The sequence below is a fragment of the Bufo bufo genome (assembly GCF_905171765.1).
Source record: "Bufo bufo chromosome 7 unlocalized genomic scaffold, aBufBuf1.1 SUPER_7_unloc_2, whole genome shotgun sequence".
Taxonomy (NCBI): Eukaryota; Metazoa; Chordata; class Amphibia; order Anura; family Bufonidae; genus Bufo; species Bufo bufo.
In genome coordinates this window covers 26,628-98,716 of record NW_024400004.1, presented here as the reverse complement: position 1 = coordinate 98,716, position 72,089 = coordinate 26,628, and positions in this window count along the sequence as shown.

The following is a 72,089-nucleotide window of genomic DNA, read 5'->3' as shown; positions in this document are numbered from 1 at the left end:
GTGAGGTCCTATTCACCCTGGTAGAGCTCTATCAGACTCTACTGAATCCCTGGCTGCCATGGTAACCTCCCTGCTGCTGTGTGCACTATGCACAGGACAGCAGGGAGAGTGTGAGGTCCTATTCACCCTGATAGAGCTCTATCAGACTCTACTGAAGCCCTGGCTGCCATGGTAACCTCCCTGCTGCTGTGTGCACTATGCACAGGAAAGCAGGGAGAGTGTGAGGTCCTATTCACCCTGGTAGAGCTCTATCAGACTCTACTGAAGCCCTGGCTTCCATGGTCAGCTCCCTGCTGCTGTGTGCACTATGCACAGGACAGCAGGGAGAGTGTAAGATCCTAATCACCCTGATAGAGATCTATCAGACTCTACTGAAGCCCTGGCTGCCATGGTAACATCCCTGCTGCTGTGTGTACTATGCACAGGATAGCAGGGAGAGTGTGAGGTCCTATTCACCCTGATAGATCTCTATCAGACTCTACTGAAGCTCTGGCTGCCATGGTAACCTCCCTGCTGCTGTGTGCACTATGCACAGGGCAGCAGGGAGAGTGTGAGGTTCTATTCACCCTGATAGAGCTCTATCAGACTCTACTGAAGCCCTGGCTGCCATGGTAACATCCCTGCTGCTGTGTGCACTATGCACAGGGCAGCAGGGAGTGTGAGGTCCTATTCACCCTGGTAGAGCTCTATCAAACTCTACTGAAGCCCTGGCTGCCATGGTAACCTCCCTGCTGCTATGTGTACTATGAGCAGGGCAGCAGGGAGAGTGTGAGGTCCTATTCACCCTGATAGAGCTCTATCAGAGTCTACTGAAGCCCTGGCTGCCATTGTAACCTCCCCGCTGCTGTGTGTACTATGCACAGGGCAGCAGGGAGAGTGTGAGGTCCTATTCACCCTGATAGAGCTCTATCAGACTCTACTGAAGCCCTGGCTGCCATGGTAATCTCCCTGCTGCTGTGTGCACTATGCACAGGGCAACAGGGAGAGTGTGAGGTCCTATTCACCCTGGTAGAGCTCTATCAGACTCTACTGAAGCCGTAGCTGCCATGGTAACCTCCCTGCTGCTGTGTGCACTATGCACAGGGCAGCAGGGAAAGTGTGAGGTCCTATTCACCCTGGTAGAGCTTTATCAGACTCTACTGAAGCCCTGGCTGCCATGGTAACATTCCTGCTGCTGTGTGCACTATGCACAGGACAGCAGGGAGAGTGTGAGGTCCTATTCACCCTGGTAGAGCTCTATCAGACACTACTAAAGCCCTGGCTGCCATGGTAACCTCCCTGCTGCTGTGTGCACTATGCACAGGACAGCAAGGAGAGTGTGAAATCCTATTCACCCTGATAGAGCTCTATCAGACTCTACTGAAGCCCTGGCTGCCATGGTAACATCTCTGCTGCTGTGTGCACTATGCACAGGACAGCAGGGAGAGTGTGAGGTCCTATTCACCCTGGTAGAGCTCTATCAGACTCTACTGAAGCCCTAGCTGCCATGGTAACCTCCCTGCTGCTGTGTGCACTATGCACAGGACAGCAGGGAGAGTGTGAGGTCCTATTCACCCTGATAGATCTCTATCAGACTCTACTGAAGCCCTGGCTGCCATGGTAACCTCCCTGCTGCTGTGTGTACTATGCACAGGACAGCAGGGAGAGTGTGAGGTCCTATTCACCCTGATAGAGCTCTATCAGACTCTACTGAAGCCCTGGCTGCCATGGTAACCTCCCTGCTGCTGTGTGTACTATGCACAGGACAGCAGGGAGAGTGTGAGGTCCTATTCACCCTGATAGAGATCTATCAGATTCTACTGAAGCCCTGGCTGCCATGGTAACATCCCTGCTGCTGTGTGTACTATGTCCAGGGCAGCAGGGAGAGTGTGAGGTCCTATTCACCCTGATAGATCTCTATCAGACTCTACTGAAGCCCTGGCTGCCATGGTAACATCCATCATGCTGTGTGCACTATGCACAGGACAGCAGGGAGAGTGTGAGGTCCTATTCACCCTGGTAGAGCTCTATCAGACTCTACTGAATCCCTGGCTGCCATGGTAACCTCCCTGCTGCTGTGTGCACTATGCACAGGACAGCAGGGAGAGTGTGAGGTCCTATTCACCCTGATAGAGCTCTATCAGACTCTACTGAAGCCCTGGCTGCCATTGTAACCTCCCCGCTGCTGTGTGTACTATGCACAGGGCAGCAGGGAGAGTGTGAGGTCCTATTCACCCTGATAGAGCTCTATCAGACTCTACTGAAGCCCTGGCTGCCATGGTAATCTCCCTGCTGCTGTGTGCACTATGCACAGGGCAGCAGGGAGAGTGTGAGGTCCTATTCACCCTGATAGAGCTCTATCAGACTCTACTGAATCCATGGCTGCATGGTAACATCCCTGCTGCTTTGTGCACTATGCACAGGGCAGCAGGAAGAGTGTGAGGTCCTATTCACCCTGATAGAGCTCTATCAGAGTCTACTGAAACCCTGGCTGCCATGGTAACCTCCCTGCTGCTGTCTGTACTATGCACAGGACAGCAGGGAGAGTGTGAGGTCCTATTCACCCTTATAGAGCTCTATCCGACTCTACTGAAGCCCTGGATGCCATGGTAACCTCCCTGCTGCTGTGTGCACTATTCACAGGACAGCAGGGAGAGCATGAGGTCCTATTTACCCTGGTAGAGCTCTGTCAGACTCTACTGAAGCCCTTGCTGCCATGGTAACCTCCCTGCTGCTGTGTGTACTATGCACAGGACAGCAGGGAGAGTGTGAGATCCTAATCACCCTGATAGAGCTCTATCCGTCTCTACTGAAGCCCTGGCTGCCATGGTAACCTCCCTGCTGCTGTGTGTACTATGCACAGGGCAGCAGGGAGAGTGTGAGGTCCTATTCACCCTGATAGAGCTCTATCAGGGTCTACTGAAGCCCTGGCTGCCATGGTAACCTCCCCGCTGCTATCTGTACTATGAACAGGGCAGCAGGGAGAGTGTGAGGTCCTATTCACCCAGATAGAGCTCTATCAGACTCTACTGAAGCCCTGGCTGCCATGGTAACCTCCCAGCTGCTGTGTGCACTATGCACAGGACAACAGGGAGAGTGTGAGGTCCTATTCACCCTGATAGATCTCTATCAGACTCTACTGAAGCCCTGGCTGCCATGGTAATCTCCCTGCTGCTGTGTGCACTATGCACAGGGCAGCAGGGAGAGTGTGAGGTCCTATTCACCCTGGTAGAGCTCTATCAGACTCTACTGAAGCCCTGGCTGCCATGGTAACCTCCCTGCTGCTGTGTGCACTATGCACAGGACAGCAGGGAGAGTGTGAGGTCCTATTCACCCTGATAGAGCTCTATCAGAGTCTACTGAAGCCCTTGCTGCCATGGTAACCTCCCCGCTGCTGTGTGTACTATGCAAAGGGCAGCAGGGAGAGTGTGAGGTCCTATTCACCCTGATAGAGCTCTATCAGACTCTACTGAAGCCCTGGCTGCCATGGTAACCTCCCTGCTGCTGTGTGCACTATGCACAGGACAGCAGGGAGAGCGTGAGGTCCTATTTTCCCTGGTAGAGCTCTGTCAGACTCTACTGAAGCCCTTGCTGCCATGGTAACCTCCCTGCTGCTGTGTGTACTATGCACAAAACAGCAGGGAGAGTGTGAGATCCTAATCACCCTGATAGAGCTCTATCCATCTCTACTGAAGCCCTGGCTGCCATGGTAACCTCCCTGCTGCTGTGTGTACTATGCACAGGGCAGCAGGGAGAGTGTGAGGTCCTATTCACCCTGATAGAGCTCTATCAGACTCTACTGAAGCCCTGGCTGCCATGGTAACCTCCCTGCTGCTGTGTGCACTATGCACAGGACAGCAGGGAGAGTGTGAGGTCCTATTCACCCTGATAGAGCTCTATCAGAGTCTACTGAAGCCCTTGCTGCCATGGTAACCTCCCCGCTGCTGTGTGTACTATGCAAAGGGCAGCAGGGAGAGTGTGAGGTCCTATTCACCCTGATAGATCTCTATCAGACTCTACTGAAGCCCTGGCTGCCATGGTAACATCCCTGCTGCTGTGTGCACTATGCACAGGGCAGCAGGGAGAGTGTGAGGTCCTATTCACCCTGATAGAGCTCTATCAGACTCTACTGAAGCCCTGGCTGCCATGGTAACATCCCTGCTGCTGTGTGCACTATGCACAGGGCAGCAGGGAGTGTGAGGTCCTATTCACCCTGGTAGAGCTCTATCAAACTCTACTGAAGCCCTGGCTGCCATGGTAACCTCCCTGCTGCTGTGTGCACTATGCACAGGACAGCAGGGAGAGTGTGAGGTCCTATTCACCCTGATAGATCTCTATCAGACTCTACTGAAGCCCTGGCTGCCATGGTAACCTCCCTGCTGCTGTGTGTACTATGTCCAGGGCAGCAGGGAGAGTGTGAGGTCCTATTCACCCTGATAGATCTCTATCAGACTCTACTGAAGCCCTGGCTGCCATGGTAACATCCATCATGCTGTGTGCACTATGCACAGGACAGCAGGGAGAGTGTGAGGTCCTATTCACCCTGGTAGAGCTCTATCAGACTCTACTGAATCCCTGGCTGCCATGGTAACCTCCCTGCTGCTGTGTGCACTATGCACAGGACAGCAGGGAGAGTGTGAGGTCCTATTCACCCTGATAGAGCTCTATCAGACTCTACTGAAGCCCTGGCTGCCATGGTAACCTCCCTGCTGCTGTGTGCACTATGCACAGGAAAGCAGGGAGAGTGTGAGGTCCTATTCACCCTGGTAGAGCTCTATCAGACTCTACTGAAGCCCTGGCTTCCATGGTCAGCTCCCTGCTGCTGTGTGCACTATGCACAGGACAGCAGGGAGAGTGTAAGATCCTAATCACCCTGATAGAGATCTATCAGACTCTACTGAAGCCCTGGCTGCCATGGTAACATCCCTGCTGCTGTGTGTACTATGCACAGGATAGCAGGGAGAGTGTGAGGTCCTATTCACCCTGATAGATCTCTATCAGACTCTACTGAAGCTCTGGCTGCCATGGTAACCTCCCTGCTGCTGTGTGTACTATGCACAGGACAGCAGGGAGAGTGTGAGGTCCTATTCACCCTGGTAGAGCTCTATCAGACTCTACTGAAGCCCTGGCTGCCATGGTAACCTCCCTGCTGCTGTGTACTATGCACAGGACAGCAGGGAGAGTGTGAGGTCCTATTCACCCTGATAGAGCTCTATCAGACTCTACTGAAGCTCTGGCTGCCATGGTAACCTCCCTGCTGCTGTGTGTACTATGCACAGGACAGCAGGGAGAGTGTGAGGTCCTATTCACCCTGATAGAGCTCTATCAGACTCTACTGAAGCTCTGGCTGCCATGGTAACCTCCCTGCTGCTGTGTGCACTATGCACAGGGCAGCAGGGAGAGTGTGAGATCCTATTCACCCTAATAGAGCTCTATCAGACTCTACTGAAGCCCTGGCTGCCATGGTAACCTCCCTGCTGCTGTGTGTACTATGCACAGGACAGCAGGGAGAGTGTGAGGTCTTATTCACCCTGATAGATCTCTATCAGACTCTACTGAAACCCTGGCTGCCATGGTAACCTCCCTGCTGCTGTGTGCACTATGCACAGGACAGCAGGGAGAGTGTGAGGTCCTATTCACCCTGATAGATCTCTATCAGACTCTACTGAAGCCCTGGCTGCCATGGTAACCTCCCTGCTGCTGTGTGTACTATGCACAGGACAGCAGGGAGAGTGTGAGGTCCTATTCACCCTGATAGATCTCTATCAGACTCTACTGAAGCCCTGGCTGCCATGGTAACCTCCCTGCTGCTGTGTGCACTATGCACAGGACAGCAGGGAGAGTGTGAGGTCCTATTCACCCTGATAGATCTCTATCAGACTCTACTGAAGCCCTGGCTGCCATGGTAACCTCCCTGCTGCTGTGTGTACTATGCACAGGACAGCAGGGAGAGTGTGAGGTCCTATTCACCCTGATAGAGCTCTATCAGACTCTACTGAAGCCCTGGCTGCCATGGTAACCTCCCTGCTGCTGTGTGTACTATGCACAGGACAGCAGGGAGAGTGTGAGGTCCTATTCACCCTGATAGAGATCTATCAGATTCTACTGAAGCCCTGGCTGCCATGGTAACATCCCTGCTGCTGTGTGTACTATGTCCAGGGCAGCAGGGAGAGTGTGAGGTCCTATTCACCCTGATAGATCTCTATCAGACTCTACTGAAGCCCTGGCTGCCATGGTAACATCCATCATGCTGTGTGCACTATGCACAGGACAGCAGGGAGAGTGTGAGGTCCTATTCACCCTGGTAGAGCTCTATCAGACTCTACTGAATCCCTGGCTGCCATGGTAACCTCCCTGCTGCTGTGTGCACTATGCACAGGACAGCAGGGAGAGTGTGAGGTCCTATTCACCCTGATAGAGCTCTATCAGACTCTACTGAAGCCCTGGCTGCCATGGTAACATCCCTGCTGCTGTGTGCACTATGCACAGGGCAGCAGGGAGTGTGAGGTCCTATTCACCCTGGTAGAGCTCTATCAAACTCTACTGAAGCCCTGGCTGCCATGGTAACCTCCCTGCTGCTATGTGTACTATGAGCAGGGCAGCAGGGAGAGTGTGAGGTCCTATTCACCCTGATAGAGCTCTATCAGAGTCTACTGAAGCCCTGGCTGCCATTGTAACCTCCCCGCTGCTGTGTGTACTATGCACAGGGCAGCAGGGAGAGTGTGAGGTCCTATTCACCCTGATAGAGCTCTATCAGACTCTACTGAATCCATGGCTGCATGGTAACATCCCTGCTGCTTTGTGCACTATGCACAGGGCAGCAGGAAGAGTGTGAGGTCCTATTCACCCTGATAGAGCTCTATCAGAGTCTACTGAAACCCTGGCTGCCATGGTAACCTCCCTGCTGCTGTCTGTACTATGCACAGGACAGCAGGGAGAGTGTGAGGTCCTATTCACCCTGATAGAGCTCTATCCGACTCTACTGAAGCCCTGGATGCCATGGTAACCTCCCTGCTGCTGTGTGCACTATTCACAGGACAGCAGGGAGAGCATGAGGTCCTATTTACCCTGGTAGAGCTCTGTCAGACTCTACTGAAGCCCTTGCTGCCATGGTAACCTCCCTGCTGCTGTGTGTACTATGCACAGGACAGCAGGGAGAGTGTGAGATCCTAATCACCCTGATAGAGCTCTATCCGTCTCTACTGAAGCCCTGGCTGCCATGGTAACCTCCCCGCTGCTGTGTGTACTATGCACAGGGCAGCAGGGAGAGTGTGAGGTCCTATTCACCCTGATAGAGCTCTATCAGGGTCTACTGAAGCCCTGGCTGCCATGGTAACCTCCCCGCTGCTATCTGTACTATGAACAGGGCAGCAGGGAGAGTGTGAGGTCCTATTCACCCAGATAGAGCTCTATCAGACTCTACTGAAGCCCTGGCTGCCATGGTAACCTCCCAGCTGCTGTGTGCACTATGCACAGGACAACAGGGAGAGTGTGAGGTCCTATTCACCCTGATAGATCTCTATCAGACTCTACTGAAGCCCTGGCTGCCATGGTAATCTCCCTGCTGCTGTGTGCACTATGCACAGGGCAGCAGGGAGAGTGTGAGGTCCTATTCACCCTGGTAGAGCTCTATCAGACTCTACTGAAGCCCTGGCTGCCATGGTAACCTCCCTGCTGCTGTGTGCACTATGCACAGGACAGCAGGGAGAGTGTGAGGTCCTATTCACCCTGATAGAGCTCTATCAGAGTCTACTGAAGCCCTTGCTGCCATGGTAACCTCCCCGCTGCTGTGTGTACTATGCAAAGGGCAGCAGGGAGAGTGTGAGGTCCTATTCACCCTGATAGAGCTCTATCAGACTCTACTGAAGCCCTGGCTGCCATGGTAACCTCCCTGCTGCTGTGTGCACTATGCACAGGACAGCAGGGAGAGCGTGAGGTCCTATTTTCCCTGGTAGAGCTCTGTCAGACTCTACTGAAGCCCTTGCTGCCATGGTAACCTCCCTGCTGCTGTGTGTACTATGCACAAAACAGCAGGGAGAGTGTGAGATCCTAATCACCCTGATAGAGCTCTATCCATCTCTACTGAAGCCCTGGCTGCCATGGTAACCTCCCTGCTGCTGTGTGTACTATGCACAGGGCAGCAGGGAGAGTGTGAGGTCCTATTCACCCTGATAGAGCTCTATCAGACTCTACTGAAGCCCTGGCTGCCATGGTAACCTCCCTGCTGCTGTGTGCACTATGCACAGGACAGCAGGGAGAGTGTGAGGTCCTATTCACCCTGATAGAGCTCTATCAGAGTCTACTGAAGCCCTTGCTGCCATGGTAACCTCCCCGCTGCTGTGTGTACTATGCAAAGGGCAGCAGGGAGAGTGTGAGGTCCTATTCACACTGATAGATCTCTATCAGACTCTACTGAAGCCCTGGCTGCCATGGTAACATCCCTGCTGCTGTGTGCACTATGCACAGGGCAGCAGGGAGAGTGTGAGGTCCTATTCACCCTGATAGAGCTCTATCAGACTCTACTGAAGCCCTGGCTGCCATGGTAACATCCCTGCTGCTGTGTGCACTATGCACAGGGCAGCAGGGAGTGTGAGGTCCTATTCACCCTGGTAGAGCTCTATCAAACTCTACTGAAGCCCTGGCTGCCATGGTAACCTCCCTGCTGCTGTGTGCACTATGCACAGGACAGCAGGGAGAGTGTGAGGTCCTATTCACCCTGATAGATCTCTATCAGACTCTACTGAAGCCCTGGCTGCCATGGTAACCTCCCTGCTGCTGTGTGTACTATGCACAAAACAGCAGGGAGAGTGTGAGATCCTAATCACCCTGATAGAGCTCTATCCATCTCTACTGAAGCCCTGGCTGCCATGGTAACCTCCCTGCTGCTGTGTGTACTATGCACAGGGCAGCAGGGAGAGTGTGAGGTCCTATTCACCCTGATAGAGCTCTATCAGACTCTACTGAAGCCCTGGCTGCCATGGTAACATCCCTGCTGCTGTGTGCACTATGCACAGGGCAGCAGGGAGAGTGTGAGGTTCTATTCACCCTGATAGAGCTCTATCAGACTCTACTGAAGCCCTGGCTGCCATGGTAACATCCCTGCTGCTGTGTGCACTATGCACAGGGCAGCAGGGAGTGTGAGGTCCTATTCACCCTGGTAGAGCTCTATCAAACTCTACTGAAGCCCTGGCTGCCATGGTAACCTCCCTGCTGCTATGTGTACTATGAGCAGGGCAGCAGGGAGAGTGTGAGGTCCTATTCACCCTGATAGAGCTCTATCAGAGTCTACTGAAGCCCTGGCTGCCATTGTAACCTCCCCGCTGCTGTGTGTACTATGCACAGGGCAGCAGGGAGAGTGTGAGGTCCTATTCACCCTGATAGAGCTCTATCAGACTCTACTGAAGCCCTGGCTGCCATGGTAATCTCCCTGCTGCTGTGTGCACTATGCACAGGGCAACAGGGAGAGTGTGAGGTCCTATTCACCCTGGTAGAGCTCTATCAGACTCTACTGAAGCCGTAGCTGCCATGGTAACCTCCCTGCTGCTGTGTGCACTATGCACAGGGCAGCAGGGAGAGTGTGAGGTCCTATTCACCCTGGTAGAGCTTTATCAGACTCTACTGAAGCCCTGGCTGCCATGGTAACATTCCTGTGCTGTGTGCACTATGCACAGGACAGCAGGGAGAGTGTGAGGTCCTATTCACCCTGGTAGAGCTCTATCAGACACTACTAAAGCCCTGGCTGCCATGGTAACCTCCCTGCTGCTGTGTGCACTATGCACAGGACAGCAGGGAGAGTGTGAGGTCCTATTCACCCTGGTAGAGCTCTATCAGACTCTACTGAAGCCCTAGCTGCCATGGTAACCTCCCTGCTGCTGTGTGCACTATGCACAGGACAGCAGGGAGAGTGTGAGGTCCTATTCACCCTAATAGATCTCTATCAGACTCTACTGAAGCCCTGGCTGCCATGGTAACCTCCCTGCTGCTGTGTGCACTATGCACAGGAAAGCAGGGAGAGTGTGAGGTCCTATTCACCCTGGTAGAGCTCTATCAGACTCTACTGAAGCCCTGGCTTCCATGGTCAGCTCCCTGCTGCTGTGTGCACTATGCACAGGACAGCAGGGAGAGTGTAAGATCCTAATCACCCTGATAGAGATCTATCAGACTCTACTGAAGCCCTGGCTGCCATGGTAACATCCCTGCTGCTGTGTGTACTATGCACAGGATCGCAGGGAGAGTGTGAGGTCCTATTCACCCTGATAGATCTCTATCAGTCTCTACTGAAGCTCTGGCTGCCATGGTAACCTCCCTGCTGCTGTGTGTACTATGCACAGGACAGCAGGGAGAGTGTGAGGTCCTATTCACCCTGGTAGAGCTCTATCAGACTCTACTGAAGCCCTGGCTGCCATGGTAACCTCCCTGCTGCTGTGTACTATGCACAGGACAGCAGGGAGAGTGTGAGGTCCTATTCACCCTGATAGAGCTCTATCAGACTCTACTGAAGCTCTGGCTGCCATGGTAACCTCCCTGCTGCTGTGTACACTATGCACAGGGCAGCAGGGAGAGTGTGAAGTCCTAGTCACCCTGATAGAGCTCTCTCAGACTCTACTGAAGCCCTGGCTGCCATGGTAACCTCCCTGCTGCTGTGTACTATGCACAGGACAGCAGGGAGAGTGTGAGGTCCTATTCACCCTGATAGAGCTCTATCAGACTCTACTGAAGCTCTGGCTGCCATGGTAACCTCCCTGCTGCTGTGTGTACTATGCACAGGACAGCAGGGAGAGTGTGAGGTCCTATTCACCCTGATAGAGCTCTATCAGACTCTACTGAAGCTCTGGCTGCCATGGTAACCTCCCTGCTGCTGTGTGCACTATGCACAGGGCAGCAGGGAGAGTGTGAGATCCTATTCACCCTAATAGAGCTCTATCAGACTCTACTGAAGCCCTGGCTGCCATGGTAAACTCCCTGCTGCTGTGTGTACTATGCACAGGACAGCAGGGAGAGTGTGAGGTCTTATTCACCCTGATAGATCTCTATCAGACTCTACTGAAGCCCTGGCTGCCATGGTAACCTCCCTGCTGCTGTGTGTACTATGCACAGGACAGCAGGGAGAGTGTGAGGTCCTATTCACCCCGATAGATCTCTATCAGACTCTACTGAAGCCCTGGCTGCCATGGTAACCTCCCTGCTGCTGTGTGTATTATGCACAGGACTGCAGGGAGAGTGTAAAGTCCTATTCACCCTGATAGATCTCTATCAGACTCTACTGAAGCCCCGGTTGCCATGGTAACATCCCTGCTGCTGTGTGTACTATGCACAGGACAGCAGGGAGAGTGTAAGATCATATTCACCCTGATAGAGCTCTATCAGACTCTACTGAAGCCCTGGCTGCCATGGTCACCTCCCTGCTGCTGTGTGTACTATGCACAGGGCAGCAGGGAGAGTGTGAGGTCCTATTCACCCTGATAGAGATCTATCAGACTCTACTGAAGCTCTGGCTGCCATGGTAACCTCCCTGCTGCTGTGTGTACTATGCAGAGGACAGCAGGGAGAGTGTGAGGTCCTATTCACCCTGGTAGAGCTCTATCAGACTCTACTGAAGCCCTGGCTGCCATGGTAACCTCCCTGCTGCTGTGTACTATGCACAGGACAGCAGGGAGAGTGTGAGGTCCTATTCACCCTGATAGAGCTCTATCAGACTCTACTGAAGCTCTGGCTGCCATGGTAACCTCCCTGCTGCTGTGTGTACTATGCACAGGACAGCAGGGAGAGTGTGAGGTCCTATTCACCCTGATAGAGCTCTATCAGACTCTACTGAAGCTCTGGCTGCCATGGTAACCTCCCTGCTGCTGTGTGCACTATGCACAGGGCAGCAGGGAGAGTGTGAGATCCTATTCACCCTAATAGAGCTCTATCAGACTCTACTGAAGCCCTGGCTGCCATGGTAAACTCCCTGCTGCTGTGTGTACTATGCACAGGACAGCAGGGAGAGTGTGAGGTCCTATTCACCCCGATAGATCTCTATCAGACTCTACTGAAGCCCTGGCTGCCATGGTAACCTCCCTGCTGCTGTGTGCACTATGCACAGGACAGCAGGGAGAGTGTGAGGTCCTATTCACCCTGATAGATCTCTATCAGACTCTACTGAAGCCCTGGCTGCCATGGTAACCTCCCTGCTGCTGTGTGTACTATGCACAGGACAGCAGGGAGAGTGTGAGGTCCTATTCACCCTGATAGAGCTCTATCAGACTCTACTGAAGCCCTGGCTGCCATGGTAACCTCCCTGCTGCTGTGTGTACTATGCACAGGACAGCAGGGAGAGTGTGAGGTCCTATTCACCCTGATAGAGATCTATCAGATTCTACTGAAGCCCTGGCTGCCATGGTAACATCCCTGCTGCTGTGTGTACTATGTCCAGGGCAGCAGGGAGAGTGTGAGGTCCTATTCACCCTGATAGATCTCTATCAGACTCTACTGAAGCCCTGGCTGCCATGGTAACATCCATCATGCTGTGTGCACTATGCACAGGACAGCAGGGAGAGTGTGAGGTCCTATTCACCCTGGTAGAGCTCTATCAGACTCTACTGAATCCCTGGCTGCCATGGTAACCTCCCTGCTGCTGTGTGCACTATGCACAGGACAGCAGGGAGAGTGTGAGGTCCTATTCACCCTGATAGAGCTCTATCAGACTCTACTGAAGCCCTGGCTGCCATGGTAACCTCCCTGCTGCTGTGTGCACTATGCACAGGGCAGCAGGGAGAGTGTGAGGTCCTATTCACCCTGATAGAGCTCTATCAGACTCTACTGAAGCCCTGGCTGCCATGGTAACCTCCCTGCTGCTGTGTGTACTATGCACAGGACAGCAGGGAGAGTGTAAGATCATATTCACCCTGATAGAGCTCTATCAGACTCTACTGAAGCCCTGGCTGCCATGGTAACCTCCCTGCTGCTGTGTGTACTATGCACAGGACAGCAGGGAGAATGTAAAGTCCTATTCACCCTGATAGATCTCTATCAGACTCTACTGAAGCCCCGGTTGCCATGGTAACATCCCTGCTGCTGTGTGTACTATGCACAGGACAGCAGGGAGAGTGTAAGATCATATTCACCCTGATAGAGCTCTATCAGACTCTACTGAAGCCCTGGCTGCCATGGTAACCTCCCTGCTGCTGTGTACACTATGCACAGGGCAGCAGGGAGAGTGTGAGGTCCTATTCACCCTGATAGAGCTCTATCAGACTCTACTGAATCCATGGCTGCATGGTAACATCCCTGCTGCTTTGTGCACTATGCACAGGGCAGCAGGAAGAGTGTAAGATCCTATTCACCCTGATAGAACTCTATCAGACTCTACTGAAGCCCTGGCTGCGATGGTAACCTCCCTACTGCTGTGTACACTATGCACAGGGCAGCAGGGAGAGTGTGAAGTCCTAGTCACCCTGATAGAGCTCTCTCAGACTCTACTGAAGCCCTGGCTGCCATGGTAACATACCTGCTGCTGTGTGTACTATGCATAGGGCAGAAGGGTGATTGTAAGATCCTAATCACCCTGAGAGAGCTCTATCCGACTCTACTGAAGCCCTGGCTGCCATGGTAACATCCCTGCTGCTGTGTGCACTATGCACAGGACAGCAGGGATAGTGTAAAGTCCTATTCACCCTGATAGAGCTCTATCTGAATCTACTGAAGCCCTGGCTGCCATGGTAACCTCCCTGCTGCTGTGTGTATTATGCACAGGACAGCAGGGAGAGTGTAAAGTCCTATTCACCCTGATAGATCTCTATCAGACTCTACTGAAGCCCCGGTTGCCATGGTAACATCCCTGCTGCTGTGTGTACTATGCACAGGACAGCAGGGAGAGTGTAAGATCATATTCACCCTGATAGAGCTCTATCAGACTCTACTGAAGCCCTGGCTGCCATGGTAACCTCCCTGCTGCTGTGTGTACTATGCACAGGACAGCAGGGAGAGTGTAAAGTCCTATTCACCCTGATAGATCTCTATCAGACTCTACTGAAGCCCCGGTTGCCATGGTAACATCCCTGCTGCTGTGTGTACTATGCACAGGACAGCAGGGAGAGTGTAAGATCATATTCACCCTGATAGAGCTCTATCAGACTCTACTGAAGCCCTGGCTGCCATGGTAACCTCCCTGCTGCTGTGTACACTATGCACAGGGCAGCAGGGAGAGTGTGAGGTCCTAGTCACCCTGATAGAGCTCTATCAGAATCTACTGAATCCATGGCTGCATGGTAACATCCCTGCTGCTTTGTGCACTATGCACAGGGCAGCAGGAAGAGTGTAAGATCCTATTCACCCTGATAGAACTCTATCAGACTCTACTGAAGCCCTGGCTGCGATGGTAACCTCCCTGCTGCTGTGTACACTATGCACAGGGCAGCAGGGAGAGTGTGAAGTCCTAGTCACCCTGATAGAGCTCTATCCGACTCTACTGAAGCCCTTGCTGCCATGGTAACCTCCCTGCTGCTGTGTGTACTATGCACAGGGCAGCAGGAAGAGTGTGAGGTCCTATTCACCCTGATAGAGCTCTATCAGAGTCTACTGAAGCCCTGGCTGCCATGGTAACCTCCCTGCTGCTGTCTGTACTATGCACAGGACAGCAGGGAGAGTGTGAGATCCTAATCACCCTGATAGAGCTCTATCCGTCTCTACTGAAGCCCTGGCTGCCATGGTAACCTCCCTGCTGCTGTGTGTACTATGCACAGGGCAGCAGGGAGAGTGTGAGGTCCTATTCACCCTGATAGAGCTCTATCAGGGTCTACTGAAGCCCTGGCTGCCATGGTAACCTCCCCGCTGCTATCTGTACTATGAACAGGGCAGCAGGGAGAGTGTGAGGTCCTATTCACCCTGATAGAGATCTATCAGAGTCTACTGAAGCCCTGGCTGCCATGGTAACCTCCCTGCTGCTGTGTGTACTATGCACAGGACAGCAGGGAGAGTGTGAGGTCCTATTCACCCTGATAGAGCTCTATCAGAGTCTACTGAAGCCCTTGCTGCCATGGTAACCTCCCCTCTGCTGTTTGTACTATGCACAGGGCAGCAGGGAGAGTGTGAGGTCCTATTCACCCAGATAGAGCTCTATCAGACTCTACTGAAGCCCTAGCTGCCATGGTAATCTCCCTGCTGCTGTGTGCACTATGCTCAGGGCAGCAGGGAGAGTGTGAGGTCCTATTCACCCTGGTAGAGCTCTATCAGACTCTACTGAAGCCCTGGCTGCCATGGTAACCTCCCTGCTGCTGTGTGCACTATGCACAGGACAACAGGGAGAGTGTGAGGTCCTATTCACCCTGATAGATCTCTATCAGACTCTACTGAAGCCCTGGCTGCCATGGTAACATCCCTGCTGCTGTGTGCACTATGCACAGGGCAGCAGGGAGAGTGTGAGGTCCTATTCACCCTGATAGAGCTCTATCCGACTCTACTGAAGCCCTGGCTGCCATGGTAACCTCCCTGCTGCTGTGTGTACTATGCACAGGACAACAGGGAGAGTGTGAGGTCCTATTCACCCTGATAGATCTCTATCAGACTCTACTGAAGCCCTGGCTGCCATGGTAACATCCCTGCTGCTGTGTGCACTATGCACAGGGCAGCAGGGAGAGTGTGAGGTCCTATTCACCCTGATAGAGCTCTATCAGACTCTACTGAAGCCCTGGCTGCCATGGTAATCTCCCTGCTGCTGTGTGCACTATGCACAGGACAGCAGGGAGTGTGAGGTCCTAGTCACCCTGATAGATCTCTATCAGACTCTACTGAAGCCCTGGCTGCCATGGTAACATCCCTGCTGCTGTGTGCACTATGCACAGGGCAGCAGGGAGAGTGTGAGGTCCTATTCACCCTGATAGAGCTCTATCAGACTCTACTGAAGCCCTGGCTGCCATGGTAATCTCCCTGCTGCTGTGTGCACTATGCACAGGACAGCAGGGAGTGTGAGGTCCTAGTCACCCTGATAGAGCTCTATGGAAGCTGTGGGAGGGAGTGATGTTATTTACATAGGACTGTATATTGGAGGGGGCAGGAGTGATGGTGTGATATTATTTACATGGGACTGTATGGTGGAGGGAGGAATATAACTACAGGTGGCAGTATAAATACTGGGGGCACTGTAGGGGTATTATAAATCCAGGGCACATCAGGCGTTCTTATTACTACTAGGGCTCTATAGGAGGGACTTATAGATCTGCCTTATTTCTACTAAGAGCACTATAAGGGGCCTTATTACTACTGGGGGCTCTGTAGAAGCATTATTTATACTGGAGGCCCTTCTGCTAATGGGGGCAGTATTACTATTATTTCTTCAGGATAGTATTTGGGGTATTGGGGGCACAGCGAGCAGCAGGATAACACTTTGGGGTCTCCAGGTTGGGGGATGATGATAGAAATGTGAGGAACTTAAGATGTCTGTGTGTCACACTCTGCAGAGACGAGGCGGCTGAGAGAAGTTGTCCGGACCGAAAGGAGAAGATGATGAGAAGATCTACATCGGAGGAGACGTCACCTGGAGGACCTGGATGTGAGCGGTATGTGGGGCTGTATAGCGAGTACAGGAAAGTGCGGGGAGGGGGTCGACTTAGAGTGTGTGGATCCTTCTATATAGGAAAAACCAAGAGATCCTCAATGGAGCGGGTACGAGAACATCGTAACTCAATCAAAACAGGCAAGGGACGCACTCGCCTAATTGAGCATGTACAGCGCCAACATGGGGGAGACGCAATGTCTTGCGATTTGCGGGCCTAGAGCATGTCCCCCCACCAGTTCAGGGAGGTGATAGACACCGCACCCTGCTCCAGAAGGAAGCTCGGTATATTATTAAAACCGATGCCACAGGTTGTTTAGGCTCAAACGAACGCAATGATTTGGCAGCATTCATTGAATAGGACGCTGTATAAATAGGATTCTCCTATGTATACACCTTAGATTATCTTTAGTCACTGTACGTATATTTATACGTTTTTGTATTTATTTATCATTGCATTAACTTTTGCATCCCTTTCGTTTATATTTATGTACCCTTCCATGTGTGTAGATACTATTCGCAGACTATGTGTCACTTTTTGTAACTATTGTTTCATTTGTGTCAGTATTGTTTTTAAACTTAAACTTGCACTAATGTATCGATGCACCTGTGCTTCAGGTGTGGGCAGGGGGTGTAGCCTCAAGGGTGTTTGAGTGATGGGTCAGCTGACCCTCCCCCATATGAGGCTATAACTAGCACACACTTGATTCCCAGAGTGGATCAAACAGCCGGAGGAAGCGGTCATACCGCGAAACGGCCGTCGCTGTGGATTGATACTCCATGTGAGTCTGCCCCCGCAACATGCCCTGCAATAAAGAAGCGTGAACACGAATGGCGAGTGCGGCTTATCTTTGCATCTTGTTCTCTATTTACTTCTGTTCAAGCCCTGCACCCCGATTTCTTGGACGGTCGGATTAGGCCAGGATTGCGTTCCTTCAATTCCCAGGTGGGAGGACGATGCCCTCAGTACCTCTTGTTATGTGTTAACAGTCAGGAACCTCATGCCAAATCAAACGCGTCCACCACGTGTCCTGAAACGCTAAAGTGTGGGGGGGGGATCATAGAATCCAGATCCACAGCAGTCATCAAAAGGTACATCAGGATAATAGGGGAGGGAGGGAAAGGGATGGGGGCTCCACACGCAGCTCCTTCAGAGCCCTGCAATATAAAAGAAACATGGTGGGTGCCGGGCGTCCTCCCTCCGGGGCCCAGGGGGAACACCCTACAGGAAGACAACAGCCATGTAATTGTTAAATAGTCAAAAATCCAGGAGGACCCCATCATCCACCAATCAACCACCTCTACAAATCAGCAGCAATGGACAACTTACCCCTAGGGGCATGAAGCAATGAAGAGACATGTAGGAGATACGCAGCGCGTCTGTTATATTCCGTGACCTATCGCGACCCCACTGCCACTGGACGAGGGGGTCAGTCCACTGACAGGAACCATAGAAGTCTAAAAGATGAAGGCACCTGGGAAGGCTAAAGATACTCGGTATTCCCCACTGCTCAACCAGCAACAATAGGCCTGGCGTAAATAACCAGGGCCGCCGTGGGGAAACCCTCAGAGAAGAGGCACTAAGTAGAGAAGACCCCAACAGTCTCTGAACCTACTCTAGACAGACATATGCTTCTACAAGGTAGAGGTCTCCTCCATAACGGCAGGAGGGCAAGCTATTGCTTAGGAAGGTTCTGCCAGTTCCAGCGGGCATCCAGAAGGTTCCAGAAAGACAAGAAGATACCGTCTACAAGGTCGCCCCAATCTTGTTGGTCGCTGGGTTATCGAAGCAGGATCGATCGGCTGGTGAGATACCTTCTTACTGGAGCCTCAGTAAGGGCACAAGGGCTTTCTTCCACTCTAGAACACTTTGAAGGAATCGGAGGTCGCCCAGGAGGGTCTGGTGAAGCAGGAGAACGTTGTCTACAGATTTCCATGATCTCATCAGCCGTGGCAGCAAAGGAGCAGGATCGGCCAGCTTATCAAATGGGATGCCCTCCCGTTGCAGAATATCACAGCCTTCCTTGGGATCTTTAATCACGTAGTCCTCGTCTGGACTAGCGCATTTCAGCTCTCTGAAGGAACATAGTTACTGGGGCTAAATCCGCAACCCCGAGCCGCTGCCCGGTGCTGTCCTCATCTCAGGGGAGTGCGGCTGTAATGTAATGTCTCGAGGAACATTAGGGTTCCTAGGATGTCCCTGAGCCCTATGGACACGATCCATCCTGAACATGTTAGAGTCCACTAGGGGCAGTATTGTGGGCTGTAGTGCAGTAATAGCCTCCGGCTCCCATGGTTATGGCCCTCCAAGTCTTCCATGTACAGTTGTGTTCAAAATAATAGCAGTCAGACATCACTAACTGATCAATCTCTGTGTTTGGTAGAAAGGATATTTCTACATGGCAAATAATTTACTAGCAGGTGTAGTAGAGTAATAGAAACCCAACAGTCAGGACCTGCATGCTGCTGATTCTCTGTAATTCAATCACTTATTGAAAGGCGCATGTTCAAAATAATAGCAGTGTGGAGTTCAATGAGTGAGGTCAGTCTTTCTTTGAAAAACAGGTGGCCATTATTGCCCTTATTTAAGGCAGGAAGGAAGGCAGCAGATGTCGTACCTGCCGGTTACAGCGCATTTCTATCTGAAATTCTGAGGAAAATGGGTCGTTCCAGACATTGTTCAGAAGAACAAGACAGAAACACAGAAATGAAGTGGCAATTCTGGAGGAGCTGCTCAGCCCCTGACACTGTGGCGTGTCTTTTATTGGGGGAGCAGCCCGACCGCATGTGGACCGCAGTAATCGACTAACCCCAGCAAAATATGCATACAATGGAGGATGTCGACGCGGTCCACATTCACCACGAGAAGCAAACCACACAGAATGTAGCAAATAAACATATGAAACACAGAGAGGAAATGCACCAAACAGAAATGCTACTGACTATACTGGGAAGTCGTAAATGCTGTGTAGTTTGCTTCTTGTGGTGAATGTGGACCGCGTCGACATCCTCCATTGTATGCATATTTTGCTGGGGTTAGTCGATTACTGCGGTCCACATGCGGTCGGGCTGCTCCCCCAATAAAAGACACGCCACAGTGTCAGGGGCTGAGCAGCTCCTCCAGAATTGCCACTTCATTTCTGTGTTTCTGTCTTGTTAGATTTGGGTGTGTTTGGACACTCTTCTGCACCTGGTAACCTCCATCACATGGTCTGGTATAGGTGTGGCTCACAGTCTGGCCTCATTCACATTGTACTACCACAGTATTCATGCTGGGCCTTTGTGTGGAGGCTTGGCTGTGAGCTGAATTATATCACACCCAGACCATGTTCACACCATAGTTAGAGCAGCGGCTAGGACCCTCTGCCATGCTGAGTGACCGTGACGTGGTGCATGATGGGCTCCGATATTTTCCTGACTGGAACATATTGGCGAAAGTCTCAGCTTTTAATACCTGCATTTACGACTTCCCAGTATAGTCAGTAGCATTTCTGTTTGGTGCATTTCCTCTCTGTGTTTCACATTGTTCAGAAGAACAGCGTGCCTTGATTAAAAAGTTGATTAGAGAGGGGAAAACATATAAAGAAATGCAGAACATGATCGGCTGCTCAGCTAAAATGATGGCAAATGCTTTAAAACGGCGACCAAAACCTGACAGACGTGGAAGAAAGCGAAAAACTACCATTCGAATGGATAGAAGAAAAGCCAAAATGGCGAGGACTCGGCCAACAATCAGCTCCAGGAAGATGAAGAAGGTGTAAAGTCACCTGTGAGTCCTGTTACATGGAGAAGATGCCGATGTGAAGCCGAGCGATCTGCAAGAAGCCCCCGCAAAGTCCCACTGCTGGAAACAAGACGTGTGCTGAAGAGCTTACAATCTGCCAAAGAGCCCAGTGACCGGCCTGAAGAGACCTTCTGTGGACTGATGGAAGATGGTTCTGTTTGGGTCTACTGGCCGGAGACAGTTTGTCAGACGACCCCCAAACACTGAATTCAGCCCCAGTAGACTGTGAAGACAGTAAAGCATGGTGGACAAGCACCATGATATGGGGATGTGTCTCATACTACGGTGTTGGGCCTATTTATCGCAGACCAGGGATCACGGATCAGTCTGAATCCATCAGAATACTGGAAGAGGTCCTGCTGCCTTATGCTGAAGAGGAGATGCCCTTGGAATGGGTGGTCCAACAAGACGACGACCCCAAACACACCAGTAAACGGGCAACGTCTCGGCTCCGGACCAAGAAGACTGACGTTATGGAGCGGCCGGCCCGATCCCCGGATCCTAATCCAATAGAAAACTTGTGGGGTGACATCAAACATGCAGTTTCTGGGGCAAAACCAAGAAATAGAGAAGAACTGTGGACTGTGGTCCGATCTTCCGGGGCCGGAGAACCTGGTCACAGGGGCAGAAGGTGGTGACTCCGAGCAGCACAGACGTCCAGCAGGTCTCAGAGACAGCGGGTATACAACCGAGTATTAGTGACGGGATTCAGAGGGAAGAAAAGCTTCAGACATTTCTCAGTTTATAAAGAAGAAGACAAACACTGCTATTTTTTTGAACAGTCTAATATTCACTTTTCTTCCACAAATGTGATATATTTTTCTTCATGTTTTGATTTGGAATAGAATGTACAGTGTTCCCAATGCATCTGTGTGGATGGAAATAGAAACGATTAGAAGGATTTGGAGCTTTAGTCACTTTTTTAAGCACACACTGCTATTATTTTGAACACAACTGTATATTCCAATGCCTCCAATCTGTGTACATCAGCATCCAGGCGGGAGATGTCTGCCTCCATGGCATCCACCACCGCATCTACCTTCTCTTCTAGATCCGATACTCAGGCACCCCGTTCCTGAATCTGCTTAGTGAAGTCCGCCATTGCCTGGACAATTCCATCGTAAAAAGGGTCTTGATATTTGCATAGAGTCCAGAAGGATCGAAGGCTGGAGCTGGGGGCCAACGCAGGCTCGGGCTCAGACGCAGCAGCGAGCCACTACTATTGTGGAGGTACATATTGAGGCAAAAAGTCATGCCGTGGACGGGGCAGGAGGTGGGCGCCACAAAAAGAAGGCACCAGAGAGGTCACACAATAGAGTAACAATCTCTCCACAATGCACAGTTTGACCACTAGGTGGAGCTCTAAGTCCAAAAAAAGCCCCTCATCTGAAATGAAGCTGGAGATGTGGGCACCGGGTCGGCTTCGGCTCCCCTAAATGTACAGCAGCGTCCACAGGGGGGTCTGTGCCATGTGCTGAGGGGGGCGCAGCGGCCCAGCCCACTGACACCCAGGGAGCAGGTTATATGGACACTGTCGCTGCAGTGCTCTTCTCCCCCCTCAGGAGGGTATACAGCACGGGGGTCCCACAAGTAGCGGGCAGATACAGCACGGGGGTCCCACAAGTAGCGGGCAGATACAGCACGGGGGTCCCACAAGTAGCGGGCAGATACAGCATGGGGGTCCCACAAGTAGCGGGCAGATACAATGCATGGGTCCCACAAGTAGCGGGCAGATACAGCACGGGGGTCCCACAAGTAGTGGGCAGATACAATGCGGGGGTCCCACAAGTAGAGGGCAGATACAGTGCGGGGGTCCCACAAGTAGAGGGCAGATACAGTGCGGGGGTCCCACAAGTAGTGGGAAGATACAGCGCGGGGGTCCCACAAGTAGCGGGCAGATACAGTGCGGGGGTCCCACAAGTAGAGGGCAGATACAGTGCGGGGGTCCCACAAGTAGTGGGAAGATACAGCGCGGGGGTCCCACAAGTAGCGGGCAGATACAATGCGTGGGTCCCACAAGTAGTGGGCAGATACAGCACGGGGGTCCCACAAGTAGTGGGCAGATACAATGCGGGGGTCCCACAAGTAGCGGGCAGATACAGTGCGGGGGTCCCACAAGTAGAGGGCAGATACAGCGCGGGGGTCCCACAAGTAGTGGGAAGATACAGCGCGGGGATCCCACAAGTAGTGGGCAGATACAATGCGGGGGTCCCACAAGTAGTGGGCAGATACAGCACGGGGGTCCCACAAGTAGTGGGAAGATACAGTGCGGGGGTCCCACAAGTAGCGGGCAGATACAGCACGGGGGTCCCACAAGTAGTGGGAAGATACAGTGCGGGGGTCCCACAAGTAGTGGGAAGATACAGCTCGGGGGTCCCACAAGTAGTGGGCAGATACAGCGCGGGGGTCCCACAAGTAGTGGGAAGATACAGTGCGGGGGTCCCACAAGTAGTGGGCAGATACAACACGGGGGTCCCACAAGTAGTGGGAAGATACAGTGCGGGGGTCCCACAAGTAGCGGGCAGATACAGTGCGGGGGTCCCACAAGTAGCGGGCAGATATGCAGTAAGCCGGATTGGGACAGATGCACACTGGCATCACAAAATTAATGGTTTTTAGTTTGTGACGCCAGTTGCAGCTTGCGCAGGTACTGTAGCAGGGCCCTTTAAGATGTTATGAGCTCATGTACCAGGTGAGGAATGCCAGAGGGGGATAATATCTCTGTATGGTAGATATTGTAGTGTCAACAGTGTCTCCTACCTGAGGTACGGCTGGACTCCTGTATCCCGGCTCACATGCAATAAAATGAGTGTTGCAAATAGGAGTAACTGAGGAATGATGGAATTCCACACAGTAAAGAGGGTCCAACTTGTCTTTACTTGATGTTATAAGTGGCAGCTTTAGATCCATACAATGTTACAGCAATAGTCTTGGGGTCCCAGCAGGTGTTGGCAATATGTGGCAGGAATTATATCTATATATTGTGCATCTGAACATACGCCTATAGATCTGGCAGGTATCTGTCTTCTGCTCTGTCTTGTGTTCTGCTTGGTTTGGGCCTGACTAGCTATGGAGGTACTTATCTTCTCCTTGTATTTGGAATCTGTACTTACAGGACTGCTCGCAGGGAATGGTGGCTTTGTCCTGGAGATCTAGAAGTTCTGCAATTGCTGCTTTCCTTTGTTCATCCAGCTGAGGTAAGGAACTCAGGCTGGGAAGGTTGCTTTAGGCCTCAGGTTAGGCCCGAATCCTTTGTTGGGATCCCTGTTTCTGGGAGCTCCTATTCACACACAGCCTACCCCAACAGGGGCGCTGGTGCACACTGCTCACACTCTGCGCTAGAACCTTCTGTCCTCCCTCTGAAGTAAGAGTGGGCACATTCCACTCCTCCTCAGGTGGGGGGAGCTAGCCTGGAATGGTCTATTCCAGTCTAGGTATACTAACTTTCCTACAGATTATCTGCTACATACTGCTGCCACCTGCTGGTGTACATGGAAATTACAGCAAATATATAAAATACAGATAAATACATGGCAATGCACAGTGAGATTACCTAGGATATTAACACATTCACATCTTAACATAATGAAGCTGGGTGACAGAGTTTCGTGACATACTCTGGGATGTTACAGATACAGCACGGGGGTCCCACAAGTAGCAGGCAGATACAGCGCGGGGGTCCCACAAGTAACAGGCAGATACAGCGCGGGGGTCCCACAAGTAACGGGCAGATACAGCGCGGGGGTCCCACAAGCAGCGGGCATATACAGCATGGGGATCCCACAAGTAGCGGGCAGATACAACGCAGGGGTCCCACAAGTAACGGGCAGATACAGCGCGGGGGTCCCACAAGTAACGGGCAGATACAGCGCGGGGGTCCCACAAGTAACGGGCAGATACAACACAGGGGTCCCACAAGTAACGGGCAGATACAGCGCAGGGGTCCCACAAGTAGCGGGCAGATACAACGCGGGGGTCCCACAAGTAGCGGGCATATACAGCACGGGGGTCCCACAAGTAGCGGGCAGATACAACACAGGGGTCCCACAAGTAACGGGCAGATACAGCGCGGGGGTCCCACAAGTAGCGGGCAGATACAACGCGGGGGTCCCACAAGTAACGGGCAGATACAGCGCGGGGGTCCCACAAGTAGCGGGCATATACAGCACGGGGGTCCCACAAGTAGCGGGCAGATACAGCGCGGGGGTCCCACAAGTAGCGGGCGCGGGCATATACAGCGTGGGGGTCCCACAAGTAGCGGGCATATACAGCGCGGGGGTCCCACAAGTAGCGGGCAGATACAGCGCGGGGGTCCCACAAGTAGCGGGCGCGGGCAGATACAGCGTGGGGGTCCCACAAGTAGCGGGCATATACAGCGCGGGGGTCCCACAAGTAGCGGGCAGATACAGCGCGGGGGTCCCACAAGTAGCGGGCGCGGGCAGATACAGCGCGGGGGTCCCACAAGTAGCGGGCATATACAGCGCGGGGGTCCCACAAGTAGCGGGCAGATACAGCGCGGGGGTCCCACAAGTAGCGGACGCGGGCAGATATAGCGCGGGGGTCCCACAAGCAGTGTTCCCTCTAAGCTGCGCGGGTGCGCGACCGCGCAGCAATTATTGTGCCCCCGCTCATGTCCGCTCACCCTGCCGCCGGCAAAATGCCTACACTAATGCCCACACTAATGCCCACACTACCTACACTAATGCCCACACTAATGCCCACACTAATGCCCACACTAATGCCCACACTAATGCCCACACTGCCTACACTAATGCCCACACTAATGCCCACACTGCCCACACTAATGCCCACACTGCCTACACTAATGCCCACACTACTGCCCACACTAATGCCCACACTAATGCCCACACTACTGCCCACACTAATGCCCACACTAATGCCCACACTACTGCCCACACTAATGCCCACACTACTGCCCACACTACTGCCCACACTAATGCCCACACTAATGCCCACACTCAAGATGATGCGACCTGTGCGGCTCAGCGTGGCGCCGCCTACACATATCACCCCTCTACTGCTGCGGCTCCTCCTTTTTCTGACCGGACTGAGCACGCAGCAGCCAGGCGAGGTAACGTCAGCGGCGCCATCTTAGAGCCTGAGGCTAGAGTGGTTTTACTGTCAGGGTAACCCATTGGTAAAAGCTCAGCAAAGATATTTGAACTCATGGGTTTTCAAAAGGGCATAATAGACTGCGCAGGAATGTATCCATCTGAGGCTCGGGGTCCAGGGGCCCCCTGGGAGTCTGGGACCCCACATACTGCAGCAATATAATACCCTGGGATACCCCAGATCACACAGGGTTGTCAGACATTAACCCCTCACACTTCTTAGCTTTTCTTCTCACAGACTCTTGTTATTTAGTTTAGCTGATACACTCGAACATGTCCACAGCTGTGGCTGCGTTACATTTACAGCAGGTTACACTTGTTTCATCCTTTTGGTTCCTGGTGCTGCCCTCCGCTATGATGCCATCACCTAAAGGACCCTCATCTACAGTGCCATCGCCTATAGCACCCCCATCTACAGTGCCATCACCTATAGCACCCCATATACAGTGCCATCGCCTATAGCACCCTCATCTACAGTGCCATCACCTATAGCACCCTCATCTACAGTGCCATCACCTATAGCACCCCCATCTACAGTGCCATCACCTATAGCACCCTCATCTACAGTGCCATCACCTATAGCACCCTCATCTACAGTGCCATCGCCTATAGCACCCCCATCTACAGTGCCATCACCTATAGCACCCCCATCTACAGTGCCATCGCCTATAGCACCCTCATCTACAGTGCCATCGCCTATAGCACCCCCATCTACAGTGCCATCGCCTATAGCACCCCCATCTACAGTGCCATCGCCTATAGCACCCTCATCTACAGTGCCATCGCCTATAGCACCCCCATCTACAGTGCCATCGCCTATAGCACCCTCATCTGCAGTGCCATCGCCTATAGCACCCTCGTCTACAGTGCCATCGCCTATAGCACCCCCATCTACAGTGCCATCACCTATAGCACCCCCATCTACAGTGCCATCGCCTATAGCACCCCCATCTACAGTGCCATCGCCTATAGCACCCTCATCTACAGTGCCATCGCCTATAGCACCCCCATCTACAGTGCCATCGCCTATAGCACCCTCATCTGCAGTGCCATCGCCTATAGCACCCTCGTCTACAGTGCCATCACCTATAGCACCCTCATCTACAGTGCCATCGCCTATAGCACCCCCATCTACAGTGCCATCGCCTATAGCACCCTCATCTGCAGTGCCATCGCCTATAGCACCCTCGTCTACAGTGCCATCGCCTATAGCACCCCCATCTACAGTGCCATCACCTATAGCACCCCCATCTACAGTGCCATCGCCTATAGCACCCCCATCTACAGTGCCATCACCTATAGGACCCCCATCTACAGTGCCATCGCCTATAGCACCCTCATCTACAGTGCCATCGCCTATAGCACCCCCATCTACAGTGCCATCGCCTATAGCACCCTCATCTGCAGTGCCATCGCCTATAGCACCCTCGTCTACAGTGCCATCACCTATAGCACCATCATCTACAGTGCCATCACCTATAGGACCCCCTTCTACAGTGCCATCGCCTATAGCACCCCCATCTACAGTGCCATCACCTATAGCACCCCATATACAGTGCCATCGCCTATAGCACCCCCATCTACAGTGCCATCACCTATAGGACCCCCATCTACAGTGCCATCACCTATAGCACCCCCATCTACAGTGCCATCACCTATAGGACCCCCATCTACAGTGCCATCACCTATAGCACCTTCATATACAGCGCCATCGCCTATAGCACCCTCATCTACAGTGCCATCACCTATAGCACCCTCATCTACAGTGCCATCACCTATAGCACCCCATATACAGTGCCATCACCTATAGCACCTTCATATACAGCGCCATCACCTATAGCACCCCCATCTACAGTGCCATCACCTATAGCACCCCCATCTACAGTGCCATCACCTATAGCACCCCCATCTACAGTGCCATCACCTATAGCACCCCATATACAGTGCCATCGCCTATAGCACCCCATATACAGTGCCATCACCGATAGCACCCTCATCTACAGTGCCATCACCTATAGCACCCCATATACAGTGCCATCACCTATAGCACCCCCATCTACAGTGCCATCACCTATAGCACCCCATATACAGTGCCATCGCCTATAGCACCCCATATACAGTGCCATCACCGATAGCATTACCATCTACCATGTCATTTAATCTTGCCAAGAACAACAGCGTGATGGCGCTATAGATTACCGTGCTAAAACTAATAGCACTATAGATGACTACAGTATACATTATATGCCCTGTACCATGCCGTACAATATGCATTATAATCCATACACCATGCTGTATAATATACAGTATAACACCTACACTGTGGGGTTATTGTGTATATTGTACAGCATGGTGCACACCAAGGGGAGAAACAGAACTGGATCGCACATCCACAATGCTATGCTTAGAGCTAATTAAACTCGATTCTCAGTGCAATAATAAAGTGCACAGCCCCCCATACTACATGCTGTACAAAAGGCATTGGGGTACATTTTGATCAAAAGGCATAAGCCCACTGGTGTATGAACTATACTGTATATCGTACGGCATGGGGCAGGGATTATACTGTATACTGTACACCATGGTGTATGGATTATAATATATATTACACAGCATGGTGCAGGGGTTATACTGTATATTGTACAGGATGGTGCAGGGGTTATACTGTATATTGTACGGGATGGTGCAGGGGTTATACTGTATATTGTACGGGATGGTGCAGGGGTTATACTGTATATTGTACAGGATGGTGCAGGGGTTATACTGTATATTGTACGGATGGTGCAGGGGTTATACTGTATATTGTACGGGATGGTGCAGGGGTTATACTGTATATTGTACGGGATGGTGCAGGGGTTATACTGTATATTGTACGGGATGGTGCAGGGGTTATACTGTATATTGTACGGGATGGTGCAGGGGTTATACTGTATATTGTACAGGATGGTGCAGGGGTTATACTGTATATTGTACGGGATGGTGCAGGGGTTATACTGTATATTGTACGGGATGGTGCAGGGGTTATACTGTATATTGTACGGGATGGTGCAGGGGTTATACTGTATATTGTACGGGATGGTGCAGGGGTTATACTGTATATTGTACGGGATGGTGCAGGGGTTATACTGTATATTGTACGGGATGGTGCAGGGGTTATACTGTATATTGTACGGGATGGTGCAGGGGTTATACTGTATATTGTACAGGATGGTGCAGGGGTTATACTGTATATTGTACGGGATGGTGCAGGGGTTATACTGTATATTGTACGGGATGGTGCAGGGGTTATACTGTATATTGTACGGGATGGTGCAGGGGTTATACTGTATATTGTACAGGATGGGGCAGGGGTTATACTGTATATTGTACGGGATGGTGCAGGGGTTATACTGTATATTGTACGGGATGGCGCAGGGGTTATACTGTATATTGTACGGGATGGTGCAGGGGTTATACTGTATATTGTATGGGATGGTGCAGGGGTTATACTGTATATTGTATGGGATGGCGCAGGGGTTATACTGTATATTGTACGGGATGGTGCAGGGGTTATACTGTATATTGTACGGGATGGTGCAGGGGTTATACTGTATATTGTACGGGATGGTGCAGGGGTTATACTGTATATTGTACGGGATGGTGCAGGGGTTATACTGTATATTGTACGGGATGGTGCAGGGGTTATACTGTATATTGTACGGGATGGCGCAGGGGTTATACTGTATATTGTACGGGATGGTGCAGAGGTTATACTGTATATTGTACGGGATGGTGCAGAGGTTATACTGTATATTGTACGGGATGGTGCAGAGGTTATACTGTATATTGTACGGGATGGTGCAGAGGTTATACTGTATATTGTACGGGATGGTGCAGGGGTTATACTGTATATTGTACGGGATGGTGCAGGGGTTATACTGTATATTGTACGGGATGGTGCAGGTGTTATACTGTATATTGTACGGGATGGGGCAGGGGTTATACTGTATATTGTACGGGATGGCGCAGGGGTTATACTGTATATTGTACGGGATGGTGCAGGGGTTATACTGTATATTGTACGGGATGGTGCAGGGGTTATACTGTATATTGTACGGGATGGTGCAGGGGTTATACTGTATATTGTACGGGATGGTGCAGGGGTTATACTGTATATTGTACGGGATGGTGCAGGGGTTATACTGTATATTGTACGGGATGGTGCAGGGGTCATACTGTATATTGTACGGGATGGTGCAGAGGTTATACTGTATATTGTACGGGATGGTGCAGGGATTATACTGTATATTGTACGGGATGGTGCAGGGGTTATACTGTATATTGTACAGGATGGTGCAGGGGTTATACTGTATATTGTACGGGATGGTGCAGGGGTTATACTGTATATTGTACGGGATGGTGCAGGGGTTATACTGTATATTGTACGGGATGGTGCAGGGGTTATACTGTATATTGTACGGGATGGTGCAGGGGTTATACTGTATATTGTACGGGATGGTGCAGGGGTTATACTGTATATTGTACGGGATGGGGCAGGGGTTATACTGTATATTGTACGGGATGGTGCAGGGGTTATACTGTATATTGTACGGGATGGTGCAGGGGTTATACTGTATATTGTACGGGATGGTGCAGGGGTTATACTGTATATTGTACGGGATGGTGCAGGGGTTATACTGTATATTGTACGGGATGGTGCAGGGGTTATACTGTATATTGTACGGGATGGTGCAGGGGTTATACTGTATATTGTACGGGATGGGGCAGGGGTTATACTGTATATTGTACGGGATGGGGCAGGGGTTATACTGTATATTGTACGGGATGGTGCAGGGGTTATACTGTATATTGTACAGGATGGGGCAGGGGTTATACTGTATATTGTACGGGATGGTGCAGGGGTTATACTGTATATTGTACGGGATGGTGCAGGGGTTATACTGTATATTGTACGGGATGGTGCAGGGGTTATACTGTATATTGTACGGGATGGGGCAGGGGTTATACTGTATATTGTATGGGATGGTGCAGGGGTTATACTGTATATTGTACGGGATGGTGCAGGGGTTATACTGTATATTGTACGGGATGGTGCAGGGGTTATACTGTATATTGTACGGGATGGCGCAGGGGTTATACTGTATATTGTACGGGATGGTGCAGGTGTTATACTGTATATTGTACGGGATGGTGCAGGGGTTATACTGTATATTGTACGGGATGGCGCAGGGGTTATACTGTATATTGTACGGGATGGTGCAGGGGTTATACTGTATATTGTACGGGATGGTGCAGGGATTATACTGTATATTGTACGGGATGGTGCAGGGGTTATACTGTATATTGTACGGGATGGTGCAGGGGTCATACTGTATATTGTACGGGATGGTGCAGGGGTTATACTGTATATTGTACGGGATGGCGCAGGGGTTATACTGTATATTGTACAGGATGGTGCAGGGGTTATACTGTATATTGTACGGGATGGCGCAGGGGTTATACTGTATATTACACAGCATGGTGCAGGGGTTATACTGTATATTGTACGGGATGGTGCAGGGGTTATACTGTATATTGTACGGGATGGTGCAGGGGTTATACTGTATATTGTACAGGATGGTGCAGGGGTTATACTGTATATTGTACGGGGTGGTGCAGGGGTTATACTGTATATTGTACGGGATGGTGCAGGGGTTATACTGTATATTGTACGGGATGGTGCAGGGGTTATACTGTATATTGTACGGGATGGTGCAGGGGTTATACTGTATATTGTACGGGATGGTGCAGGGGTTATACTGTATATTGTACAGGATGGTGCAGGGGTTATACTGTATATTGTACGGGGTGGTGCAGGGGTTATACTGTATATTGTACGGGATGGTGCAGGGGTTATACTGTATATTGTACGGGATGGTGCAGGGGTTATACTGTATATTGTACGGGATGGTGCAGGGGTTATACTGTATTGTACGGGATGGTGCAGGGGTTATACTGTATATTGTACGGGATGGTGCAGAGGTTATACTGTATATTGTACGGGATGGTGCAGGGGTTATACTGTATATTGTACGGGATGGTGCAGGGGTTATACTGTATATTGTACGGGATGGTGCAGAGGTTATACTGTATATTGTACGGGATGGTGCAGAGGTTATACTGTATATTGTACGGGATGGTGCAGGGGTTATACTGTATATTGTACGGGATGGTGCAGGGGTTATACTGTATATTGTACAGGATGGTGCAGGGGTTATACTGTATATTGTACGGGATGGTGCAGGGGTTATACTGTATATTGTACGGGATGGTGCAGGGGTTATACTGTATATTGTACGGGATGGCGCAGGGGTTATACTGTATATTGTACAGGATGGTGCAGGGGTTATACTGTATATTGTACGGGATGGTGCAGGGGTTATACTGTATATTGTACGGGATGGCGCAGGGGTTATACTGTATATTGTACAGGATGGTGCAGGGGTTATACTGTATATTGTACGGGATGGTGCAGGGGTTATACTGTATATTACACAGCATGGTGCAGGGGTTATACTGTATATTGTACGGGATGGTGCAGGGGTTATACTGTATATTGTACGGGATGGTGCAGGGGTTATACTGTATATTGTACGGGATGGTGCAGGGGTTATACTGTATATTGTACGGGATGGTGCAGGGGTTATACTGTATATTGTACGGGATGGTGCAGGGGTTATACTGTATATTGTACGGGATGGTGCAGGGATTATACTGTATATTGTACGGGATGGTGCAGGGGTTATACTGTATATTGTACGGGATGGTGCAGGGGTCATACTGTATATTGTACGGGATGGTGCAGGGGTTATACTGTATATTGTACGGGATGGCGCAGGGGTTATACTGTATATTGTACGGGATGGCGCAGGGGTTATACTGTATATTGTACGGGATGGTGCAGGGGTTATACTGTATATTGTACGGGATGGTGCAGGGGTTATACTGTATATTGTACGGGATGGTGCAGGGGTTATACTGTATATTGTACGGGATGGTGCAGGGGTTATACTGTATATTGTACGGGATGGTGCAGGGGTTTGTATGCTCTTTGAAGTGACAATTATCTTAGGTTTTCCTATCGCCCACATTTGATGGCGCTGTGCACAGCTCTGAGCCGACCCCGCTCAGCAGCCGCCAAGGCTTAGAGGGAACACTGCCCACAAGTAGCGGGCATATACAGCGCGGGGGTCCCACAAGTAGCGGGCATATACAGCGCGGGGGTCCCACAAGTAGCGGGCATATACAGCGCGGGGGTCCCACAAGTAACGGGCAGATACAGCACGGGGGTCCCACAAGTAACGGGCAGATACAGCGCGGGGGTCCCACAAGTAACGGGCAGATACAGCGCGGGGGTCCCACAAGTAACGGGCAGATACAGCACGGGGGTCCCACAAGTAACGGGCAGATACAGCGCGGGGGTCCCACAAGTAACGGGCAGATACAGCGCGGGGGTTGCACAAGTAGCGAGCAGATACAGCGCGGGGGTCCCACAAGTAGCGGGCAGATACAGCGCGGGGGTCCCACAAGTAACGGGCAGATACAGCGCGGGGGTCCCACAAGTAACGGGCAGATACAGCGCGGGGGTCCCACAAGTAACGGGCAGATACAGCGCGGGGGTCCCACAAGTAACAGGCAGATACAGCACGGGGGTCCCACAAGTAACGGGCAGATACAGCGCGGGGGTCCCACAAGTAACGGGCAGATACAGCGCGGGGGTCCCACAAGTAGCGGGCAGATACAGCGCGGGGGTCCCACAAGTAGCGGGCAGATACAGCGCGGGGGTCCCACAAGTAGCGGGCAGATACAGCGCGGGGGTCGCACAAGTAGCGGGCAGATACAGCGTGGGGGTCCCACAAGTAGCGGGCAGATACAGCGCGGGGGTCCCACAAGTAGCGGGCAGATACAGCGCGGGGGTCCCACAAGTAGCGGGCAGATACAGCGCGGGGGTCCCACAAGTAACGGGCAGATACAGCGCGGGGGTCCCACAAGTAACGGGCAGATACAGCGCGGGGGTCCCACAAGTAACGGGCAGATACAGCGCGGGGGTCCCACAAGTAACAGGCAGATACAGCACGGGGGTCCCACAAGTAACGGGCAGATACAGCGCGGGGGTCCCACAAGTAACGGGCAGATACAGCGCGGGGGTCCCACAAGTAGCGGGCAGATACAGCGCGGGGGTCCCACAAGTAGCGGGCAGATACAGCGCGGGGGTCCCACAAGTAGCGGGCAGATACAGCGCGGGGGTCCCACAAGTAGCGGGCAGATACAGCGCGGGGGTCGCACAAGTAGCGGGCAGATACAGCGTGGGGGTCCCACAAGTAGCGGGCAGATACAGCGCGGGGGTCCCACAAGTAGCGGGCAGATACAGCGCGGGGGTCCCACAAGTAGCGGGCAGATACAGCGCGGGGGTCCCACAAGTAACGGGCAGATACAGCGCGGGGGTCCCACAAGTAACGGGCAGATACAGCGCGGGGGTCCCACAAGTAACGGGCAGATACAGCGCGGGGGTCCCACAAGTAACAGGCAGATACAGCGCGGGGGTCCCACAAGTAACGGGCAGATACAGCGCGGGGGTCCCACAAGTAACGGGCAGATACAGCGCGGGGGTCCCACAAGTAGCGGGCAGATACAGCGCGGGGGTCCCACAAGTAGCGGGCAGATACAGCGCGGGGGTCCCACAAGTAGCGGGCAGATACAGCGCGGGGGTCGCACAAGTAGCGGGCAGATACAGCGCGGGGGTCCCACAAGTAGCGGGCAGATACAGCGCGGGGGTCCCACAAGTAGCGGGCAGATACAGCACGGGGGTCCCACAAGTAACGGGCAGATACAGCGCGGGCCGGCGCTGCCATAGAGGCAAGGGGGGCAATTGCCCCCGGGCCCCCGAGTCTTTAGGGGCCCCCAGCGCTGGCCCGGCCGCAACTACTACTATATCTATAATTCTATTGTGTGGTGCCGTGCCGCAGTAATGTAATTAAAACTGGTCTGGAGTCTGGAGTGGAGGAGGGGCCCCCCCGGCCCCCCCGGCCCCCCCGGCCCCCCCGGCCCCCCGCCGGCGGCTGCTGTGGCTGCGCTGCTTGTCTCTTTAAGAGACCCGAGACTGGAGCAGCGGCACAGGCAGGCACGTCTGGCTGACGTATGTTATGTTGCCACAGGCTCCGCCCCCCCCCCCCCCCCCCCCCCCGCCCAGAGCAGAGAACTTGGATTGAAGGAGAAGCAAAGCAGTGGCGTACCTAGCATAGACAGACCAGCAGCTGCTATGGGGCCCGTGAGGAAGGGGGGCCCCCAGTGGAGGAGAGTCGTCCCCCCCCATCTATCTTCCTAACTTTCTCCCGTCTGCTAGCCCCGCCTCCTAGCTCCGCCCCCGCCTCCTAGCTCCGCCTCCCGCCTGATTCCTCTGGATTACCACTACCAGTAATGAAGTGAGGACTTGTAGGTGAGGACAGTGCAGAGGTGTCTGTGGGGGTCACTCAGCTTTCCCAGGCTCTGCACATAGGCCATTCAGAACAGGAGGGAAGCTGGGTGCTATTATGTAATGTGACTCCGCTTTCCTGATGTCCTGTATGGCACAAGAGGCAGGAGAAGATATGAGGGGAGGTGGGAGTTGTCAGGCTACTTTCACACCTGCGTTCGGGGCTCCGCTTGTCAGCTCCGTTTTAAGGCTCTCACAAGCGGCCCCGAACGGATCCGTCCGGCCCTAATGCATTCTGAGTGGACGCGGATCCGCTCCGAATGCATCAGTCTGGCGGCGTTCAGCCTCCGCTCAGCGAGCAGCTTGCAGCGTTCGGGTGTCCGCCTGGCCGTGCGGAGGCGAGCGGATCCGTCCAGACGTACAATGTAAGTCAATGGGGACGGATCCGTCTGACTAACTTTCACACTTAGATTTTTTTCTGAAATACAATGCAGACGTTCTGAACGGATCCCATCGTCTGCATTATAGGAGCGGATCCGTCTGTGCAGACACCAGACGGACCCGCTCTGAACGCAGGTGTGAAAGTAGCCTTATACTCAGCTTTCTCAGACTATTCTCATGTCTCTCCACATGTGCCATGCAGGACAGCAGGAAAGCTGGGTGCTGTTACATCAGGCAATGTCACTCAGATTTCCTGCAAGGCATAAATGCAGATAATAAGAACATGGAAAGGCAGGGGGAGGGGGTCACCCAGCTTTCCCAGAGACTCCTGTCTCTGCACACGTGTCATGCAGGATAGCAGTAATGTCACGGTCTACCAGCCGTCCTGCATGACACAGAGGATGGGGGAGGGGGACACTCACTTCATCAAACTTTTCTCATGTCTCTGCGCATGTGCCATGCTGGACAGCAGGAAAGTTGGGTGGTATTACATCATGTAATGCCCCAGATTCTTGTCAATATATGCTGAACACCGCCGGGAGAAACATAGAAACCTAGAATGTGTCGGCAGATAAGAACCATTTGGCCCATCTAGTCTGCCCAATATACTGAGTACTATGGATAGCCCCCGGCCCTATCTTATATGAAGGATGGCCTTATGCCTATCCCATGCATGCTTAACCTCCTTCACTGTATTTGCAGCTACCACTTCTGCCGGAAGGCTATTCTATGCATCCACTACTCTCTCAGTAAAGTAATACTTCCTGATATTACTGTTAACCCTTTGCCCCTCTAATTTAACACTATGTCCTCTTGTGGTAGTTTTTCTTCTTTTAAATCTTCTCTCCTCCTTTACCGAGTTGATTCCCTTTATGTATTTAGCAGTTTCTATCATATCCCCTCTGTCTCGTCTTTCTTCCAAGCTATACATGTTAAGGTCCTTTAACCTTTCCTGGTAAGTTTTATCCTGCAATCCATGGACCAGTTTAGTAGCTCTTCTCTGAACTCTCTCTAGAGTATCTATATCCTTCTGGAGATATGGCCTCCAGTACTGCGCACAATACTCCAAGTGAGGTCTTACCAGTGTTCTGTACAGCGGCATAAATACTTCACTCTTTCTACTGCTTATACCTCTCCCTATACATCCAAGCATTCTGCTGGCATTTCGTGCTGCTCTATGACATGGTCTGCCTACCTTTAAGTCTTCTGAAATAATTACTCCTAAATCCCTTTCCTCAGATACTGAGGTCAGGACTGTATCACTGATTGTATATTCTGCCCTTGGGTTTTTACGCCCCAGGTGCATTATCTTGCACTTATCCACGTTAAATTTCAGTTGCCAGAGTTCTGACCATTCTTCTAGTTTTCCTAAATCCTTTTCCATTTGGCGTTTCCCTCCAGGAACATCAACCCTGTTACATATCTTTGTGTCATCAGCAAAAAGACAAACCTTACCATCGAGGCCTTTTGCAATATCACTTATGAAGATATTAAACAAAATCGGTCCCAGTACAGATCCCTGTGGAACCCCACTGGTAACATTACCTTGTTTTGAATGTTCTCCATTGACTACAACCCTCTGTTGTCTGTCACTCAGCCACTGCCTAATCCACTCAACAATATGGGAGTCCATGCTCAATGACTGCAGTTTATTCATAAGTCTTCTATGTGGGACAGTGTCAAAAGCCTTACTAAAATCTAGATATGCGATGTCTACTGCACCTCCACCGTCTATTGTTTTATTCACCCAGTCAAAAAAATCTATAAGATTTGTTTGACATGATCTCCCTGAAGTAAACCCATGTTGTTTTTCATCTTGCAATCCATGGGATTTTAGATGTTCCACAATCCTATCCTTTAATAGGGTTTCCATTAATTTGCCTACTATTGATGTCAGACTCACTGGTCTATAGTTGCTCGATTCCTCCCTACTACCTTTCTTGTGAATGGGCACGACATTTGCCAATTTCCAATCTTCCGGGACGACTCCTGTTACTAATGATTGGTTAAATAAATCTGTTAACGGTTTTGCCAGCTCACCACTAAGCTCTTTTAATAATTTTGGGTGTATCTCATCAGGCCCCTGTGACTTATCTGTCTTCACCTTAGACAGCAAACTTAGAACATCTTCCTCTGTAAAGACACATGCATCAAACGATTTAATAGTCATGCTTTCTAGTGGAGGTCCTTCTCCTTTTTCTTTTGTAAAAACTGAACAGAAGTATTCATTAAGGCAGTCGGCTAGCCCTTTATTCTCTTCTACATACCTTCCGTCCTTTGTTTTTAATTTAGTTATTCCTTGTTTTAATTTCCTTTTCTCATTTATATATCTGAAGAATGTCTTATCCCCTTTTTTCATAGACTGAGCTAGTTTTTCTTCTGCCTGCGCTTTAGAAGTTCTTATAACTTGCTTGGCCTCTCTCTGCCTAATCTTGTAGATTTCCTTATCTTCATTGCTCTGGGTTTTTTTATAATTACAAAATGCTAGCTTTTTATTTTTAATGATTTGGGCCACTTCTGCTGAGTACCACATTGGTCTCCTCCTTTTTTTGCTTTTACTGACGAGTCTAATGCAATTTTCTGTTGCCTTCAATAATGCACCTTTTAAGTAGTCCCATTTCTCCTGGACTCCATGTAATCCGTTCCAGTCTGATAAGGACTCATTTATGACTAATTTCATTTTTGAAAAGTCTGTTTTTCTAAAATCTAAAACTTTTGTTTTTGTGTGGTGGGACTCTTTCACAGTTCTTATATTAAACCACACTGACTGGTGATCACTAGATCCCAAGGTTTCGCCTACAATGACATCATATACCGAATCCCCGTTTGTGAATACCAAATCCAAAATGGCCTCCCTCCGGGTTGGCTCCTCAACCACTTGTTGTAGAGATAACCCCAGTAGGGAATTTAGAATATCTGTACTCCTGGTAGAACTTGCTATTTTGGTTTTCCAGTTTATATCTGGAAGATTGAAATCTCCCATAATGATAACTTCTCCTTTCATTGTCATTTTAGCTATTTCTTCAACTAGTAGATCATCTAGTTCTTTAACTTGACCAGGTGGTCTATATATCACACCTACACGAGTTACTGCATGGTTAGCAAACTGCAACGTAACCCAAACTGACTCTATGTTGGCCTCACCAACTTGTATTAGGTTAGATTTAATGCTATCTTTCACATACAGGGCCACTCCTCCTCCTTTCTTGCCTTCTCTGTCTCTTCTGTATAAAGAGAACCCTGGTATGGTTATGTCCCAGTCATTTCTTTCATTAAACCATGTCTCCGTAACAGCCACTAAATCTACCAGGGAGCCAGGGTGGGCCGGTCATACTGGCACTGGGACGGGTGAGATGGTGCCTGGGATGGATGGATCCGACCCAGTTTAATCAACCAACCTACCAGTAACTGGTTTATTAAACTGGTTCGGATCCATCCCAGGCACCATCTCACCCGTGCCACTGTACTAGCCCACCCTGGTTCTGTTTGGAGTCAGTTGGACTGGAGAAATGTGCATTTGGGGGGATTTTTACTTGTACATCTTGCTTTGCCACTTGCATTTGTTTACAATAAGGGACGTTAAAGTCAGCAAGTGTCATGTGGGGGGGGGGCCCCTTATTGTTTTCCGCCCCAGGGCCCCATTTCACCTAGAAGCGGCCCTGGATACAGCGCGGGAGTCCCACAAGTAACGGGCAGATACAGTGCGGGGGTCCCACAAGTAGCAGGCAGATACAGCGCGGGGGTCCCACAAGTAGCGGGCAGATACAGCACGGGGGTCCCACAAGTAGCGGGCAGATACAGCACGGGGGTCCCACAAGTAGCGGGCAGATACAGCATGGGGGTTCCACAAGTAGCGGGCAGATACAGCGAGGGGGTCCCACAAGTAGCGGGCAGATACAGCGCGGGGGTCGCACAAGTAGTGGGCAGATACAGCACGGGGGTCCCACAAGTAGCGGGCAGATACAGCATGGGGGTCCCACAAGTAGCGGGCAGATACAATGCGTGGGTCCCACAAGTAGCGGGCAGATACAATGCGTGGGTCCCACAAGTAGCGGGCAGATACAATGCGTGGGTCCCACAAGTAGCGGGCAGATACAATGCGTGGGTCCCACAAGTAGTGGGCAGATACAGCATGGGGGTCCCACAAGTAGCGGGCAGATACAGCGCGCGGGTCCCACAAGTAGCGGGCAGATACAGTGCGTGGGTCCCACAAGTAGCGGGCAGATACAGTGCGTGGGTCCCACAAGTAGCGGGCAGATACAATGCGTGGGTCCCACAAGTAGCAGGCAGATACAGCGCGGGGGTCCCACAAGTAGTGGGTAGATACAGTGCGGGGGTCCCACAAGTAGCAGGCAGATACAGCTCGGGGGTCCCACAAGTAGCGGGCAGATACAGCTCGTGGGTCCCACAAGTAGTGGGAAGATACAGTGCGGGGGTCCCACAAGTAGTGGGCAGATACAGTGCGGGGGTCCCACAAGTAGTGGGCAGATACAGCGCGGGGGTCCCACAAGTAGTGGGCAGATACAGTGCGGGGGTCCCACAAGTAGTGGGCAGATACAGTGCAGGGGTCCTACAAATACCGGGCAGATACAGTGCGGGGGTCCCACTAGTAGCGGGCAGATACAGCGCGGGGGTCCCACAAGTAGCGGGCAGATACAGTGCAGGGGTCCCACAAGTAGCGGGCAGATACAGTGCGGGGGTCCCACAAGTAGTGGGCAGATACAGCGCGGGGGTCCCACAAGTAGCGGGCAGATACAGTGCGTGGGTCCCACAAGTAGCGGGCAGATACAATGCGTGGGTCCCACAAGTAGCAGGCAGATACAGCGCGGGGGTCCCACAAGTAGTGGGTAGATACAGTGCGGGGGTCCCACAAGTAGCAGGCAGATACAGCTCGGGGGTCCCACAAGTAGCGGGCAGATACAGCTCGTGGGTCCCACAAGTAGTGGGAAGATACAGTGCGGGGGTCCCACAAGTAGTGGGCAGATACAGTGCGGGGGTCCCACAAGTAGTGGGCAGATACAGCGCGGGGGTCCCACAAGTAGTGGGCAGATACAGTGCGGGGGTCCCACAAGTAGTGGGCAGATACAGTGCAGGGGTCCTACAAATACCGGGCAGATACAGTGCGGGGGTCCCACTAGTAGCGGGCAGATACAGCGCGGGGGTCCCACAAGTAGCGGGCAGATACAGTGCAGGGGTCCCACAAGTAGCGGGCAGATACAGTGCGGGGGTCCCACAAGTAGTGGGCAGATACAGCGCGGGGGTCCCACAAGTAGTGGGCAGATACAGTGCGGCAGTCCCACAAGTAGTGGGCAGATACAGTGCAGGGGTCCCACAAGTAGTGGGTAGATACAGCGCGGGGGTCGCACAAGTAGTGGGCAGATACAGCACGGGGGTCCCACAAGTAGCGGGCAGATACAGCATGGGGGTCCCACAAGTAGCGGGCAGATACAATGCGTGGGTCCCACAAGTAGCGGGCAGATACAATGCGTGGGTCCCACAAGTAGCGGGCAGATACAATGCGTGGGTCCCACAAGTAGCGGGCAGATACAATGCGTGGGTCCCACAAGTAGTGGGCAGATACAGCATGGGGGTCCCACAAGTAGCGGGCAGATACAGCGCGCGGGTCCCACAAGTAGCGGGCAGATACAGTGCGTGGGTCCCACAAGTAGCGGGCAGATACAGTGCGTGGGTCCCACAAGTAGCGGGCAGATACAATGCATGGGTCCCACAAGTAGCGGGCAGATACAGCGCGTGGGTCCCACAAGTAGCGGGCAGATACAATGCGTGGGTCCCACAAGTAGCGGGCAGATACAGTGCGGGGGTCCCACAAGTAGCGGGCAGATACAGTGCGTGGGTCCCACAAGTAGCGGGCAGATACAATGCGTGGGTCCCACAAGTAGCAGGCAGATACAGCGCGGGGGTCCCACAAGTAGTGGGTAGATACAGTGCGGGGGTCCCACAAGTAGCAGGCAGATACAGCTCGGGGGTCCCACAAGTAGCGGGCAGATACAGCTCGTGGGTCCCACAAGTAGTGGGCAGATACAGTGCGGGGGTCCCACAAGTAGTGGGCAGATACAGTGCAGGGGTCCTACAAATACCGGGCAGATACAGTGCGGGGGTCCCACTAGTAGCGGGCAGATACAGCGCGGGGGTCCCACAAGTAGCGGGCAGATACAGTGCAGGGGTCCCACAAGTAGCGGGCAGATACAGTGCGGGGGTCCCACAAGTAGTGGGCAGATACAGCGCGGGGGTCCCACAAGTAGTGGGCAGATACAGTGCGGCGGTCCCACAAGTAGTGGGCAGATACAGTGCAGGGGTCCCACAAGTAGTGGGTAGATACAGTGCGGGGGTCCCACAAGTAGTGGGCAGATACAGTGCAGGGGTTCTACAAATACCGGGCAGATACAGCGCGGGGGTCCCACAAGTAGCGGGCAGATACAGTGCAGGGGTCCCACAAGTAGCGGGCAGATGGTGGAACCTCCAGATCTACCATATGGATGCAACCAGCCGGGAGCCTAAAGGGGTACACTGCCCCCGTACACGTCCCTGGGAGCTCTGCAGATGGTGGAACCTCCAGATCTACCATAGAGATGCAACCAGCTGGGAACCTAATTGCCAATCACCCCACATCTATTGCACTGTGTCTGGCAATGCCCACATATACAATCTTGGACCCGGCGTGTAAACCCTGTGGTCTGGGATTTATCGATGTAACGTCCCAAAGGCAGACGAGTATAGATTACTTCGGTGACGTCACGTATAGAGTTATTCCAGGTTGGAAACAAGCCTCCCCCTCCTCTCATCTACAAGAAATGAAATCGGACTTTGCAGTATGTGGAAGTCCATATGTAACATCCTGAAGTATCTCACTAAACTTCTTCCACCCTGCTTCATAATGTTAAGTGTAAATGTGCATTACCATCTTGTGTGATTTAACTGTGTATTTGCCAAAATGTATATTTTTATGCCTGTTTTGTATTTATGCTGTAATTCCCAATGTACACCAGCAGGTGGCAGCAGTATGCAGCAGGTCATAGCTAGTTAAGTATATCTAGACTGTAATAGACCATTCCAGGCTAGCTCCCCCCTTTCTGAGGAGGAGTGGAATGTTCCCACATCCTACCTCATGGGGAGGAAGGAAAGTTCTAGGCAGTGTGACCAGCCCCCTGCTTCGGGAAGGCTGTGTGAATAGGAGCTCCCAGAAACAGGAATCCCAACCAAGGATCCAAGCCTCGGCTGAGGCCCAAGATCAACCTTCCCAGCCTGAGTCCCTTACCTCAGCTGTGGACAAAGAAAGCAGCCATCTACAGAACTATCAGATCTCCAGGAAGACAACACCATTCCCTGCAAGCAGTCCTGTAAGTACAGATCCTAAGACAAAGAGAAGATAAGTACCTCTATAGCTAGTCAGACCCAAACTAAGCAGACTAGAGACAGAGCAGAAGACAGATACCTGCCAGATTCTACTAGGCGTATGTATAAGAAGCAGAATAGATAGAAATTCCTGCCACATATTGCCGCTACCTGCTGGGATCCTAGACTATTGCTGTACATTGTATGGATCAAAGCTGCATAACACCAAGTAAAGACAAGTTGGATCCTATTATCTGTGTGGATTTCTATCATTCCTCAATTACTCCTATTTACAACACTCAATTTATTGCATGTGAGCCGGGATACAGGAGTCCAGCCGTACTACAGGTAGGAGACACCGTTGACACAATACCTACTATACAGAGACATTATCCCCCTCTGGCATTCCTCCCCTGGTACATGAGCTTATAACATCTTAAAGGGCCCTGCTACAGTACCTGCGCAAGCTGCAACTGGCGTCACGAACTTACACACATATAAACTGACCCACTGCATAGCATCCCCACTGACCCAGTGTCCTGCTCATTGCACATAGCCGGGCGACCTGGATAAAGTCGCAAAGTACCGGACATGTCGCCTACTGAATGAGCTTCACACCATGATTGACGGTTAGGGCGGTCTGATCTGGGGGTTCTTTTTTCTCTCTGAATTGCCACGTTTGTTTGGATGGGGCCCCTGCGTCATTTCTGATTGCCTCCTGTGTTGGGGTGGCCGCAGGAGAAAGTATGGGGACACATAGATGGGATTGGCCCCAGCTAACATAGTCAGGATCCCCTGGGGCCCTACCTCAATAACCCTTGGGGCCCGGACAGAATACTCTGGAGAGGCTGACACAGCAGGCAGTGTGGATCCTGCAGCTCTGGGGGTTCAGATGATGGAAAACCTTCCTGGATCCAGTAAATATAACGCACAAACAAAATAAAAACAGCTTGGAACGAAGGCCCAGGAACCAGTGGGGGTCCTGCAGAGCTGGAGGACAACTTCTCGGGGGCCATCACCATCAGAATGTAGCCCTGGAAGGGCAGAGAGGTCTGACCATAGCTGGCAGAGGAGCGTACGTACATGTCTCTGATGAGATACAGACCACCACACAGTGTTCATGAGACCAAAGGGAACGCCGAGATGTTCATGGTGACTGTCTCAGGTGCGCTCTTCCATGTGTGTCCATAAAGGCCTTTGACTTGCACCATTGTGCCGTCCGCTGCTTGTGGGTTTGGGCCATTGTGTTCAATGGTGGTTCATCCTGTTCCTGTTTTTTTGTGGTGCTTGTACTCCTCGGTTCAGAATTGCAAAGGTTAATCTTTCCCTTGCTGTGTGTCTGCATCTGCTCAACTAATTGGTTCATTAAGTCTGCTAAATAGTCCTGACTTTTGGGTGAGTCTGGTGGATGTCTCCAGTGCTGTGCCCTGTCCAGGTTGTGAAATCATGTCTTTCTACCGTATGTACTCTGGTTGCTGGACCTCGTGACGGACTGTATGTGCTCTGCTCTAGAGGTTGCTGGACCTCGTCACGGACTGTATGTGCTCTGCTCTAGAGGTTGCTGGACCTCGTGATGGACTGTATGTGCGCTGCTCTAGAGGTTGCTGGACCTCGTCACGGACTGTATGTGCTCTGCTCTAGAGGTTGCTGCACCTCGTGACGGACTGTATCTGCGCTGCTCTAGAGGTTGCTGGACCTCGTCACGGACTGTATGTGCTCTGCTCTAGAGGTTGCTGGACCTCGTGATGGACTGTATGTGCGCTGCTCTAGAGGTTGCTGGACCTCGTCACAGACTGTATCTGCGCTGCTCTAGAGGTTGCTGGACCTCGTCACGGACTGTATGTGCTCTGCTCTAGAGGTTGCTGGACCTCGTGATGGACTGTATGTGCGCTGCTCTAGAGGTTGCTGGACCTCGTCACGGACTGTATGTGCTCTGCTCTAGAGGTTGCTGCACCTCGTGACAGACTGTATCTGCGCTGCTCTAGAGGTTGCTGGACCTCGTCACGGACTGTATGTGCTCTGCTCTAGAGGTTGCTGGACCTCGTGATGGACTGTATGTGCGCTGCTCTAGAGGTTGCTGGACCTCGTCACAGACTGTATGTGCTCTGCTCTAGAGGTTGCTGCACCTCGTGACGGACTGTATCTGCTCTGCTCTAGAGGTTGCTGGACCTCGTGATGGACTGTATGTGCGCTGCTCTAGAGGTTGCTGGACCTCGTCACGGACTGTATCTGCTCTGCTCTAGAGGTTGCTGGACCTCGTCACGGACTGTATCTGCTCTGCTCTAGAGGTTGCTGGACCTCGTCACAGACTGTATGTGCTCTGCTCTAGAGGTTGCTGCACCTCGTGACGGACTGTATCTGCTCTGCTCTAGAGGTTGCTGGACCTCGTGACGGACTGTATCTGCTCTGCTCTAGAGGTTGCTGGACCTCGTGAAGGACTGTATCTGCTCTGCTCTAGAGGTTGCTGGACCTCGTCACGGACTGTATCTGCTCTGCTCTAGAGGTTGCTGGACCTCGTGACGGACTGTATCTGCTCTGCTCTAGAGGTTGCTGGACCTAGTCACAGACTGTATGTGCTCTGCTCTAGAGGTTGCTGCACCTCGTGACGGACTGTATCTGCTCTGCTCTAGAGGTTGCTGGACCTCGTCACGGACTGTACGTGCTCTGCTCTAGGGGTTGCTGGACCTCGTCACGGACTGTACATGCTCTGCTCTAGGGGTTGCTGGACCTCATCATGGACTGTATCTGCTCTGCTCTAGAGGTTGCTGGACCTCGTGACGGACTGTATCTGCTCTGCTCTAGAGGTTGCTGGACCTCGTGACGGACTGTATCTGCTCTGCTCTAGAGGTTGCTGGACCTCGTGACGGACTGTATGTGCTCTGCTCTAGAGGTTGCTGGACCTCGTGACGGACTGTATGTGCTCTGCTCTAGAGGTTGCTGGACCTCGTCACGGACTGTATCTGCTCTGCTCTAGAGGTTGCTGGACCTCATCACGGACTGTATGTGCTCTGCTCTATAGGTTGCTGGACCTCGTGACGGACTGTACGTGCTCTGCTCTAGAGGTTGCTGGACCTCGTGACGGACTTTATCTGCTCTGCTCTAGAGGTTGCTGGACCTCGTGTCGGACTGTACGTGCTCTGCTCTAGTGGTTGCTGAACCTCATCATGGACTGTATCTGCTCTGCTCTAGCATTTGCTGGACCTCATCATGGACTGTATCTGCTCTGCTCTAGGGGTTGCTGGACCTCGTCACGGACTGTACGTGCTCTGCTCTAGGGGTTGCTGGACCTCATCATGGACTGGATCTGCTCTGCTCTAGAGGTTGCTGGACCTCATCACGGACTGTAAGTGCTCTGCTCTAGAGGTTGCTGGACCTCGTGACGGACTTTATCTGCTCTGCTCTAGAGGTTGCTGGACCTCATCATGGACTGTATCTGCTCTGCTCTAGCATTTGCTGGACCTCATCATGGACTGTATCTGCTCTGCTCTAGAGGTTGCTGTACCTCGTCACCGACTGTACATGCTCTGCTCTAGAGGTTGCTGGACCTCGTGACGGACTGTACGTGCTCTGCTCTAGCAGTTGCTGGACCTGATCACAGACTGTATCTGCTCTGCTCTAGTGGTTGCTGGACCTCGTCACGGACTGTATCTGCTGTAGGGGTTGCTGGACCTCTTCACGGACTGTACATGCTCTGCTCTAGGGGTTGCTGGACCTCGCCACGGACTGTATCTGCTCTGCTCTAGGGGTTACTGGACCTCATCACGGACTGTATGTGCTCTGCTTTAGTGGTTACTGGACCTCATCACGGACTGTATGTGCTCTGCTCTAGTGGTTACTGGACCTCATCACGGACTGTACGTGCTCTGCTCTAGTGGTTACTGGACCTCGTCACGGACTGTACGTGCTCTGCTCTAGGGGTTACTGGACCTCGTCTCGGACTGTACGTGCTCTGCTCTAGTGGTTACTGGACCTCGTCACGGACTGTACGTGCTCTGCTCTAGTGGTTACTGGACCTCGTCACGACTGTATCTGCTCTGCTCTAGTGGTTACTGGGCCACATCACGGACTGTATGTGCTCTGCTCTAGTGGTTACTGGACCTCGTCTCGGACTGTATCTGCTCTGCTCTAGTGGTTACTGGGCCACGTCTCGGACTGTATGTGCTCTGCTCTAGAGGTTGCTGGACCTCATCACGGACTGTATGTGCTCTGCTCTATGGGTTACTGGACCTCGTCACGGACTGTACGTGCTCTGCTCTAGAGGTTGCTGGACCTCATCACGGACTGTATGTGCTCTGCTCTATGGGTTACTGGACCTAGTCACAGACTGTACGTGCTCTGCTCTAGGGGTTACTGGACCTCGTCTCGGACTGTATCTGCTCTGCTCTAGTGGTTACTGGACCTCATCACGGACTGTATCTGCTCTGCTCTAGTGGTTACTGGACCTCGTCTCGGACTGTATGTGCTCTGCTCTAGTGGTTACTGGACCTCGTCTTGGACTGTATCTGCTCTGCTCTAGGGGTTACTGGACCTCGTCTCGGACTGTATCTGCTCTGCTCTAGTGGTTACTGGACCTCGTCTCGGACTGTATGTGCTCTGCTCTAGTGGTTACTGGACCTCGTCACGGACTGTATGTGCTCTGCTCTAGTGGTTACTGGACCTCGTCACGACTGTATCTGCTCTGCTCTAGTGGTTACTGGACCTCGTCACGACTGTATCTGCTCTGCTCTAGTGGTTACTGGACCTCGTCTCGGACTGTATCTGCTCTGCTCTAGTGGTTACTGGACCTCGTCTCGGACTGTATGTGCTCTGCTCTAGTGGTTACTGGACCTCGTCACGGACTGTACGTGCTCTGCTCTAGTGGTTACTGGACCTCGTCACGACTGTATCTGCTCTGCTCTAGGGGTTACTGGACCTCGTCTCGGACTGTATGTGCTCTGCTCTAGTGGTTACTGGGCCACGTCACGGACTGTATGTGCTCTGCTCTAGGGGTTACTGGACCTCGTCACGGACTGTATGTGCTCTGCTCTAGTGGTTACTGGACCTCGTCACGGACTGTATGTGCTCTGCTCTAGAGGTTGCTGGACCTCGTGACGGACTGTATCTGCTCTGCTCTAGTGGTTGCTGGACCTCGTGACGGACTGTATCTGCTCTGCTCTAGTGGTTGCTGGACCTCGTGACGGACTGTATGTGCTCTGCTCTAGTGGTTACTGAACCTCGTCACGGACTGTATCTGCTCTGCTCTAGTGGTTACTGGACCTCATCACGGACTGTATCTGCTCTGCTCTAGGGGTTACTGGACCTCGTCTCGGACTGTATGTGCTCTGCTCTAGTGGTTACTGGACCTCGTCTCGGACTGTATCTGCTCTGCTCTAGGGGTTACTGGACCTCGTCTCGGACTGTATCTGCTCTGCTCTAGTGGTTACTGGACCTCGTCTCGGACTGTATCTGCTCTGCTCTAGTGGTTACTGGACCTCATCACGGACTGTATCTGCTCTGCTCTAGTGGTTACTGGACCTCGTCTCGGACTGTATCTGCTCTGCTCTAGTGGTTACTGGACCTCGTCTCGGACTGTATGTGCTCTGCTCTAGTGGTTACTGGACCTCGTCACGACTGTATCTGCTCTGCTCTAGGGGTTACTGGACCTCGTCACGACTGTATCTGCTCTGCTCTAGTGGTTACTGGACCTCGTCTCGGACTGTATCTGCTCTGCTCTAGTGGTTACTGGACCTCGTCACGGACTGTATGTGCTCTGCTCTAGAGGTTGCTGGACCTCGTGACGGACTGTATCTGCTCTGCTCTAGTGGTTGCTGGACCTCGTGACGGACTGTATCTGCTCTGCTCTAGTGGTTGCTGGACCTCGTGACGGACTGTATGTGCTCTGCTCTAGTGGTTACTGGACCTCGCCACGGACTGTATCTGCTCTGCTCTAGTGGTTACTGGACCTCGCCACGGACTGTATCTGCTCTGCTCTAGTGGTTACTGGACCTCATCACGGACTGTATCTGCTCTGCTCTAGTGGTTACTGGACCTCATCACGGACTGTATGTGCTCTGCTCTATGGGTTACTGGACCTCGTCACGGACTGTATGTGCTCTGCTCTAGTGGTTACTGGACCTCGTCACGACTGTATCTGCTCTGCTCTAGAGGTTGCTGGACCTTGTGACGGACTGTATGTGCTCTGCTCTAGAGGTTGCTGGACCTCATCACGGACTGTATGTGCTCTGCTCTAGAGGTTGCTGGACCTCATCACGGACTGTATGTGCTCTGCTCTAGAGGTTACTGGACCTCGTCACGGACTGTATCTGCCTCTATGCATCTGTGTGCCGGCCTCAGTCTGTATTCCTGTACCACTGTCTGCACGGAGTGACAGAGTGTCTTGTGCTACCTTTCACTGAGATCTGTCTTGACCACTGCCGTCCAGTATCCACTATGTATGTTTGGGTTACCGAAGCCCATATACATGGCTCCCGTGGTCCATTTCCATGGGTTCCTGATCTGTCTGCCAGTGCTCCATGCTTTGTGGCATGCCTGTGTCACCAGTGTCTCTGCAGTGGGACGATCCCTGAATGTAAAGGTCTGGTCGATAACCCATAGCAAAGTCCACATCCCTGTACAGGGATTAAAGGGTGACTACAAGGGAAGCTCCAGAATAACAACCTGAAGGTTTGGCCCAACGTTAGTCCAGTTACTTGGCACAGTTGTTCCACAACCATTGTCCATACACCTGTCCATAACACCACTCATCACCCTTATGAATCCAGCCAAGATTGTAAACGCCTCGGAGATCCAACTTTCTGAAGATCCTGGCTCCAGGGAGCAGTGACTTGTTTTTCCAGTCATTTTATTCAGCCCACGGTAATCAATACACAGCCGGAGGGAGCCACCAGCTACCAGGAAAGAGGATGTCCAAATGAAGCCCCTTTCAAGAGGACATGGCTTGTGTTTCAGACAACAAGCAGACACATCCATATGGAAGGGTAATTCATAGGACAATGGTAGAGATAGTGTCAAGGACATCAGAGTAGCTGGCGTAGGCCAGAGGTAAGTAGTGAAGATTCTGCAGGGCAGGTGGAGCTCCCGCAGGCTTAATTGATACTAGATCAGGGGTCGCCAACCCACAGCACTGCCATATTTGACTGGCACACAGTCACACTGCACCTTTAATTTAAAAAAATTCAGACTCGCCACACAGGGTCTGCTAGGCCCACCCTGCATGCCTCCCGCAGTGCCAACCAGCTACAAGACCCCACTGCCTCACGTTGGCTGAGTACTGATGCGCTACACAGAGCCCATCACCAAGGCCCGCTCCTCAGGCGTCCCGCCGGGCCAGCCATCTTCAGATTCCACTACCTCATGGGCTGAATGGCTGCTGTCCTACTAGTGTTCCTCGACTGCTGTTCTGCTGGCGCAGCTGACAGCAAAGAGATTGCAACAATGACACAGATGACAGGAATGGGAGTAGTAGTGACACAAGTGACAGTTCAGGAGATGGGAGTAGTAGTGGCACAAGTGACAGCAGAGGGTTAGGAGTAGTAGTGGCACAGTGACAGCAGAGGGTTAAGAGTAGTAGTGGCACGGGTGACAGCAGAGGGTTAGGAGTAGTAGTGGCACAGGTGACAGCAGAGGGTTAGGAGTAGTAGTGGCACAGGTGACAGCAGAGGGTTAGGAGTAGTAGTGGCACAGGTGACAGCAGAGGGTTAGGAGTAGTAGTGGCACAGGTGACAGCAGAGGGTTAGGAGTAGTAGTGGCACAAGTGACAGCAGAGGGTTAAGAGTAGTAGTGGCACAGGTGACAGCAGAGGGTTAGGAGTAGTAGTGGCACAAGTGACAGCAGAGGGTTAGGAGTAGTAGTGGCACAAGTGACAGCAGAGGGTTAAGAGTAGTAGTGGCACAAGTGACAGCAGAGGGTTAAGAGTAGTAGTGGCACAAGTGACAGCAGAGGGTTAGGAGTAGTAGTGGCACAGTGACAGCAGAGGGTTAGGAGTAGCAGTGGCACAGGTGACAGCAGAGGGTTAGGAGTAGTAGTGGCACAGGTGACAGCAGAGGGTTAGGAGTAGTAGTGGCACAGTGACAGCCGAGGGTTAGGAGTAGTAGTGGCACAGGTGACAGCAGAGGGTTAGGAGTAGTAGTGGCACAGTGACAGCAGAGGGTTAGGAGTAGTAGTGGCACAGGTGACAGCAGAGGGTTAGGAGTAGTAGTGGCACAGTGACAGCAGAGGGTTAGGCAGCATATCAGAGGAACAGGAAAGGGACACACCTCCCTGCCCGGCTCCTTCTGTTTGTATCGCTGTCCTGAGGACGGCGATACAAACAGATCACTATGGAGATGAGCGCTTCGCTTCCACAATGGAAGCGCTCATCTCAGTGCCTGCCCCGCCGCCGCCGCGCACATTGCCCCGCTGCCGCTGGGGGGGATTTGACCATACCTGTCCCCCCCGCATTATTTCCTGGGGGGGATCCGTCCCCCCCGCTTCCTACGCCCATGCTTCTGACAACTTTAGGGGGTGTGGAGGATAGTGAGCCTATATGTAACTGCCAGAGGGACCTAAAAGTCTCCTCATATGAACTGAAGCCGGATCGTCTTTGCAAAGAAAGTCAGGAAGACGGGTGGCATTGAGCGGTAAGTTAAACCGATTATGTTCTTTTGTCACAGTCTGCGTTATGTGACTTTCCTGTATCGCCCGGCACACTGAGTGCTTCAACTTTTATTGTTTTTTCTTAAATTGGCACTCCTTCCAAAAAAGATTGCTGACCCCTGCACTAGATGATGGAAGAAGAACCCCAATGCAAAATGTGCCCCGAGTTCCAGTCTAGAACAGGATTGTGCAAACGAAGCCAGGGCCTGCCAGTACGTGAGGAGCTTCCCGTCTGGAGGACACGATGCAATAATGTCCCGTGGCTCCATCATACATGCACAAGTCCCTACTGCATTTATGCAGACGCTTCTCAGATAGCTGGACCTTATCCAGTTGAGCAGGGGTTTCTGGAACTCTTCTATCACATACAGATTCACAGACATGCTCTCTGAAATGGAGATCAATTCGGGTAACCAAGGTTACAGGTCATTTAGGGTAGATGAGACATCACGGCCTGACAGTCGTTCCCAAAAAGCTGCCACCATTGTTCCATGATGGCTCTGAAGCCAGGAACTGTGCAGCATATTGCCTGATGGTGAGGTCGTCTGGAGAAAGGTGAGGTCGTGCGGAGAGGAAGTTGAGGTCGTGCGGAGAGGAAGATGAGGTCGTGCGGAGAGGAAGATGAGGTCGTGCGGAGAGGAAGGTGAGGTCGTGCGGAGAGGAAGTTGAGGTCGTGCGGAGAGGAAGGTGAGGTCGTGCGGAGAGGAAGGTGAGGTCGTGCGGAGAGGAAGGTGAGGTCGTGCGGAGAGGAAGGTGAGGTCGTGCGGAGAGGAAGGTGAGGTCGTCTGGAGGAAGGTGAGGTTGTGCGGAGAGGAAGGTGAGGTCGTGCGGAGAGGAAGGTGAGGTCGTCGAGAGGAAGGTGAGGTCGTGCGGAGAGGAAGGTGAGGTCGTGCGGAGAGGAAGGTGAGGTCGTGCGGAGAGGAAGGTGAGGTCGTGCGGAGAGGAAGGTGAGGTCGTCTGGAGGAAGGTGAGGTCGTGCGGAGAGAAAGGTGAGGTCGTACGGAGAGGAAGGTGAGGTCGTGCGGAGAGGAAGGTGAGGTCGTGCGGAGAGGAAGGTGAGGTCGTGCGGAGAGGAAGGTGAGGTCGTCTGGAGGAAGGTGAGGTCGTGCGGAGAGGAAGGTGAGGTCGTGCGGAGAGGAAGGTGAGGTCGTGCGGAGAGGAAGGTGAGGTCGTCCGGAGGGGAAGGTGAGGTCGTCCGGAGGGGAAGGTGAGGTCGTCCGGAGGGGAAGGTGAGGTCGTCCGGAGGGGAAGGTGAGGTCGTCCGGAGAGGAAGGTGAGGTCGTCCGGAGGGGAAGGTGAGGTCGTCCGGAGGGGAAGGTGAGGTCGTCCGGAGGGGAAGGTGAGGTCGTCCGAAGGGGAAGGTGAGGTCTGTGACAAACTGCCATTTGCCACTGGGCATTGTAGAGGACTTATGGCTAGCCTCCTACCCTACGACTATGGCCCCGGGACATATTACCCTTCAGGAACAGAACTATGCCGCATGTCTGGACTGTTCTTAGGACCGAACGCGGTCAGCGGTGTATACTAAAGAATCTATGGAACTGTTTTGGGCAGGAAGTTGTGCTTGCGGTCGGTCATAAAGGACTTCCACTAAACTTTTGATCCGCTGGAGGGATTTGTGTGATTTTTGGAAGTGTTTATGTTTGATGTAAGCTGAGTTTAAATATGTAATTTTTATGGAGATGGAATGTATGGTTTTAAAGTTACAGTGTATGTTTAAAAACTGTATTTTTACTGTCTGTGATAGTTATGTTAATACATAATTATATCACAGACAGAAGGGAGGATTTTGTGTATTCGGGTGGGGATTCCTCTCCTATTGTTCCCACATGTGTATTGGTGGTCTCCCTTTGTCCTAGGAGATAATTGAATTGCACTTCGGGTGTCTCCAGGCAGAGAGGAGGAGACCATGATGCATTGTGGGGACCTGCAAAAATACGGGCGGGTAGCCCTCAATAAAGAGTTCATGTTCAGTTCAGTTCATGTTTTTCTAACCCTTCAAAACGCAGCCTCGTCTCGTTATTGGAGGGAATTGCTGCATCACGCTGGGGATTGCTATGCTCTGCATATTCCCTGGAGGAGAGATCTTTCCCACACGGTCCTGAATGCTGGAGGTTCGTTCAGGGTGGAAGGAAGACGGCGCGGCCCCAGTTAAGCTACGGCGGTTGTGGAGTCTGCGGTGCTTGTGGTGTCCAGTGCGGTGCTTGTGGTCCTCGGCGCAAGCTAGGAAGCGTCCATTAACGGAAGGTGGATCCGTTACATTGGTGGCAAGCGGTGGGATGGCTTCCCTAGTGCGAGGAGCAGCATCCTGGGAACACCAAGCAAAACTGGAGTATTGGTATAGCCACGTACGGTTTGACGCTATGCTGAAGAGGCGGTTGGCTATCTACGGGCCCCACCTAACAGAGGAAATTGTACCGGAAGTGAGGAGAGAACTGGCGGAGTATCTGCAGCAGGAAGCAGAATATCGGGCAGAGATAGCAAAGTATTCCATCCCTGCGCCCCAGCAAAAACGTGAGTTACAGGGGGCTGAAGGTGTCGCCCTTCCCCCCCAGCGGCAGTGTGTACCCCAGGGGGCCGAGAGTGTCGTCCTTCCTCCCCAGCGGCAGTGTGTACCCCAGGGGGCCGAAGGTGTCGTCCTTCCCCCCCCCCAGCGGCAGTGTGTACCCCAGGGGGCCGAAGGTGTCCTCCTTCCCCCCCAGCGGCAGTGTGAACCCCAGGGAGCTGAAGGTGTCCTCCTTCCCCCCCAGCGGCAGTGTGTACCCCAGGGAGCTGAAGGTGTCGTCCTTCTTCCCCAGCGGCAGAGTGTACCCCAGGGGGCCGAAGGTGTTGTCCTTCCCCCCCAGCGGCAGTGTGTACCCCAGGGGGCCGAATGTGTCGTCCTTCCCCCCCAGCGGCAGTGTGTACCCCAGGGGGCCGAAGGTGTCGTCCTTCTCCCCCAGTGGCAGTGTGTACCCCAGGGGGCCGAAGGTGTCGTCCTTCCCCCCCAGCGGCAGTGTGAACCCCAGGGAGCTGAAGGTCACGTACTTCCCCACCAGCGGCAGTGTGTACCCCAGGGGGCCGAAGGTGTCGTCCTTCCCCCCCAGCGGCAGTGTGAACCCCAGGGAGCTGAAGGTGGCGTCCTTCCTCCCCAGTGGCAGTGTGAACCCCAGGGGGCCGAAGGTGTCGTCCTTCCCCCCCAGCGGCAGTGTGAACCCCAGGGAGCTGAAGGTGTCCTCCTTCCCCCCCAGCAGCAGTGTGTACCCCAGGGAGCTGAAGGTGTCGCCCTTCCTCCCCAGCGGCAGTGTGTACCCCAGGGGGCCGAAGGTGTCGTCCTTCCCCCCAGCGGCAGTGTAAACCCCAGGGAGCTGAAGGTGGCGTCCTTCCCCCCAGCGGCAGTGTAAACCCCAGGGAGCTGAAGGTGGCGTCCTTCCTCCCCAGCGGCAGTGTGTACCCCAGGGGGCCGAAGGTGTCGTCCTTCCCCCCCAGCGGCAGTGTGAACCCCAGGGAGCTGAAGGTGTCCTCCTTCCCCCCCAGCAGCAGTGTGTACCCCAGGGGGCCGAAGGTGTCGTCCTTCCCCCCAGCGGCAGTGTGAACCCCAGGGAGCTGAAGGTGTCCTCCTTCCACCCCAGCGGCAGTGTGTACCCCAGGGAGCTGAAGGTGTCGCCCTTCCTCCCCAGCGGCAGTGTGAACCCCAGGGAGCTGAAGGTGTCCTCCTTCCACCCCAGCGGCAGTGTGTACCCCAGGGAGCTGAAGGTGTTGTCCTTCCTCCCCAGCGGCAGTGTGTACCCCAGGGGGCTGTCATGGTCTTACCTGCTTGCTGCTCTCCTTCGTTTGACATGTGCTGGCGGCCATCTTGGTTTCTTGTAGCCTTCCACCCTGCGGCTCCTCCTTCCCCTGGGAGGAGCTGGATGCCTAGCTCATATATATAGGAGGTCTGTGGCTTCAGTTCCTTGCTTGGTCCTCTTGTGTTCACATGCTTCTAAGACTGCTGCTGCTTCTGGTTCCTGATCCTGGCTTCGTCTGACTACCCTGCTGGTTCCTGATCCTGGCTTCGTCTGACTACCCTGCTGGTTCCTGATCCTGGCTTCGTCTGACTACCCTGCTGGTTCCTGATCCTGGCTTCGTCTGACTACCCTTCTGGTTCCTGACCTCTGGCTTCGCAAAGACTCTGCTCGGTTTCACCATCTGTTTGGACTTTTGCTTTACAGCTTTATTTTCAATAAAGCCTTCTTATTTTCATTTATCTCTTGTTGTACGTCTGGTTCATGGTTCCGTGACATTAGGACCAAGCCATGAATTCTGACGGTACAGGGCCATCCTTGCTAACCACGCTGGTTGCCAGACTTGATCAGCAGGATCACCTGTTGGGTCGGTTCGCTGTGGCGTTGCAAACCCTGCTTGAACGCACGGCTCATTTCGCTCCCGTTGCCGATGGGTCGGTTGTCGCTCCTGGGCTCGCTCCTACTGCCGCTCCGGTTGTTGCGCCAGAGTCTACCCCGACACCTGTTGTTGCGCCTGCGGTGTTTCGGGGTATGACCGGTTCTGCCCCTCTTCCACAGCGCTTTGGGGGAGAGCCAACTCAGTGCCGAGGTTTCCTTAACCAGGTGGGCATTTATTTCGAGTTGCTGCCACATGCCTTTCCTACTGAGAGATCAAAGGTGGGCTTCTTGATCTCGCTGCTCTCGGACAAGGCCTTGGCCTGGGCCAGCCCTTTATGGGAGAACAACAATCCGGTGGTTGCCGAGTTTTCCGGTTTTGTTGTTTCTCTTCGGAAGGTATTCGATGTGCCGGCTCGTGCTGCCTCTGCTGCGAAGCTCCTTATGTCCATCAGACAGGGTTCACGATCCGTAGCTGAATACGCCATTGAGTTTCGTACCCTGGCAGCAGAGGTGGGCTGGAATAATGAGGCTCTGGTCGCTGCTTTCTCTCATGGTCTCTCGGATGCCTTGAAGGATGAGGTTGCAGCTAAGGACCTACCAGTTGAGCTCGAGTCTCTTATTTCTTTCCTGATTTTGATTGACACCAGACTCAGGGAGAGACCTTCCTTTAAGGAGAACCTGCGGAGGTCTTCTAACAGATTGGTGCCTACGTTTGCTGTCCCACCCGTGCCTCCCTCTCCTCCCACGCCTCCTGGGGATGAACCCATGCAGCTGGGGTTTGCTCGCCTGTCCGAGGGGGAGAGGGCACTCCGGAGACGCGAGGGCCGATGCATGTACTGTGGTCTCGGTGGGCATTTTCGGTTGGCATGTCCGAACCGTCCGGGAAACGCTCGTACCCTGAGATCCTGTCGGGGGCAGATCTTGGGTGGAGTCTCCTCGTCCCCGGTTTCCCGTGTTGACAAACCACTGATCACTGTTGTCCTCTCCTGGGTCGGGGGCTCGGTGACGACCCAGGCGTTGGTGGACTCTGGTGCTGGTGGTTTGTTCATTGATAGTGTGTTCGCTGCCGCCAATTCCATTCCTCTGCAGGCTCGAGGTTCCCCACTGGCTCTTGAGGCGATAGACGGCAGACCCCTTCTGCCGCCACACGTGACTCATGAGACCCTTCCAGTGGGGATAGCCATTGGTGCCGTTCACAGAGAGTCGGTCTGCCTCCAGGTTATTTCGTCTCCACACTACTCGGTGGTCTTGGGGTACCCCTGGCTCCAGAAGCATAATCCGACTTTCGATTGGAGATCGGTCGAGATCCTCTCGTGGTCACCGCAGTGTGGGGCTAGTTGCATCCATGGGTCTGTCAAGTTGCTGTGTACTTCCTCGGACTCTCCGTTGCCTCCTGAATACGAGGAGTACCGGGATGTATTCGATAAGGTGCGCGCGGTTGCCCTACCTCCGCACCGCCCATACGATTGTGCCATAGAGTTACAATCTGGTGCCGTTCCTCCTCGTGGCAAAGTCTATCCACTGTCGGTAGCGGAGAATGAGGCCATGGAGGAGTACGTGAGGGAGGCGCTTTCACGCGGACACATTCGCAAATCTTCGTCCCCGGCAGGGGCTGGATTTTTCTTTGTGAAAAAGAAGGGCGGTGAGTTGAGGCCTTGCATCGATTACAGGGGTCTCAATCGCATCACGATCAAGAACGCTTACCCGATACCCTTGATTTCCGAGCTGTTCGATCGCCTTAAAGGGGCCACGGTCTTTACCAAACTCGACCTGAGGGCGGCATATAACCTGGTAAGGATCAAGGCGGGCGATGAGTGGAAGACCGCTTTTAACACCAGGACCGGTCATTACGAATCCTTGGTTATGCCCTTTGGGTTGTGCAATGCGCCCGCAGTCTTTCAGGAATTCATCAACGATGTTTTCCGTGACCTGTTGCAGCAGTGTGTGGTAGTCTATTTGGATGACATCTTGGTATATTCTGAATCCATGGAGGCCCACATTCTGGATGTCAGACGAGTGTTGCAACGGTTACGAGAGAACAAGCTGTTCGGTAAGCTTGAGAAATGCGAATTTCACCGATCCCAGGTAACCTTCTTAGGTTACATCATTTCCGCTGAGGGGTTCTCCATGGATCCTGAGTAGGTTTCGGCTGTCTTACAGTGGCCCCAGCCCAGTGGTCTTCGTTCCCTGCAGCGCTTTTTGGGCTTCGCCAATTATTATCGGAAGTTCATCAGGGACTTTTCCATGCTGGCCAAGCCTCTCACGGATCTGACCAGGAAGGGCAGTAATTCCCAGGTCTGGCCGCTCGAGGCCATCCGAGCTTTTGAGGCCCTAAAGTCCGCCTTTGTGTCGGCTCCGATTCTGTCGCATCCCAACCCTGGGTTGCCCTTTGTCCTCGAGGTGGACGCGTCTGAGACGGGAGTAGGCGCCCTTCTGTCTCAGCGTAGAACACCAGAGGGTCCTCTGCTTCCTTGTGGGTTTTACTCCCGGAAACTGTCTTCCGCGGAGTGCAACTATCAGATTGGTGACAGGGAGTTATTGGCCATCGTGCAGGCCCTTAAAGAATGGAGGCACTTGCTCGAGGGTTCGGTGGTTCCGGTTCTCATCCTGACGGACCACAAGAATCTGACCTACCTTTCTGAGGCCAAGAGATTGACACCACGTCAGGCCAGATGGGCTCTGTTCTTGTCACGTTTTAATTACATGGTCTCCTACCTACCCGGTTCCAAGAACATCAGGGCGGATGCCTTATCACGGCAGTACTCCGAGCTGTCCAGGGAGGAGTCGATTCCGACTTCGGTCATACCTCCGAATCAGATCCTGGCCGCCATTCGCACCAGCCTGACCTCTCCCCTGGGTGAGCAGATTTTGGCGGCTCAATCTGGTGCTCCCTCTGGGAGACCCAACGGCAGATGTTTTGTGCCTGAGGAGTTGCGCACTCGGTTGTTGCGAACCTACCATAACTCCAAGACCGCGGGGCATCCTGGAAAGAATCAGCTGTCCTGGGCTGTTTCACGTCTGTTCTGGTGGCCTTCCCTACGTTCCGACATCGCCGCATATGTAGCGGCATGCTCCGTTTGTGCTCAGAGTAAGTCCCCTCGGCACCTTCCGTTGGGCCTTCTGCAACCCATAGCCACCGGGGAGCGCCCATGGTCACACCTGGGGATGGATTTCATTGTGGACCTCCCTGCATCCCGAGGCCATACGGTCATTCTCATGATTGTGGATCGGTTTTCCAAAATGTGCCACTGTGTTCCTCTCAAGAAGTTACCCTCTGCACAAGAGTTGGCCACGATTTTTGCCAGGGAGGTCTTCCGGTTGCACGGTTTGCCTAAGGAGATTGTGTCGGATCGGGGGAGTCAGTTTGTGTCCAGGTTCTGGCGCGCCTTTTGCTCCCAGTTGGGGATTCATCTCTCCTTCTCCTCGGCCTACCACCCTCAGTCCAATGGGGCCGCAGAACGATCCAATCAGGCCTTGGAGCAATTCCTTCGTTGCTATGTCTCCGATCACCAAGACAATTGGGTTGACCTCCTGCCTTGGGCTGAGTTTGCCAGGAACACGGCGGTGAACTCTTCCTCTGGGACGTCTCCCTTCATGGCCAATTATGGGTTCCAACCTGCCGTGTTACCGGAGGTATTCTCTCCCCAGGATATTCCGGCTGTGGAGGATCACCTTTCCGTCCTACGTGCTTCTTGGGTACAGATCCAGAAGTCCCTTGAGGTCTCTGCGCAGCGCCAGAGACTCCAGGCTGATCGCAGACGAGCGCCTGCTCCTTCCTACCAGGTCGGAGACCGTGTATGGTTGTCCACCCGCAACCTCAACCTTCGAGTGCCCACTCCCAAGCTGGCGCCTCGCTTTGTTGGTCCCTTCCGAGTGCTTCGCAGGGTAAACCCGGTAGCCTATGCCCTTGCGCTTCCTCCTGGCATGCGGATCTCCAACGTGTTTCATGTCTCCCTGTTGAAGCCACTGGTGTGTAATCGTTTCACTTCCTCGGTTCCTCGGCCTCGTCCGGTCCAAGTGGGCAATCGTGAGGAATATGAGGTGAGCAATATCCTGGACTCACGCCTGGTCCGCGGTCGGTTGCAGTTTTTGGTCCATTGGCGTGGTTATGGTCCAGAGGAGCGTTCCTGGGTTCCCTCCGCAGATGTCCATGCTCCTGCCTTGCTCCGAGCCTTCCACGCACGCTTCCCTCAGAAACCGTTTTGTGCTCCGCGGAGGAGGGGCCCTTGAGGGGGAGGTACTGTCATGGTCTTACCTGCTTGCTGCTCTCCTTCGTTTGACATGTGCTGGCGGCCATCTTGGTTTCTTGTAGCCTTCCACCCTGCGGCTCCTCCTTCCCCTGGGAGGAGCTGGATGCCTAGCTCATATATATAGGAGGTCTGTGGCTTCAGTTCCTTGCTTGGTCCTCTTGTGTTCACATGCTTCTAAGACTGCTGCTGCTTCTGGTTCCTGATCCTGGCTTCGTCTGACTACCCTGCTGGTTCCTGATCCTGGCTTCGTCTGACTACCCTGCTGGTTCCTGATCCTGGCTTCGTCTGACTACCCTGCTGGTTCCTGATCCTGGCTTCGTCTGACTACCCTTCTGGTTCCTGACCTCTGGCTTCGCAAAGACTCTGCTCGGTTTCACCATCTGTTTGGACTTTTGCTTTACAGCTTTATTTTCAATAAAGCCTTCTTATTTTCATTTATCTCTTGTTGTACGTCTGGTTCATGGTTCCGTGACAGGGGCCGAAGGTGTCGTCCTTCCCCCCCAGCCTGTGTTTCAGGGAGAGGAGCGCAGCACCCTCTCTCCCCAGTGGCAGCTTACCCTAACAAGGGGAGACACCAATCGCCCAGACGGCGCAGATGGGACCGTGGTCTCTGCGCCTGACCTAACGGGATGCTGGACAGCCTGTCCAGATCCCCCACTACCCTCACCAGGACAACAGGTGGAGGGGGTAAGTACAAATTTTCCTCCCCAGTTAACTCCTAACGTGGCCTCAGGGTAACAGAGGCGATGTTAACCCCTGCTGACTCCCATGTTCCTCTGGCTACTGAGCCGGACTATGGTCTCAGCACCCCAGCAGAAGAGCTGGCAGCTGGGCAGAGTGCAGTCGGCCTCTGCCCTCCCTCAAGTCCCCACAGCATGTTGCCCCATCACCACAGCAAAATACCCAGGTGCAGTAACTGTTTCTTGTGGGTGGGTCACCCTTGTACCTGTTTGTTGTGGGTGGGCTACTCGGGCATCTGGTTACTGTGGGTTGGTGGATCGACTAACGGAGGCACTGACCGACAGAAGGTCAGGTGCCTGGTTAGTCTTCCCCCCAAAGGGGAGATGTGTGACAAACTGCCATTTGCACTGGGCATTGTAGAAAACTTATGGCTAGCCTCCTGCCCTACGACTATGGCCCCGGGACATGTTACCCTTCAAGAACAGAACTATGCCGCATGTCTGGACTGTTCTTAGGACCGAACGCGGTCAGCGGTGTATACTAAAGAATCTATGGAACTGTTTTGGGCAGGAAGTTGTGCTTGTGGTCGGTCATAAAGGACTTCCACTAAACTTTTGAACTGCTGGAGGGATTTGTGTGATTTTTGGAAGTGTTTATGTTTGATGTAAGCTGAGTTTAAATATGTAATTTTTATGGAGATGGAATGTATGGTTTTAAAGTTACAGTGTATGTTTAAAAACTGTATTTTTACTGTCTGTGATAGTTATGTTAATCCATAATTATATCCCAGACAGAAGGGAGGATTTTGTGTATTTGGGTAGTAATTCCTGCCCTATTGTTCCCGGAGGGGAAGGTGAGGTCGTCCGGAGGGGAAGGTGAGGTTGTCTGGAGGAAGGTGAGGTTGAGGGTAGAAGAGAACTCCTGGGGAATGCTGGTCAGGGGGTCACTGCTTTCCCAGCGAGGAGTAGCCCAGGCAAGCACTTCTCCGGACAGGAGGGAAACTAGAAATGCTATTTTGGACAGGTCAGTAAGAAACTGGTGGACTGTAGGTCAAAGTGGATGGTACACTGGTCCAGAAATCCAGAGTCCCCTTCATAGCATGAGGGAAGATGCAGGCTGGGAGCACCACAAACTGACAGACGGCAGTGATGGTTTAGACACTGCCACGTGAGGTAGCGGTACAGGAGTGTTAGTGGACAAGGCATCCAGGCAGAAATGGCATGGCGGCCACGCTGAGTAGTCAGCTCTTTCTATGCTTCAGACAGGCCCATCATGGGCGAGCCAGCAGGTTCCATGGCCTGAAAACACTGGTAAGGCAGTGGACCCACTGTGTTAACTAACAGATTTGTGTCACAGGGCGCCGGCGATGCGATCTTCCTGCGCTGCGCCGCCGGCATCTTGCCTCTCTCCCTGAGCAGCGACGCATACTGCGTCCCAGTCTCCCAGGTAACAGGGGGCGGAGCAGACCCCACTGCTCTCCTGCTGTCAGTGCGGTCGGCGTCCTCCATTCCCCTGGCAACAGTATCAGGCTGAGCACCGAGCTGGCTACTCAGTGCTCGGCTTCTGTGTCTGAGCGGGTCATGTGACGCTGGCGCCATGTCACATGACCTTAGCCTTTCACTATTTATACAGGCAGCCTGCTGTCCAAAGGTTGCCTGTAATTTTGGTCCTGTGCCTAACTGCTACTACTCAGTACTTCTGCTACTCTGGATTTCGACCCTTGGCTTTTGTTCCTGACCCGACCTCGCCTGCCCTTGTGTACTGACGTGACCTCCAGGTTTGACCATCTGCTTGTACTCTGACCCGTCCTTGCTATTCCTTGTGTACTGACGTGACCTCCAGGTTTGACCCTTGGCTTTTGTTCCTGACCCGACCTCGCCTGCCCTTGTGTACTGACGTGACCTCCAGGTTTGACCATCTGCTTGTACTCTGACCCGTCCTTGCTATTCCTTGTGTACTGACGTGACCTCCAGGTTTGACCCTTGGCTTTTGTTCCTGACCCGACCTCGCTTGCCCTTGTGTACTGACGTGACCTCCAGGTTTGACCCTTGGCTTTTGTTCCTGACCCGACCTCACTTGCCCTTGTGTAATGACGTGACCTCAAGGTTTGACCCTCGGCTTGTACTCTGACCCGTCCTTGCTATTCCTTGTGTACTGACGTGACCTCCAGGTTTGACCCTTGGCTTTTGTTCCTGACCCGACCTCGCTTGCCCTTGTGTAATGACGTGACCTCCAGGTTTGACCCTCGGCTTGTACTCTGACCCGTCCTTGCTATTCCTTGTGTACTGACGTGACCTCCAGGTTTGACCCTCTGCTTGTACTCTGACCCGTCCTTGCTATTCCTTGTGTACTGACTTGACCTCCAGGTTTGAACCTTGGATTTTGTTCCTGACCCGACCTCGCTTGCCCTTGTGTACTGACGTGACCTCCAGGTTTGACCCTTGGCTTTTGTTCCTGACCCGACCTTGCTTGCACTTGTGTAATGACGTGACCTCAAGGTTTGACCCTTGGCTTGTACTCTGACCCGTCCTTGCTATTCCTTGTGTACTGACATGACCTCCAGGTTTGACCCTTGGCTTTTGTTCCTGACCCGACCTCGCTTGCCCTTGTGTAATGACGTGACATCCAGGTTTGACCCTCGGCTTGTACTCTGACCCGTCCTTGCTATTCCTTGTGTACTGACGTGACCTCCAGGTTTGACCCTTGGCTTTTGTTCCTGACCTGACCTCGCTTGCCTTTGTGTACTGACGTGACCTCCAGGTTTGACCCTCGGCTTGTACTCTGACCCGTCCTTGCTATTCCTTGTGTATTGACGTGACCTCCAGGTTTGACCCTCGGCTTGTACTCTGACCCGTCCTTGCTATTCCTTGTGTACGGACGTGACCTCCAGGTTTGAACCTTGGCTTTTGTTCCTGACCCGACCTCGCCTGCCTTTGTGTACTGACATGACCTCCAGGTTTGACCCTCGGCTTTTGTTCCTGACCCGTCCTTGCTATTCCTTGTGTACTAACCTGAACTCCAGGTTTGACCCTCGGCTTGTACTCTGACCCATCCTTGCTATTCCTTGTGTACTGACGTGACCTCCAGGTTTGACCCTTCGCTTTTGTTCCTGACCCGACCTTGCTTGACCATGTGTACTGACGTGACCTCCAGGTTTGACCCTTGGCTTTTGTTCCTGACCCAACCTCGTCTGCCCTTGTGTACTGACGTGACCTCCAGGTTTGACCCTCGGCTTGTACTCTGACCCGTCCTTGCTGTTCCTTGTGTACTGACGTGACATCCTGGTTTGACCCTTCGCTTTTATTCCTGACCCGACCTCGTCTGCCCTTGTGTACTAACGTGATCTCCAGGTTTGACCCTTGGCTTTTGTTCCTGACCCGACCTCGCCTGCCCTTGTGTACTGACGTGACCTCCAGGTTTGACCCTCGGCTTGTACTCTGACCCGTCCTTGCTATTCCTTGTGTACTGACGTGACCTCCAGGTTTGACCCTTGGCTTGTACTCTGACCCGTCCTTGCTATTCCTTGTGTACTAACGTGACCTCCAGGTTTGAACCTTGGCTTTTGTTCCTGACCCGACCTCGCTTGCCCTTGTGTACTGACGTGACCTCCAGGTTTGACCCTTGGCTTTTGTTCCTGACCCGACCTTGCTTGCCCTTGTGTAATGACGTGACCTCAAGGTTTGACCCTCGGCTTGTACTCTGACCCGTCCTTGCTATTCCTTGTGTACTGACGTGACCTCCAGGTTTGACCCTTGGCTTATGTTCCTGACCCGACCTCGCTTGTCCTTGTGTAATGACGTGACCTCCAGGTTTGACCCTTGGCTTGTACTCTGACTCGTCCTTGCTATTCCTTGTGGACTGACGTGACCTCCAGGTTTGAACCTTGGCTTTTGTTCCTGACCCGATCTCGCTTGCCCTTGTGTAATGACGTGACCTCCAGGTTTGACCCTCGGCTTGTACTCTGACCCGTCCTTGCTATTCCTTGTGTACTGACGTGACCTCCAGGTTTGACCCTCGGCTTGTACTCTGACCCATCCTTGCTATTCCTTGTGTACTGACGTGACCTCCAGGTTTGACCCTCCGCTTTTGTTCCTGACCCGACCTTGCTTGACCATGTGTACTGACGTGACCTCCAGGTTTGACCCTTGGCTTTTGTTCCTGACCCGACCTCGCTTGCCCTTGTGTACTGACGTGACCTCCAGGTTTGACCCTTGGCTTTTGTTCCTGACCCGACCTTGCTTGCCCTTGTGTAATGATGTGACCTCTGTCGGGTATTTATTTCATATAAGATATGAAATCATAAAAATTATGATTTCATATTTTTATGAAATAGGAAAAATTAAAAATTAAATTGGCGGACATATAAACGCCAGTTCTTTTATTGATGAGATCTAAAGTTAATTTGTGCAGATAATTAAACAGGGTGCAATTAATTATATAAAATATAATTTATTACAAATAAATATATGCAGTAAAAATGGCATACAAATGAATACAAGGATAATATCAAAATTGACCACAAGATGATGCTCCACCGTTTACGCCGGGCTCACTTAATTTAGTACACCAAGTACAATACAATGTTATTCAAATTATTATCAAATTATTACCGATTATTAAAATATTATAATGTAACAACAACAACAAAACAATAGAAATTAATCTGTGGAAAATTCCTTATGCTCAATCAAAGAATATGGCAGTAAGAGACACCTTATAAATACGCCCGTTGGCCTAACTACGGATAATAAAATCCGATCAGAGATTCCACTCTGATAGCAATATTACAGGAATTCTAATGATGTGCACGTTCATTAAAATTTCCCATAAAATTATTGTTTTAACACTATTGACCCACTAATAATGGGGTCTCAACTATATGCCAATTGGAGCGATTTATAATTACTGCAAATGAAATAGATTATACATTACCCCTGGCTTTGGGATAAAGAGCTTTTAGAATGGGCCCAGCTTTCCAAGGTTCAGATATGTCCCGTCCTATGGTATGTTCCTGACGTGTGAAGTGATGCTGATGAATGAATCTTTGTAAAGAGTTCCGTTGTGAAGAAGTCCTTGTGAAGTTTTTCTTTTTGTGAGGTTTGTGAAGTGTTTGAAGAAGTGTCCTGATCTCCCAAAACTGGATCAGATATCCCAATCCTTATCTATGCCCATCCCCTCTTGGATTAGGGATTACCAATTAGATAAAGTGGGTGTGACGTATGTTAAACATGGGGATGATGTCATCTAATTGACATTCCTCAGAAACTTCTGCCCATCTACCACTTGATGGCACTGTTGTATCATATAACAATTTTGAATATTTTAAGAATGAACACATATACAGATTGTTTTATTACCACTTAAACTCTGATCTTTCCCACCTTAAATCAATTAGGAGGGACTCTTTCTGACACTTTGCTCAGACTGACTGGCGGTATCAGAAGTTTCTCTAATCCCTGAATTTATGGGGCAGATAAGAGTTTTCCTGGATTGTGTATCTTAACTGTCTCAGCGATTGAGTAATGATGTTTGAAATAACATCAGCTCCTCCAAAATAAACCCTATTTAAGAAAATTCAACTTAACATTCCTTATATCCACTAGAATATATCCTCTCAGTGAGATACAGATATATAAAGATACATTAATAATATTTGGTTATAATACATCAATATCACATAGTATATATGAATCATTAACAAGTTCAAACGCTAAATAAATGCACACAGGAATATATATATATATATCTATATGTGAATATATGAATAGATATCTGTTCCACACCAGATGTGTTTTATGGACGTCTCTTATCAGATCATGGTTTAGCCATGAAACACCCATTGTTCCTCAGACAGACAAGTTTAGAGAAACCAGTGTAGATAAATCCATGTCTCTAAACAATAATATGAGTATAGTCTTCTCTATATATTCACTTTTAACACATTGAACTTGCTATGAACCCATCTTGGTTTTTTCCAGGTTCATGCTGACCACATGCTGTTAAAGGCAATGATCATCCATATTGAATATAGTATCATCAGATACATTGTACACTTATGAAAATGCACAACACCTCCAGGTTTGACCCTCGGCTTGTACTCTGACCCGTCCTTGCTATTCCTTGTGTACTGACGTGAACTCCAGGTTTGACCCTTGGCTTTTGTTCCTGACCCGACCTCGCCTGCCCTTGTGCACTGACGTGACCTCCAGGTTTGACCCTCGGCTTGTACTCTGACCCGTCCTTGCTATTCCTTGTGTACTGACGTGACCTCCAGGTTTGACCCTCGGCTTGTACTCTGACCCGTCCTTGCTATTCCTTGTGTAATGACGTGACCTCCAGGTTTGACCCTCGGCTTGTACTCTGACCCGTCCTTGCTATTCCTTGTGTACTGACGTGACCTCCAGGTTTGACCCTCGGCTTGTACTCTGACCCGTCCTTGCTATTCCTTGTGTAATGACGTGACCTCCAGGTTTGACCCTAGGCGTGTTTGCTTACCGTCCTTGTTACCCCTGCTCGCCTAAGTTAGTGTTGATCTCTGGCATTTCAGTATTGCTCCTGACTTCGGATCCATTTGCAGGGTTCCCTCCTACTGCCTCTGCCTGGCTATCTTCAGTTTCTGTCCGCTCTGCACTTATAGAGGTTAGGGATCGTCGCCTAGTTACGCCCCGTCGCCTAGGACGGGTAGTGTACGTAGGCAGGGACTGAGGCGTGGGTGGCAGCTAGTGGGTGCACTTACTCTTCCCCAATCCCTAGTGCATGACAATTTGACTTTGGGCTACTCCTAAGGGCCTTACCCTGGCATTCATCCTTTAACCCCTGTACAGGGATCTGGCCTTCACTGCAGAGGAACCACCAGGCTGCAACCTCCAGGAGTAGTTTCTGTATGACTGACAGCTGACCCACAGGGGTCAAGAGCCAAAGGGGGGAAAAAGTAGTCAGGGACAGGCAAAGTACCTGCTACATGGTAAACTGTCCCAGATGGGCTGGCAGCGAAGGGTCAATACAGAGTTCAGGCCAGAATACTGTAAATGGGCAGACAACAGAACAGACCTTTGCAGGGATGTAGCTAATGAGACCACCTATTGCTCAGGCACCCTTCCTCAGGGTTGCCAGCCAATGGCTAGGGAGGATACGGCTGGGCATGTGCTGGCCCTTTTTGAAGAGCTGGAGGGAACGTGTGTGCACCATACAGACAGAGGCCTTGTCAGCAAGACGGCTGAAACCTGTGAGGAAGTACACAGAAGATGAAGACTCCAAGACGGGACCGGGGTGCCGGGTGATGAGAGTGAAACAGAATGGCCGTGACCAACAGTGAATATAACGGGAAGATGGATGGAGAACATACAAACTCCATGTGGCTGTTGTCCGTGGTCACATTCAAACCCACTACTCCAAGCCGACAGTACTGAGCTCGGTGACCCCAGCCATCAGTGATCCCTGCCATATCTGACCTCAGCCCTCGGTGACCCCTGTCCTCGGTGATCCCTGCCATAACTGACCTGAGTGACTCCAGTAATCGGTCACCCCAGCCATCAGTGACCTCTGCCATTGGTGACCCCTGTCCTCTGTGATCCCTGCCATATCTGACCCCAGCCATCAGTGATCCCTGCCATAACTGACCTCAGCCCTCAGTGACCCCAGTAATCGGTGACCCCTGTCCTCTGTGATCCCTGCCATATCTGACCCCAGCCATTAGTGTCCTCTGCCATCAGTGACCCCAGTCCTCGCTGATCCCTGCCATATCTGACCCCAGCCATCGGTGACCCCTGTCCTCGGTGATTCCTGCCATAACTGACCCCAGTCCTCGGGGACCCCAGCCATCAGTGTCCTCTACCCTCAGTGACCTCAGCCATCAGTGACCTCTGTCATTGGTGACCCCTGTTCTCTGTGATCCCTGCCATATCTGACCCCAGCCATCAGTGATCCCTGCCATAACTGACCTCAGCCCTCAGTGACCCCAGTAATCGGTGACCCCTGTCCTCGGTGATCCCTGCCATATCTGACCCCAGCCATCGGTGACCCCTGTCCTTGGTGATTCCTGCCATAACTGACCCCAGCCCTCGGTGACCCCAGCCATTAGTGACCCCTGTCCTCGGTGATCCCTGCCATATCTGACCTCAGCCCTCGGTGACCCCAGCCATCAGTGTCCTCTGCCATCAGTGACCCCAGCCACCAGTGTCCTCTGCCATCAGTGACCCCAGCCATCAGTGACCCCTGTCCTCGGTGATCCCTGCCATAACTGACCCCAGCCACCAGTGTCCTCTGCCATCAGTGACCCCAGCCATCAGTGACCCCAGCCATTAGTGACCCCTGTCCTCGGTGATCCCTGCCATATCTGACCTCAGCCCTCGGTGACCCCAGCCATCAGTGTCCTCTGCCATCAGTGACCCCAGCCATCAGTGACCCCAGCCACCAGTGTCCTCTGCCATCAGTGACCCCAGCCATCAGTGACCCCAGCCATCAGTGACCCCTGTCCTCGGTGATCCCTGCCATAACTGACCCCAGCCTTCGGTGACCCCAACCCTCAGTGTCCTCTACCCTCAGTGACCTCAGCCATCAGTGACCTCTGTCATTGGTGACCCCTGTCCTCGGTGATCCCTGCCATATCTGACCTCAGCCCTCGGTGACCCACGCCATCAGCAACCCCAGCCATCAGTGACCTCTGTCATTGGTGACCCCTGTCCTCTGTGATCCCTGCCATATCTGACCTCAGCAACCACAGCCATCAGTGACCCCAGCCATCAGTGACCCCAGCCATCAGTCACCCCAGCCATATCTGACCTCAGCCCTCGGTGACCCCAGCCATCAGTGACCTCTGTCATTGGTGACCCCTGTTCTCTGTGATCCCTGCCATATCTGACCCCAGCCATCAGTGATCCCTGCCATAACTGACCTCAGCCCTCAGTGACCCCAGTAATCGGTGACCCCTGTCCTCTGTGATCCCTGCCATATCTGACCCCAGCCATCAGTGATCCCTGCCATAACTGACCTCAGCCCTCAGTGACCCCAGTAATCGGTGACCCCTGTCCTCGGTGATCCCTGCCATATCTGACCCCAGCTATCGGTGACCCCTGTCCTCGGTGATCCCTGCCATATCTGACCCCAGCCATCAGTGATCCCTGCCATAACTGACCTCAGCCCTCAGTGACCCCAGTAATCGGTGACCCCTGTCCTCGGTGATCCCTGCCATATCTGACCCCAGCTATCGGTGACCCCTGTCCTTGGTGATTCCTGCCATAACTGACCCCAGCCATTAGTGACTGTGGCGAAACCGACCTCGCCACTGGGTTTTGGAGAGGACTGGCTGCTGGCCTCTTGCCCCTGGATTATGGGCCATATACTAACTTTTAAACCCCTGAACCGATTCAAGTGAATTTTGGATAGGTTTGTCCCCAAGTTATACTGTTTGAATTAATGTAAGTTATATGTATGGCCAATGTAAACTCACAAAGTTGTAACAATTTATAATAAGTGTAACTTGTCAGCTTGGGAGGAAAATGCTGGGTGTGTTTCTATTGTGCCATTGTCCCATTGTGTGTTTAAATGGTGATGTCTGTCCTGTTATATCCACATGTATATTGGCGATCTCCCTTTGTTCTGAGAGATAATTGGATTGCTCCTCAGGTTGTCTCCGGGACAGAGAGGAGGAGACCATGATGCATTGTGGGGATATGTTGTGTCTGTGTGTCCTAAGTGCTGTTTATCTGTCCTATGTCACAGTCTTAATTCTGGTCCCCTAGGGGCGTGTACACCAGATGGGCTGTACTACATTGTATGTGTTGTTAATTACTGATTGGTTGCATTTCAAACCCCTGTGGGCAGTACTATGTTTGTGGTTTATGAATAAAAGAGGCTGTACGTGAAGTACAGTCAGACCACTGCTTGACCCTCAACACGGAGCCTTGTCTCGTTATTGGGGGGATTCACTGTATGCTGTTAGAAGACCGATTGCCAGAGGTGTAAGCTGATTCCTGTTCGTCTGCTAGCAGCTATTCGTGAGGTTCCAGTTTGGAGTGCTACTTTGTATCCAGTTCGGGAGTTTGGTGTCCTGCAGTAGCTGTGCCTGTCTCTCAGAAAGGGGCATATCGCCTGAACGGATTTTAACCCCTTGTCTGCTGAAACGGTCCGTTACAGTGACCCCTGTCCTCGGTCATCCCTGCCATATCTGACCTCAGCCCTCGGTGACCCCAGCCATCAGTGTCCTCTGCCATCAGTGACCCCAGCCATCAGTGACCCCAGCCACCAGTGTCCTCTGCCATCAGTGACCCCAGCCATCAGTGACCCCAGCCATCAGTGACCCCTGTCCTCGGTGATCCCTGCCATAACTGACCCAGCCCTCAGTGTCCTCTACCCTCAGTGACCCCAGCCCTCAGTGTCCTCTACCCTCAGTGACCCCAGCCATCGGTGACCCCTGTCCTCTGTGATCCCTGCCATATCTGACCTCAGTCCTCGGTGACCCCAGCCATCAGTGTCCTCTGCCATCAGTGACCTCTGCCATCAGTGACCTCTGCCATCAGTGACCTCTGCCATCAGTGACCTCTGCCATCAGTGTCCTCTGACATCAGTGACCTCTGACATCAGTGACCTCAGCCATCAGTGACCTCAGCTATCAGAAGGCGTCCGACACCGTATATCAGGGCCCATGGGCCTCAGTATCTGTAGCTCTCGGTCATAACTAGCGGCGCTAGGGCCTGGGTGTGACTGAAGCTCGGGCCCTGCAGACACACTGTTCTTTTGGCTGCGCTCCTGTTCCTGGCGGTTCCTTCTGGCTCCTGTCCCAGGACATGTCGGGAGGCACCGCCGTCTACTGGAGCATTGTGTACCTCGTGCCTCCGCTCGCTCCTACTGTACAGTACAAACATTATGTAAGAGGTCCCAGCTATTTACAGGAGGAGGAGCGGGCGTACAGTGAGTCCTCGCTGGGGGCACGCCCTGTAATCCGCACAGCAGCCTCAGGGGTTAATCCCCAGCACATGGCTGACCGAGTGCGGCCCTACGTCAGCGTCACACACACAGACACGATGCAGGGAGGGGGAGCGGGCCCCAGACACACCGACACGATGCAGGGAGGGGGAGCGGGCCCCAGACACACCGACACCATGCAGGGAGGGGGAGCGGGCCCCAGCCACACTGACACGATGCAGGGAGGGGGAGCGGGCCCCAGACACACCGACACGATGCAGGGAGGGGGAGCGGGCCCCAGACACACAGACACGATGCAGGGAGGGGGAGCGGGCCCCAGCCACACCGACACGATGCAGGGAGGGGGAGCGGGCCCCAGACACACCGACACGATGCAGGGAGGGGGAGCGGGCCCCAGACACACCGACACCATGCAGGGAGGGGGAGCGGGCCCCAGACACACCGACACCATGCAGGGAGGGGGAGCGGGCCCCAGACACACCGACACGATGCAGGGAGGGGGAGCGGGCCCCAGCCACACCGACACGATGCAGGGAGGGGGAGCGGGCCCCAGACACACCGACACGATG